Here is a 72,089-nt window from a genome sequence, read left to right as displayed (position 1 = left end):
AAAGGTAGTCTATACTGTTAGGAGGTTAGTTGACTACTGGAATTGCATAATGCACAATCTAGGCTGACCAACTGGGTGCTGAGATTGCACAATGCACAATTTTATTCAACAAGTCATGTAGGCCCAGGGATTGCATTGCGCAATTTTCTGGGCCAGCAAATCACTGCCTCTCAAAATTACACAAAGCAAGCCTAGAGGATAGTGTATGGCTAGTTTTGTGCATTTTCTGGGAGGAAGGCAGAGCCTTCCCTCTCATAAATGCAAAATATTATCTGGGAAAGGCAAGGCCCAGGCCAAAATTCCTCAGACTCACCAACGGGCGACTGAAAAAATATGAAGATCTGAATGCATGGATAAAATGAGTCTAAGTGAGATTGAATGATCATACATGCAAACAGTGAATGTAAGATTCAGAAAATGAGAAAACATGCATGTGTGTGAAACGGGATTCCGAATCGGCAATCGTTAGTGCAAAAACAATGTCATGCATGCGACAATAGTGAGATGCAAATGAAAACTGAAATGGTGCTTATACAGGATAACATGTATGCAAAAAATAGCAAGCATTCACAGAAATCAAGAAAACAACACTCACACAAGCCAAAACAAAAAAGGCGATAGAAATGCTGCAAAAGGCATGTGAAATGGACATACCCGGAAATAGGTGAGCTGGATGTGCCAAAGACTCCTAGATGTGTTGTGGGATGTCAAAGCTCCAAGATGGATGTGAAGAATGAGCGTTGTAGTGTTGAATAAATAAGTGTGAGGCTCATGACGTGCATGCCACAAATCTAGGAAAAGGCAACACTTGGGGGGCAGTTTCTAAAACATTCTTTGCATGTAACCTCTAGTTGCTAAAAATAGATCCCTAAAATCTATGGATGTTTTTTGCGTGTTACCTTTTTCTATTTCGGGAAAGGTAGCCGATCCATGAAAATCAAGTTTTCTAGGTCTCGGAGGGAGCCGGTCGACCTGAAGGCACATGCAACATCCTGCAAGACTAGGAGAGGGATTTGCGCAGTTTTTGGGCTGAGATGGGCTGGTTGTCACTAAGGGATTGTGCAATTTCTGGGGTCAGCAGGTGACTGCTTCCCAGAATTGCACAATTTTTGGGTTGATCTGCAGTGCTAGGCCAGATTGAGCAGTTTTCTAAGGGAAGTCTGTTTGACTAGTTTGCGCAATTTTGGAGCTCAACAGGCTGCACAATAGATTTGTGCAATTTCTGTAAGGAAGTCTGGTTCCCCTCCAAAATTGCATAATTTTCTGGGGGATCTTATCAGCCAACAGATAGCTTAAGTCTGGAATGGAAGCCTATGAAGGGAGTGAAGCAAACTGACATGCATAGGTTGGAAAGCCACTGAAAATTACTTGAAGCCTATGTACTTGACATGCGAGACATGCTACTAAGGATGGTTAGTAGGGAGGCTCCAAAACGAAGCTAAAGCAAAATTTTGGAGGGTGGTTGTAGCTGCTACAACACTTGGCAAAAAAATGGTTGAACTCCAGCTCTTTGAATGGACCTTGTTCATGAAAAGCAAGTCTAACACCTTCAGAAGTCTTGTTTAGATATTTTTCATCTTGGTTTCCACACTCGCTTGATTGTAAGATGTAGCATTTGCCAAGCTCTTGGTCTGTCAGCACACATTCCAAACCAAGCCAACACAGTTGTTTCGATTGGGGATGAGGGGTATATTGTTGCATCAACCATATGATCATCAGAGTTTTAGTTTCATATCTGGTGTTTCTCTGCTGTCAGCAGGCCTGGATAGTACCCTAGAAAAGTCACGCAGGAACACAAGCATCAGTCCACTACTATTGAGCCTGGTCAATACCTATTATGGGTGGGAACACCCTAGGGCCTTGGGTTGAAAACCCCAACAGAGCGGAGGGCATACAGAAGCAAGAAATGTGCAGAAAAATAATCTAAATTCTTAAACTACTGAACTGGGAAGCAGTGGTATTACCTGGAGGTCCGATGTTTGGTGTCAATCCCACAGGGTCCAAACCCTCTACATCTTCTAATGCCTTTAATACCTATAACTTATTCAAGCAAAGCATATACAAAATTAGTAATAGAAGTAATTTTCATGATATATGTGTTAGATCATATAAGTAAATGAGCAATTATGCATTAATATAAGATTTATAAGAAAATCACAACATGGATCAATGCATAAACACGATAAATATCAAGAACAAAACAACATTTATTTATTGATTTAAGCTAAATGAAAGGTGGAAAACTACAACTTGAGTCTTCCTCCAACTCCAAGCAGAACCCTCCTCTGGATCCATCCTGTCCCGACCTCAGCAATCTTCCTCCATCAATACACATAAGGATGTCATAAGAGGGTTGAAGGACATCTCAAAAGAGGAAACAAAGGTTTCCTATAGCTTGGGGAGTGCAAGAGGCATAGGGATTTCTTCAAACTCGATTAGGGATTAATCAACTATAATATCAATATCTCATCTCTCTCCTTTTAGGCCTTCCCATGGAGGTTTATTTATACTTCTCCAAATTATTTTTTTCAGTTGGGAAACAATTGTGCCACGGGCTATAGTAGGTGAGTAATAGGTAAAACCCATAAACTCCACTCAACTTTTAAGGAGATTTATTATTTTTTAGTGTTTTAACACATATACGTGAGTTGGGCATATACTGACCTGCGTGTACATGCTTTTAAAAAAGGGCAAAGTAGCGTATGGGAAATAAAACACTATTTTTTAGAATTTTGACCAAGTCTAGAAAGGAAGGGTTGCCCTAGGCCATAGCCAGAGAATCAAATCTACCAAGAGTGGTAAATGGTGCTATAACATATTCCCCCTAATATATGACGTCAGAAGGGGTACATGATGGCCGAAATGTATTAAGTTTATAGAAGGAATCATGTCGAGACTAGAGAGGAGTTCACCAGAATTCAGCTAGCCAAGCTAGTGAAAGAGATCAGAAAGAAACTATTGTCTGAGGTGGTGTTACAAGGAAAAGTGTCTATGCAGAACTGTTAATCCCACTAAGGTTGGTAGCTACCTTAGAAACAAACAAAGTAAAACTACTTTCATTTTTCTTTATGAAAGATAGATGAGAGAAGAATAAAGGAGACCAACCTCTGTCTTGTGCTTGGTTCCTTGCTTGATTCCTCTCTCTTCTGATAGTCCTTTCCTACTTGCTTTCTCGTATACCCAGCTTCACAGAGTACCTATAGAATCAAAGAAGCATAACACTATACAAGAACATGGATATATTATCATAAACAATCTACGATCAGATGTAAATTGACCATACAAATGCATGAAACATAAATTACACAAGAGTATGGAGGAAAAATTGAATAGCTTTATTGATAATCAAGAAAGAGCCAAGAGAGTTACAACCAGTTGTTCTGACCCAGCATCATCCTCTCAGCAAATAAGCCCTTCTTCACCTCATGAAAAGCTTAGATCACCCAACACTATGATGTTGCCTCAAGAAACCAATAGCAATTCCTTACAAGATGCAAAATTCCAACCTCTGGATCTCTGGGATGAGGGATCCATATATAGATGTCTGTAAGGGAGATGAGTCAGCTTGTGATTTGATTAGTGTCTTCCCTCTGATAGTTCTTGCTTCCACTTGGAGATTGATGATCTCTTACTCATCCCTGGTCGAATTCAGAGAGACAAGTGTCATAGGAGAAGTTTCTGGAAGATTCCATGCTTCTCCACCTCGCGGATTGACACTGCCATTTGTCCCTTCTCGCCCATCGCACCCCATAGAAGGGATTTTTGAAATGCAACGCACCCACTGTGTGTATTTAGGTGAGATGCAACACACTTTGCCTATGGAGCAGGTGAAATGATCCAGTTTTGACCAGTTCTGAGTAGTTTTTCATGGAGAACTTCTGGGAGAAGTTGTAATCAGTTGACCTTGTTCTTTTAGGGGTTGGAACAAAACTTTTAGGGAAATAGGAGCCCTTGGTTTATGGACATTTTATGCTTGGGGTTGCAGTGCCCAAAAATGTCTATAACAGGTGGGCATACTATCACACGGAATGAGTCGATCTTGCGGACAAGATAAACCTCCCTAGAATCTAAAGAAGACCTAATGACAAGCAAACCAACCAGACACTATCTTTCTCTAAATATGCTTTGATAAACAATAGCACACAAGTGTTTTTAGGGCCTACCTTTGGTCCAATGCAAGCTTTTGGATGCCCTCGCTCCTTTGATCCAAATGAGCTCCTTTTCACAAATCTGCAAACACAAACAAGGCAAACAAATTAAATAGCACCTGAAAAGCCAATTGCATAAAACATATTTAACATGAAAGTCAAGGAGTCCATGAAACAAATAACATAAGATACTTGTTGAGAAAAATGAGTTTGATTGTATTAATTCAAAAGAAGAAGAACTTTACAACCTTTGCCTTGACGCTGTACAAGCTCCTCCCAGGGTCCAACAAGAAGTCTCCTCTACTTTGACAAGTTTCACTCACTCCCCAATGAAGCCAAAAAGGTATGTGATCTCTCCTCTTAAGCTCAACTAGGAAGTCTTAATTTCACCAGCATTTACCCTCAAAATGTTCAGCTTCTAACCTCCCTAGTCCTCACCCCAATGCCTGTATTTATAGTGCAATGGAGGGAAGTTACTAGGTCCTCCTTCAAAGGGATAGCTCCTTTAGTCAAGGGATTAGCTCCTTCTCTTTTGGGATGCATGAACCACCTCAGAGCGAACAATCCACGTCAAAATTCCTTCTAGAAAACTCTAGAATTAACCCAAAGTGAGTTTTTTAAGATAAAACTTGCGCCTTTTGACTTTCACAGGGGTCCGCACCTACACCGTTAGGGACAGAGCGGGTAGGTATGCAGCTTTTGTACACAGAAGGTGCGGGACCACAGGTGACCATGAGAGAAAGTGCGGAACCAGAGTTACATTGATTTTTAATGTCTTTCTCCCATTTCCAAAGCTTGATTTGAAGAGCTGAGGTCTTAGACTTGCTTAGGAGGACAGTACAAGTGATGATGGACCCATACTGACTACAAATAATCACGGTGACGATATTTTTGTGTAACAGATTGTCCCCTAAAGTGCGAAGTCTGTAGTAGATGAGGATTTCATTTATCATATAGGAAGAGTGAAGTACTTTATCATTTTGAGGATCATCTTGTGGAGAGCCCGGTCGGAACCTGTAAAAACATTCAATGCAAGATATATATATGAGATCATATCATCGCTGAGGTAGGCATTCCCATACTCAGATCAAAACTAACTAGAAAACTATCTACTGCTCTGATATAGGAATGATCTTGCAAAACATTACAAATATAGACTCGTGTGAACACAATATGGATGCAGCCATCTGTTTATGAATAGTCCACAACATAATGAATACAAAATTCCTCGCAGCCTGGATGGTGGAAACTAGATCCAGGGTCTTCATTTCTACTTCCCGAAATAGTACGATTCTATCCATGTGAATAAATGTGTTGAAGTCGAACATGGTAGAAACCACTTGATTACCAGTCAATGATGTAAACCGTTAACAAGTGTGAGAGAAACCACCAGTGATGTCAATGGCTCTCAAAGTACCCAGTACAATTCATGAGATGCGAATGAATGTGTTGATGTCGAACATGTCACGGAATCCTTTGATCGAATGTCAATGATGTAAACTGTCGTCAAAGGCAAGAAACCTACCATTGAGGCATGCAGATCTCAAGGTACTGACGATTTCTAGATCATCTTTCTAGGTAATGTGCTGATGTCGATAGAAAGCAATCCGTCATAGGCAAGCCCACAACACGAAATCATAGATCAAGTTGAAGAAATTTAGTTGCAAGGACTGACTCAGGGATGGTCAAGATGGATGACAGATATTTTTCAGATGAATGGCTTATTGGCAGTGACCTCTTGAACACATAACAACACAACAGATGGCTTGGTGACAATTGACCCAAAGTTAATACCCAGAAACCGGCTGAAGACTTTCAATGTGGTTTGATCAACTGTTAGGAAAAGGATTTCCCAACCCAGGTGAATGAAAGTGTCGTGTTCAAGAGTGGTTACAAAGTATGACAAACAGGCTCATTTTTCTCTCTTTTCCCCCACCATTTCTGGCAAGTACCTCTTTATTTTTGACAAGCTTGAGGAGGATAACATTTGCTTGATTATAAGCTTATCCTTCAGATGAGTCCAACTTAGTTTAAATTCAAACCCTAAGAAGGAGTGGTTCGTTCCTGTTTGTAATTGGATAGGTCCTTTACTGTGAAATTTTAACGAGTCCAGTATAGGAGAAACTCAGCGTTTTTCAATTTTAGAGAGTCTGAAAAAACTTAAGAAGACTCCAGGGTTGACCTTTTTCAAAAATTTGTGTCTCCCAAGCCCGAAAAGGTATAAAATAATACTTGAGAGAACTGCTTGATCTTTTACGACCAAGGAGTACTTTTTGTTATTAGTGCCCTTGACCCGAAAAAGTAAAAAAGCGATCACTGACACGTCGTTTTATAACCAATATCGAATTTGAAACGATAAAAATCCGGCAATCTTTTCATGTTTTTTACGGTCAGAAAAGATCTGTAAGTGGACCGTCTTTTAATTTCGTTTCAACGAGTGTAAAAGAAATGCTCGGCAATCTTTTCATGTTTTAGGAGTCAGAAAAGGGCTTAAAGATGACTCTACTTGTTTTTTCGTTGAAAATGATAGATTTCACCTGAATAATCCTTTATTCTACACAAAAACACAAACATTACTCATACCTGTTTGAAATGGATAAAAAGGTCGCAAAATACCTTTTCAAAGTGAAACATAAACAAATTTGCAATTCATTTACTCAAAAAACTTATAAAAAGGGCCTTTGTCAATTCATTTTTACCGTTTGAGTTTGGGTGAGAAAATAGTGCTTTTGCTCAGAAAACTTCCCGTGAAGATTGCGGAAAATCCAACTGTCGGAATTGAACACCGTCTTCTCCAGGTAATCCACATCATCCCACTCTTCATTTTTAACTGTTTAATTTTTTGTTTAAGTCATTTGTTTCATTTTTGGGATGGTTTTTAGGCACAAAACCCGCGCACGGGGGTCCGCAGGTTTACCATTGCATACTCGCGGACCCCGACTTTTTCTCCATTGGGAAAAAGCTAGGGGTCCGCACCTTCCGTGTAGACAAAGTGCGATCCCACGCACTGTGTCTAACTCGGAGGGTGCGTACCCCGCCGCAAGGGTTTTGAACCCAAAATTTCTCAAAAATGGACCACACAAAATATTTTCTAGCAATTTAATTTATCCTTATACTTGATGCAGAGAGTACATCATGCTAGATTGGCGTGAACGAGAGCATGAGGACGTGGATGCTGCCGCATGGAATCATCAGCCTTCACTTGATGCTTTGAGGGCGTGCGGACTGTACAAATTCTGGGCCATTCCTGGCATGAGGGCTCAGGTGGATTTCTTACAGTGGCTGGTTGACAGATGGAGCATACAGGACCAGTGCTTCTTCATTGGCGGCCACCAGCTCGAAATCGAGCCGGCGGATATTTATTTCTTGACTGGTTTGCCTAAGAGAGGTGAAGACTTGACTCTACACGGGACTAGGCCAGGTGGCCAGTCTGTCGATAGCCTCCGGCTAGAGTACTGCAACAGCCAGGCTAGAGACAAAGGGATAGACATAAAGACCATATCCCGTCCTGAACTCATGGTGATTGCATTTACTGTCACCAGACTTTGCGGGGCTTCCGCATTACATATTGCCACCGGATCCCAGATGCGTATGGCATTTGATTGCTTTTGAGGCACCATCTTCAACTGGTGCGATGCTGTGCTGGCCAATGTGAAAGGCCAACTGACCAGGGCCAAGAGCGGACAACTAAAGACCTTTGGTTATGGGGCTTTGGTTGTGAGTTTTTGCTTGGAGAGGGTTCCTATGCTGATCCCACAGCACCTTACTGTTGGAGCTAGGCTTCCTCGAGAGCCCAAACTAATGCGATGGGTCGCAGTCATGGCCCGTCACCTGGACGAGAGGACAGAGGTTGCTCGATTCAAACCTGAGTATTTCCAATGGCTGGAAAACCAGGTCTTTTCCATTCAGGATTTCCCTTATGCTAGGATAGATTTTCGTGGTGACCCAGACATGGCTCTTCCACCAGGAGAGCAGTGGGATGACTCAGGTAAAATCCTTTTCAACATTTTTCCTATTTTAATTTTTTTTTGTTATTTTCCATCGTCTCAAAACTGATAGCAAAATTTTCAAATGCAGATGTGGATCCACAGTGACCAGCCGCTCTCCGGCCTTTCGATAGGAAGCAACCAGTTGCACCCGTGCCTGCCCCGCAGGATGAATCAGCAAAGGTTTTGGCCGAGTTGGAGGGTCATCTCGAGCGTTTGACAGGAGATATTCCCAAGACCACTATAGATGACATTCCTCGTCGACTTCAGTGCTATGTGATTGGAGTCCCGGGACCTTTTAGGAGGTTCCTTTGCAAGGTGGCCCGGGCAGTGGTTTCTTATAGAGATCATCACCAGTGATAGGATGATCGCCTATTGTGGGCACATGTGACATTTTTGTTTTTTGTACTTATCATTTTTGCGGATCATAAGGTGTTTTTCAACCTATGATCGAGGATGATGTATTTTTTGACACACTCCTATATATATATCACTATTACCGACTTATCTTGTAAATCATGTTATGGAATGGTTTTAAATTTACATGTATGATTATTGCAAATGTCTATTTAACATTCGAGAAGCAATTGCATCTGCTAATGTATTTAAAGACCTTAGAATATGTTAATATTCAATGTAATCAAATTCATGTTCCAAGAGACGCACTCTCAAAAATAATCTCAATAACACTGGATTTCTAATGGCATACACTCTATTAAGCTGTAATACAACGAGTTTAGAATCTAACCTCACTATCAAACTCCGAATCCCAAATGAAATAGATTCAGATAATAACTCAATCACTGTACTATACTCTGCAATGTTGTTTGTTGTTTGACTGAGGCTTACCCCATGCATAGAAACTAACTCGTCAGAGGGCGAATAAATAACCCAAGCTGCGGAAGAGATGTTCCGTGTATTATGACAAGCACCATCAGCAAATCCAATGTTTGTTTGGAGAGGCATCGACATCTGCAATATCAAGAGTAAAACCTAGATAAGCAGGAATAATGACGAAAAAACACTCTCTAAGCTAAGCACACTTTTTAAACTAAAACACACCAGCTAGAAAGAAAAAACTATCCTAACTAAAAATCTCCATACCCATTCTTTTAAGCATAGTACCTCTTCAAGTAAAGGCCATTTCTGGGTTTACCCAAAGAGTCCCCATCAAAGTCTACCAATTCATAAGCCCCTTTGGCTAGCTTTCGCTTGACAACATAGGGACCATGCCACATAGGAACGAATTTTCCAGCGCCTAATTTATCATTAGCTTGATCATACAATAACACTAGGTCTCCTTCCGAAAAATTTCGAGGGGTCACATTTCGATCATACTGAGCTTTCATACGTTTTGCGTGAGTCTCGATCGCCAATGCAGCATCACGTCGATTCTCATCTAATTGAGCTAAGTATAACAAAGGCTTTTCCTCTTCGGAAGTAGCTGGAAGTAACTTGATGGCCATTTGCAGTGATGGGATTTCGCATTCAATGGGTAACACAGCTTCCAAACCATAGACTAGTTGGAAAGGAGTGAACCCTGTTGATGTTTTTACTGAAGTTCGGTACGCCCAAAGCGATGAAAATAGCATGTTGTGCCAATTCGACCGATGAATGCCAATGATTCGTCGGATCATGATAACTAAAACTTTGTTGATGGACTCAACCAAACCATTCACTTGTGGATAATAAGGGGTTGAACTATCGTGACGTAAACCAAGCTGGCCTGTAAGTTCGGTCATCATAATGTTTCAAAAATGACGCCCATGATCAGTGATTATCGCTTGTGGGACACCAAACCTAGAAATTATATGATTGAACATGAAAATTGCAGCTGTTTTGCCGTCTGCCTCGAATGTAGGCATCGCCTCGGCCCATTTAGTAAAATAATCTACTGCAAGGATGATATACGCATGCCCCCCGGCCGAGTGAGGGTTACATGTAATAAAATCGATACCCCATTTGGCAAAAGGACCAACGGCAATTATAGGGTGGAGAGGAGCAGGTGTAGCGCGCATCTTACGATAAAAAATCTGCCAGTTGTGGCATTTTCGGACCACCGTAATACAATCTTTAAACAAAGACGGCCAGAAGTAGCCAGTGCGCAATATCTTTTGGGCTGTGGCATACCCAGACATATGACCGCCACACACTCCATAGTGACAGTCATTTAGAACCCTTTCAGCTTCCTCATGAGTTAAGCAACGTCAAAAAATAGAATCCGCCCCACGGCGATAAAGTGTATCTCCAATAATCCTAAATTGTTGGGACTAGAAACGAATCTTTCGACGTTCTGACCGTGAAATTTCGGGCCGAAAGGATTGGGTCTGGAGATAAACGATGATATCCCCATACCACGGATCTAAAGTGCTGATTAGAAACAAGGATTCGTCCGCAATGGGCTCCTCCGCCACAGTTTCCGTGTTAGCACGCGGGAAGTCACACATTAACTCCGCAAAAACTAAAGATTTCTTAGACTTAGATTTCTCAAATTCCGAGTCGAACTCCTGCAGGATAACGATCCATTTAGAGTACTTGCCCCCTAGCAATTTCTTGGTCAAAATGTAGATCATAGGGTTGCAATCCGAAATTACCGTAGTTTTGCGTAGTAGAATGTAGTGACGAAAACGTTGGACAGCTTGAACGGCTGCCAATGCCAATTTCTCCACATGTGAGTATTTTAGCTCAGTTGGGTTTAACGTTCGACTAAGGTAATATATCACATGTTCCGTTCCGAATTCATCTTCCTGAACTAAGACCATTCCAATGGTGGAATGGGAGGCGGCGAGATACAAGAAGTAATCCTGGTTGTAGTTGGGAGGATGCAACAATGGTGCATGGGTCAACGCGTGTTTGAGTGCATCAAAAGATTTCTGAGCTATCTCATCCCAATAGAATGGAGTATTCTGTTTCAACAGTCGGGTAAAACCCTTTGTAACCTCGGCGTAGTTAGGAATGCATCGTCGTAAAAAGTTTGCTTTCCCTTGCAAACTTTGGAGTTGGCGAAGACTCGAAGGAGGAGGCAAATTGATGATAGCTTCAACCTTCGATGGATCAACGCGAATGCCGGCTTTAGAAACTACAAATCCCAGCAATCGACCCGTTTCTATATAGAAGACACATTTGTGTGGGTTCAACCGAATACGATAATGCCTACACCTCATAAAGATTGCTCGTAAATGGACGAGGTGATCAGCTCGATGTAATGAATGAGCAGGCAAGTCATCGAGATAGGGTTGCACAATGTGCTTGATGTCATGAAACGCATAAGACATCGCCCTTTGAAAAGTTTCTCCGGCATTCTTAAGTCCAAAAGGTAGCTTGCAATAAGCAAATGTCCCCCATGGACAAATGAAAGCCGTTTTTGGTTGATCGGCAGGTAGAATGTTGATTTGATTGTATCCGAAAAAACCATCCATAAAGGAAAATATTTTGCTGTCGGCACAATCATCAATGATTTGATCGATATAGGGAGTTGGGTAATTTTCCTTTGGACAGGCTCGATTAATGTCCCTATAGTCGATGCATATTCTTATTGTTCCCTGTTTTTTGTTAACCGGAACAATATTCGATACCCAATCCGTTAGCGAGATCGGATAAATGAAACCTGCTTTCAACATTTTTTCAACTTCTGCTTTAATTGCAGCAGCTTTTCGTGGGTGAATCTGACGCAAATGTTGCCGGACGGGTTTAGCGTCTGGGTAAGTCTTGATCTCATGAACAACAATCGCAGGATCAATTCCTGGCATTTCCTCATAGGACCAGGCAAACACGTCGCAAAATTCTTGAAATAGGGCCTTATATAATTAAATTTCGTCATCTTGTACACGAGGCACCTATATGAATGTTCTCAACAATTCCAGACTTAACCGAAATGTCAATAGGAATAGTTCGAGAGATGTTTCCCAAATTTAACTCTGAATCAGGATGTTTCATTGGATTCTGAGGTTCCTTGACATATTCAGTCGTAAAAATTGATGAGAAATCATTTTCAAAACGATCATCCTCAGGTAAAAACGAAGATCTGTGATGGAGATCTTCCCATGGTAAAGCATCTACACATAGGATTTCACGAATTTGCTCATCAGAGTGAACAAGTTTAGAAAACGTAGTTAAATCTGAGGTTGATGTGAAAAGTGATTCCTCACGGACCACATTCATTAAGTCATTTTCAGTTGAACACGGGTCGGCAAAAGACTGCACGGCTTCATAGGCAATTTCATATGGACTCAAAGGCATGGAATTACCAAATGAGTCTATCTCAGATTCAGAAGGAACAATCCAAGGATCGTCATAAAAAATGGTGTCTGATGTAATCATATGATTGGTTGCAAATGAAGATGATGTGTTGATTGGAGGAAAAGGAAAAGTTCCCAGTAAACCGACATCTTTAACTAATCCTACTCCAACATCCTTATATGGGATAGTCGTTTTACCGACATGCTGAATACTCTTCGAAGAGGCTGGATCAGATGAAATGTAAGCCAGCTGGTCTATTGTTACGATCTTTCCATTATGTGGAAACTTTATTACTCAGAAGACCGATGAAACGACCGTTGTCATAGCGTAAGACCAACTTCGACCCAATAGAAGGTTGTAATCTAGAGGGGCATCAACCACCTCCACATCTAGATTAACGATTTTTCCTTCAACCCCTATAGGCAAATCCTGTATAATGCCAAAAGGATGAAACCCACGGCCATCAAAGGCCTTAAGAATTGTCGGGGATTGATTTAGTGAAGGAGAACCAAGCGATCTCCAACACTGTATCGACATAATACACGTTGAGGCTCCCTCATCAATTACAGTCCGATGAATAGGCTTGTTTTTGACTATCACTGGGATCTGGAAATCCATTTGATGAGGCAAACGCGGTGTACTATTTTCTAGATCGAAAATTATTAGGTTCGGGTCCTGAACATCAACAGCTCCTATAGCCGACAAAAGTAATTTACGTTGTGCTGGGCATGATTGCAACACTTCCAAAGCCGACATTGCCAAGGGTGAAACAACTAAATCCTCAACAATGTTATAATTCTAAGCTGCTCTCGCATGTGGATTGAAAGCTGACTTTCGAAGTATACCCTTGGCGGGCGGTTTGATTACTAAGTCTGGATTAGGTTTCTCGATCTGTAGTGGATCGGAACCGGGAGCTGAGGTTGATGGATTAGAATGAGAAGATTTTGCTTCTTTGCCATCAACAGGACTTTTACTACCATAATCTTGCGATCGAGTCGCAATCCTAACATGGGACATCATCAATATGGGTTCTTCATTGGCACTCGAGGAAGAACCTATCATCTTACTATCTTGACTTGGAAATGGATCCTTCAAGACAGCAGGAGTTTGGGAACCTTTGACAATCTTCGCAACCTCTGCACGATGAGGACAGTCTCTTGTGAAATGTTCTTCGTCACAAATGAGACAAGGATAACGAGGTTTGCACTTTTCATCATTGGATTCCGCCTTTCCAGGTTTCTCCTTTGAACTTTTGTCCATTTTATTCTTCTTATTTCCTTTCTTCTTCCCACCAGATTTTGATTTAGCCATAGATGACTCTACAACGTGAATATCGGCGGAAACCTCTGCAGAAGAATCTCCTGTCGGGGAATCAGGCAAGGTTATGATAGGAGAAGAATTCTTGGAAGACTTCTTCTTACTTTTAGTGTTAACCGTACCAATCATACCGTCAGCGGCATGAGATTTCGAAGGAGCTGCAGCGATTTGATTTGACTTGGGAAGATTGGGGATCTTTTCGTGTAACGTACCTGACTGAGTATAGACCAAGTCAAGGTACTATGCTTGAGCAATCACTTGCTCCTCAGTAACAACTCCGGCTTTAGCAACATCTTCAGTGATCCTTGGCAACAAAGATTTGACAAACCACTCAGCCAAGATTTGATCCGGAATAAATACCTTCACTAAACGTCGTCGACGTCTCCACTCATGAATATGATCTGAAATGTACGTGGATGTCGATTGTTTTAGCGAAGTTAACAATTCCATGCCATTGTCATATCGGACTGGCAACTGGAAATGAGTTAAAAACGAGGTAGCTAACTGACTAAAATTATAAAAAGTGCCTCGTGGTAACTCAATGTACCACTTGGCCGCGAGACCAATTAGAGTGCACTGGAAAAGTCTAAGATGGATCGAATCATCTATGATGGAGTTAGATGCACACCAGAGGTGGTAAGTCATCACATGGTTCGACGGGTCCTCTCCAGATTTACCTTCGAACTTGGGAATGTCACTGGGCAACTTATTCGGCATTGGCGGCCAAAACGGAAGATAATTAATCGGATCGTTCGTTAGGCGCGACAAGTCAGGTAAGTCCAAAGTTGCGATAAACGGTAACTGCCGATTAGGATCCCTAAAACTCTAGGTCATGAGACCAGCCCCAGGAGGAGGATATCTAGGATAACTAGGAATAGGAATCGCGTTCGGGATATTGTATCCTCCCGGAAAACCAAGATTAACCGGACCGTACTGGGGTTGTTGAGGTTGTTGATAAGTGTACCCAGGGTACGGTTGATACTGATAGACTGGCTGTTGAACAGCAGGACCAAATTGGTACTGTCCCTGGTATGGTTGATAGGTGAATTGAGGTTGACTTGTGACAACCGTACTTAAACCGGGTTGTCCTACAGGCATCTGAACCATAGTTTGAATCGTGGATCCAGACGGTGGTAAAGATGTCTGAGGAGTAGATACAGGAACAGTAGAAACCGGAGCTGTCGATACTACAGAAGTAGGTGGGGTAGATTGAACAGATGTTGCGACAGTTGCAACAGTCGTTTGAGATGGAGTACGAGGCGCAGTAGGCCCAGACTGAGAAACTACCGAAGGTACAGAAGTTTGAATATTAGACTGGACTGGTTGCTGGGGTGTACCAGAAACTACGGGTTGTCCAGTTTGAGATGACAACTGTACACTTGGCTGCAACACCTGTTGGGTTTGCGATGGATCCCACACTATGTTCATTCCGGGGTACTGACCCATAACAGGTTGAGAATATTGAGGACCATAACCGGGTTGAGGGTAGGATTGATAAGTGAAAGGTACATTTCCTATTCCTTGAACATAAGATTGACCTTGGGGTGGTTGGAAACCTTGGTTCGAGTACTGACCTTGGGTTAGATACCCTTGAGGCACGTACTGATACTGGGGTTGACCTTGAGGTATAAATTGATACTGGGGTTGACCTTGGGGTACATATTGAGTCTGGGGTTGACCTTGAGGAACGCACTATACCGTAGGTACGTACTGTCCTTGAGGTTGCCCCCCAGATGCAAATTGTGTACCTTGAGGTTGCCCCCCAGGCATTAATTGAGGCTGCCCCCCAGGTGGTAACTGGCCACCTTGAGGTTGAGAATTGGGAATAGAACCTGACATCATAAGAATGTCTTCTACGCTCAACGACTTTATACCATTGCTTCCAGTTAATAACCCTTGCTCAATGGGTTGAGGAGATGCTCCCGCAAAAGTACCAGAAAGTGACTGATACCCAGAGGGAACAGAAGGACCGCCATACAAAAAAGATTCAGGTGATTGAGTAAACATGGACGACTGACCTGACATATTTACGAGAGTATAAAAACCTCTAGGATGATAAGGAGCACGAGGTGGTGAAAAAATTCACCCTGGATTTTCCAAATAATTAGTCAAAGAAAGATACCAAGTAGTACTCCTAGGCGGACTGTAAAAAATTGATTCACGCTCCCTTAGATCAAGAATAGGTTGTTTTTCAGGGATAGGGATGCCTACTTCTTCTTCCAGAGCAAGTTCTTCAATAGCAATAAGTCCAGAAGGAAGATCTTGGGTAATTACTCTTTCTACCCTAGGTGAATCAGGACCACTAGAAGTTGGAGAGACAAACCCCGATGTTGGAGTAACAGGTTCAGATATCTCAGGTTCTTCACCTATATCACTAGTAGATGAAAAGCTACCAGCAAGTTCGGAAACTGAAATCGATTGCGAATCGTAACCTGTTACTAGAGTTTGGTAATCAGGATGTACAACTAATGAAGACTCTCATTCTTCAGGTGACCCAACTTTACTACCACTAGGAGTTACGAGGACTTTCAAGCCTTCAAGCTGGCTCGAGACTTCTTCAGGAGGTTGGCCCCGAAGTCTACAGGACTTCCTCAATAAATCAGCCACGATTACAAACTCAGGAGACTGGCCCCGAAGTCTACGGGACTGTCTTGGTAATTCAGCCACAGTTAAAAACTTTTAACTACTTCACACGCAAACAAAGTAAAATCTCAATGAAAACCACCTAAAGCCTCTAAAGAACCAAACAAATTTGAATCACACGCCTAAAGAATCTAGAGATCAAACACACACAAACAGTAACTTTCCGGACCGAAAACACTAGTTGGTGATGAAATCCAACGTCGCAGAATTCAGTACAGAAATGGCGGTTGGAACAGTTACCCTGGCAACCTGCTTAATGAATAGATCGGACCAAGTTCCTCCACTTAACTGTCTCGAGTGAAGTGAACCCCCCAGAAAATCCAAGTGAGTCTAGCCGACGTCTGCTCCAGGTACAGTGGGATCTTCCCACCACTGTCACCTTAGGAAGAATCCTAAAGAATATGGTCACTAAGGCTACCAACTGAGACAAATACACCTGGGGGAACAGTCTACGATCCGATACGCACGCAAGGGCAGAGTAGCAAGATCAATGCCCTTGAAGGCTCCTTGACATAATCCAAGGTTTACCAACAAGTGACCCCAGGCACCTCGACAATGGTTAATCCGAGGTTTACCGTTTTTAATACGTGAATATCTGGCGTTGTTCCCAATGAGGAAGGATTGATTCCCACACTGGTTCGGACACGATCTCGTGCTTCTCCTTTAAGAGGAGCTTTCCCAGAGAATAAATGCAACAATTAGATTTCTTCCTACCACAAGATACAGCTACTTGTTTGTTTTTACTGTCTTGGAGAGTTAATTACTCTCCTACTCCAAGGCACTAGCCTAAGCTAAGTTGGTGTATCAGAGCCCTAGAAATAAAAATATTGCTAGATGAATTTTACTTTAAGCGTTAATTTTAGTGGTTTTTGTTTAAGTCAAGAGGTGGCGGAGATGAAACTCGTGGTGTAAAGACTCGACTCGAAATCACTAAAAAGATGCACCTAAGATGATTTAAACAATCTTTTCTCTTCGATGAACTTCTAAAATAAGGAAGAGTTTGAGAATGAAAATACTTTGTAAACACAAATCTTTCTCAATTAAACAAATTAAAATAAGAGCTTTTCCTTTCCAAAGCACTCAAAACGAGACAACTAGCTATTTCACACAAATTTCCCTTTTCCTTTCAAAGCACTCAATCACTACAAAAAACAAACTTTTTCCAAAAGAGATTTTTTTATATTTTGTAAATAAAACACTCAAAACTAATGAAAATGACTAACTTTGAGAGCTACAAACTATAAAAACCTACTTGAAGTCAAAGCCTACTAAAAGTCTTTTTGAGGATGTTTTACTTAGCTAAATGTGGGCTAAGGACTAATTTATGCAGAATCACAATAGTCAAAAAACAAACAATCTTTCGTTTTCTTTTTAAAAATGAAAATCCAAACTTTTAAATACAAGCTTTTCGAAATTTTGAAATGAGAAAACTCAAAGCGGATTCCTCAACAAGGGGAGATTTCATAAATGGTCAGACTCATAAGAAGGCTAGCAGACACCAAGGTGATCTGAGGTCCCTATAGCTTCTAAGCTTAGAGCCACTGCACAACCAAATTGAAAAACAAGCCCAATAAGAAAAATTCCTAGGAATTTCACCTAAAACCCTAACACTAATGAAATTAAACCAAGGAAAGTTTTTGACAGGGAACAAGCAGGTTTGGGCAATGGCTAAAACCTATAAACAAATTCTAAGAAAAAAGAGAAAAATTTAAAATTTCTCAAGATTTTGACAGGGTACGCAGGCAACCTGTTTACACAGGTGCGTTCACACTCTATGCACAAAGCAAAAGTGCGTACAGGTACACACTGTGCTTAACTCAGAGGGTGTGTACCTCTCCCAAAACTATGAAAAATAAAAACTAACTCAAAATTAACTAAATCTACCCAATCCCACAATCATCAAGTCAAAAACAGAAACGAAAAACACAGTTTCTCAGGTCAAAGTATAAACAAGGAAAACAATCAAGTCCCCAGTGGAGTTGCCATTTTGTCACACGGAATGAGTCGATCTTGCGGACAAGATAGACCTCCCTAGAATCTAAAAAAGACCTAATGACAAGCAAACCAACCAGACACTATCTTTCTCTAAATATGCTTTGATAAACAATAGCAAACAAGTGTTTTTAGGGCCTACCTTTGGTCCAACACAAGTTTGTGTATGCCCTCGCTCCTTTGATCCAAATGAGCTCCTTTTCACAAATCTGTAAACACAAAAAAGGCAAACAAATTAAATAGCACCTGAAAAGCCAATTGCATAAAACATATTTAACATGAAAGTCAAGGAGTCCATGAAACAAATAACATAAGATACTTGTTGAGAAAAATGAGTTTGATTGTATTAATTCAAAAGAAGAAGAACTTTACAACCTTTGCCTTGACACTGTACAAGCTCCTCCCAGGGTCCAACAAGAAGTCTCCTCTACTTTGACAAGTTTCACTCACTCCCCAATGAAGCCAAAAAGGTATGTGATCTCTCCTCTTAAGCTCAACTAGGAAGTCTTAATTTCACCAGCATTTACCCTCAAAATGTTCAGCTTCTAACCTCCCTAGTCCTCACCCCAATGCCTATATTTATAGTGCAATGGAGGGAAGTTACTAGGTCCTCCTTCAAAGGGATAAAGCCCTCCTTCAAATGGATAGCTCCTTTAGTCAAGGGATTAGCTCCTTCTCTTTTGGGATGCATGAACCACCTCAGAGCGAACAATCCACGTCAAAATTCCTTCTACAAAACTCTAAAATTAACCCAAAGTGAGTTTTTTAAGATAAAACTTGCACCTTTTGACTTTCACAGGGGTACGCACCTACACCGTTAGGGACAGAGCGGGTAGGTACGCAGCTTTTGTACACAGAAGGTGCGGGACCGCAGGTGACCATGAGAGAAAGTGTTGAACCAGAGTTTCATTGATTTTTAATGTCTTTCTCCCATTTACAAAGCTTGATTTGAAGAGCTGAGGTCTTAGACTTGCTTAGGAGGACAGTACAAGTGATGATGGACCCATACTGACTGCAAATAATCATGGTGACAATATTTTTGTGTAACACATACTCAAGCTCAGAGATAATAAAGCATATCTGCATGTGAAGTACAAAGACGGATCCAATATGCACACAAGTATAAAGGAAGTAAAAATACATAGTGGATCATCCGATTATATCCAGATAAGTACATGTCTCAATATCACATATAAGGAACTGATCAATGACACTGAAGGAGGAAGTTGATCACTGAAATCATAAGACTGATCCAAAAAAGTACCAAGTCAAATGGTGGAACAAATGGTACTACACTACAACTCGGGTGTCAACATATAGGATGTCACTGTAAAGAACTGCAACATATAAAGTGGATGGTGTCAACTATCAGAAAGAGGAGCAACTGACAAGTGAACTAAGAAATGTTGATTCAAACCCGAGGTCTTCACCGACCACTATGGTAAATTTCTACACAATGGGAATAAATGATCTGAAGTCGACCATGTGAGAAATTTTTTGATTACTGGTCATTGATGTATACCATTAACAAACGTGAAACTACTCACTGATAATGATGATGACAGTCAAGGACCCAGTACAATCTAACAAGTGTGAATAAATGAGATATAGTCAAACACTTGGAAGAATCTATCAATCAGGAGACAATGATGGTTTCCCACTATCGATAGCAAAGGATTCTGCCACTGATGACTGCAAACCCTAAATTACTGCCAAATGGACTCTAGATCTTGTTCCCAGAGCAATGAGTTGAAGTCGATGGGAAAAGATCTGCTAGAAAGAAAGCATTAAGGCATTCTTCATCAATATAGTGCGAGTTTAACCCGTAGGCAAATAATGTGGAAGGAATCAGACGAGTAAAGATGTATTAACTGAACCAAACCACATTTCCAGTGTACACAAGATGTAGCTAACGCACGATAGAAACTCTCTGAACCAGCCAATAATGAAATCTGACACAAAGGTGAGGAATCCAAAAATAGGGTCAAATGGAAACCAAGGTATTGCATGAATCCCAATGTGTGATAATAAAAGTTGACGTCGAACACAAAGGAAACCACTCAGTCAAAGACCCATTATACTGATAGATGATGAGCACAAAGTGACCTATCAATAATGAAAATAGGGCCAGGGTGCAGCTCTAGATCTTCTCTCAGAGCACTTTGTCGTAGTTGATAAGAGCAAGACCCGCTAGCAAGAAGTCAGTAGAGACCTTCTCAAACAAGCATGAGCAAAGGACCAAATAGCTTGTGTGATAATGAACATGACTATGACAACCAGGGATGGCTGACTAAAAAATAGGTCAAGAGACATTACAACCAGGGATGGCCGACTAAAAAATAGGTCAAGAGACACCACAAAAAGGCCAACTTAGGTTTATTTCCCTTGAATAAAAGCACGACTCAAATGTGACTACATGGCATCATATGATAACTTTGTATAAGTTTGTCATGCAGGAGGCATAAGAAAATTGTCCATATGATTGGAAGAGATAACCAATCGGAGGAGCACTGAATCAATAAAAAGGTTAAGGCTCTCCTAAGTCAAACTAAATCCCACCCCAATGGAGGAAAGACTTATTTTTTTAGCTATTTTTTCAAGGACGACACAACTAACTCTAGCTGACATAAATTATGGAAATAGTGTCATGTTCCCACACTTTTTGGGATATATATTTTTTTTTGTCTTTTTCATATTCATGAAGCCTGAAAAGGAATAAAAGAATTCTATATTACAATGGAAAGAATGAGTTTCCAAATACAGATGTACTAGTTCTTGGGAGGGGAACATTCCTATGCTCAATGGAAGGTGACAAAACTAGTCAATGACACTCAAAGGAATTTTCTTTCCATGGGTAAAAAGGTGTGTCAAGTTGTAGAGGCTCAGGGATTGCAAGGTTGATTTTCCAGAAGAAATGGTCAAAAGGTGGCTTAAACATGAGTCAAAGTGAAGCTGGCTCAAGGCCAAAAGATATAAATGGTAAACATGCAATGCAACAGTACAACTCAACACAAAGGAGCCTCTAGGGTATAAAGCCAGAAAGTAGCAAAGAAGAAAGAGACTGAGTCTCCAACGCATATGTCATGGTAGGAATAAAGAGGACTCCCGAGCCTACTCAATATAGCAGCATGGGAAACATATATGCTAGCGAGGATCTAACTAAGATGCCCATGTAAAGGTTAGCTCTACCATCATATCATGATTTTATAATTCAACAAGTGAAAATGGTTTGTGAATCAAGACATGATGGGGTCGACCCTATGGAAAAAACATCGTAGTATGGAGGCTAGTATGCAAAATGCAGTGGAAAGTGATATTCCCTAACCTATATGCCAGTAAGAAAATGATACCTGCCATGATGGGTTTGCAGTCATGGAACCGAAGAAATTTCTCAAAAAATCTCCAAAGTGTCCTGTAAAAACAACCCATCCCAACACTCCAAGCCAAAAGGTCAAAAAGTCCACAAAAGAAAAATCAACTTTAGAAAAAATAATTTTCATTTGTCAACCTATATAAGGACTTTTGAACTCACAATTTCTCATTTTTGTTTTGAGCAATTGGGTGAAGGAGCTGTGGAGAAAAAACCAAGCGAGCTTCCTCCATCAAATTCAACTGTTCAAACTGCTTCAAATCTTCCAGGTAACCTTCTAATTGAACTCTTGATAAGTTTTCATTCTTTTTAGATGTTTTATCATAAATTTGACCATAAGGAATCATTTAAAAAAAAAATTCTCTGCATAAATGCTGGTTGGATACATGTGACCCGCATATAGGAAGGCCCTATACATGACTGTGTAAATAATGAACTCGCGTGTGGGCAGATTCAAAATTAAAAACATGGTTTTAATGATTCAAAACATCATTTTTTTTAAGGATGTCAATTACCTGGCGTGAAAGAGAGAATAGTGCAATTGATAATCAGGTAATGGAGGATCAAAATGCATTGGATTCCTTACGTGGATGCAGATTGTTAAAATTCTTCAAAATGCCAAATATGAAGGCAAATACTAGATTTCTTGAGTTATTAATCCACTACTGGAGTGAAAAACAAGATTCTTTTTTGATTGACCAGATGCCCCTGAGGATTGAAATAGAGGATATCTATTTCATTACAGGTCTTTCCCAGAGGGGAGAGAGGGTCCACTCGACCAGAAGGTCAAGAGGTAGTCTTAGTGTAGAAGACTATGTCTGCATATACTGTCCTGGAAACACTGAAAATATTGGAAGTCAGATTCCAATCAAGAACGTAGAGAGTTTATCACTAAGAATCTTGCTTTTTACCATAGCCAAGGTAAATGGTTATGTTGCTCTACATTAGGCTTCATGTGTTTCCATGACTCTTGCAGTGGATTGTCTCACTATAGTCTTCGATTGGTGCACACCTCTACTAGCCAATATGAAGAAACAACTTACTTCTATCCAGAAGGGTCAAACAAAGAATTTTGGATACAAAACCGTCTTGTGTTCCTTCTTTTTTGAGAGAGTACCTGGGCTTCGTCCCAAGGTATTATCCACGATCAGCAACCCAAGAGATCCATGGATGGGTAGGTGGGTTGACTTGATGAAATGACTAGGGGGTGGTGAGGTCCCTAGGACTACATTTGATGATGCATTTTTCCTTTGGTGGGAACAACAAGTAATTGGAGTTGAAGACTACCCTTATGTCGACAAGATTTCTGAGGAGATCTGGATCTAGTGTTGCCACCAAACACAACATGGTGTGCCATGGGTATAAATGATTTTTAATTTTTGAATTTTAAGATATTTTTGGATTTTCATTATAAATGAACTAAAACATATTTTTTATGAGACAAAATACTTAAAAAATTATTGATCATGACACAGATGTTGGACCAGTGAAACCTGGTGGTCTTCCTCGACATAGGCATCGTGGAAGACACGATGAAGGGGCTAGAATAGAGACTGAGAGGACTCTCCATGCAGTCCAGACAAACTTGTTGAGGTTAACTCACCAAGTAACTATGGTGGCCATAGAGGACCTACCAGAGGAGATGTAACGATGCGTGGTGGGAGTACCATGGGATTGGGTGAGACTATTTCGGCGGGTGGCCAATGCCATCATTTTATTTCTTGCTGCTCATCCTAAGCAAGATCGTTAGATAGATGATTAGATCTTTTTTATTAGACATGATGATGGGCATAAGCCCTAATTTTGTAAGACATGTCCCGATTTTGTATATTATTTTTGGACACAAAAAACTCTATCTATATACAAACAGTTTTATCATGATGATCATATATATACATAGATGATACTTCAAGTATTTTTGATGTTTTAATGTGATGAATGATTTATATACCAATCCAATGCTTGATTAGTGATAGAATATGCTAAGGAATTTTCTGATCGTGGAATATGAAGAAATGTGATATAAACAAATGATCTTTGCATTAAACACACTCTCAGAAATTGGTGATATAAATAAGGATCTCTCATGCGATAGATGTTATTCAATTGAGAGACCACCAATTGTGAATTTAAATAAAATACTAATGAATCAATATTAAGAGATATTGCCTCAGATAGTAAATTAATAACAACAGTATATTCAGCGATATTATTTGAAGCGGGACAAAAACATACTCCTCTCGAAACCAACAACTGCCTAGATGGATAATAAATCACCCAAGCTGCGGAAGCAAGGTTCCGGGTGTGTCTACTAGCACCATTGGTGAACCCTAGATATATCAAATCCTCCATCAATACCTGCCAAACCAAATCAAAAATATCACCATCACTAAAAACCGATAGATAGATATGTACAATAATACAATATATATAATCAAGTAAACGGTAGGCTGAAGCCATGGGAATCCTAGAGATGTTCACTGCAACAATTTGTGAGATAACAGACATATTACCTTTGGTAGAAAACTATGCTACAACCAAAGGGTTTAAAACTGCATGAACATCACTAGTAGAAGGACTGGACATCCTTGATTCTACTTCCTGCAAATGAGGGAGGAAATACGAACAACAATTCAAATCATTCCATGGTCTTTCAACACCCATCATTTCTTCTAGAATTGCTTCTTCATATGGCAAGACAATATCTAAGAAATCCTGAGAAGAAGTCGAATCTAGAGTCTAGGTCGGAGCCACATCCCCATCCATCTCCTCTGGTGAAAAAGGAGTAGGATCGGAGTCTGCAGTGTTAGCAATAGACTAATAAGCAATTTCTGCTACAGACATAGGACATGCCATTCCACCTACCTGTCCCTCATATAGTTTGGTGGTAGATGAGGGTAAGGGCCAAGGATCCAAAAAATAATGAGTTCTAAATAACTCTCTTTGAGAAGGTTCCTTGGAGGATGAAATAGCATTAATTCTAGTTGTAGCAGCAGAAAGATCAAAGGTACCCATTAAGGAAGAGTACATTCCAACTCCTAAATTCTCTATAGGCTTCTTGGGATTATCTACTAACAGAACAGAAGATTTAGAAGGTGCGTGGGAGTCACTCGAAGAATAATCCATCTGATCAAACCTTTACAATTTTCCCTTCATGAGGAAAACAAAGGATGCGAAATAATGATGATACAATAGTAACCATCTCATAATCCAATTCCTACCCAAAAGGAGATGTAATACAGATTTGCATCAACTATTTCTACTTCAATATCTACCACCTTACCCCCAACACAGATGAGAAAGGCTGGAATAATCCCATGTGGTCTATGAGAATGACCATCAAATGTCATCAATACAGTAGGTGAAGGAAAAACCTGAGGCGATCCAATAGCCTTCCAACATGATATGGACATTACACATGTGGAAGCTCCCTCATCGACAACAGTTCGAAATATATTGGTCTTTCGATACGTAGACTTAATCTGAAAATCCATATGATGTGGGAGTCTCTTCTTCATGTTTGAGATATCGAATGTGAGCATAAGAGAATTTTTTGGATCAACTTCTCCAATCAAAATGAGTAATGCACTCCTTTGTGCAGGGCATGACTAGAGTACCTCTAATGCCGACATATCACAAGGACTCTGAGCCAGATCTTCTATAATCGAGTAGTTCTAGGCTGCCTTAGCATTAGGGTTAATGGTCTAGCATTTTGCAGAGCCTTTCGGCATCCGAGGTATAAACTCAACTACGGGCCTCTCAATATGGAGTGGCTCTGAAGCATCGGGAGAAGACTTAGCCTTGGATGTTTCCGGTTCACCATAATCATGTGACCATGTAGCAACGTCAATATGTGAACTCATCATGTAAACATTTGATGTATTTTCCCCTTCCTGATTGCCCTCAGCAAGGGTACCAGTACTAGAGTTTGTGCCAGCGAGTAACCGCTACCCTTGGGAAAAAGAGTTAGTTAGAATAACATGGGAGCAAGAAGACCCCTGCTGAACTAATAAGTGCTGAGCATCTTGTATTTTAGGGAAAAGATGAGTCAAATGATCTCCATTGCACAACTTGCATGGAAATTTTTATTTTTTCTTAGACTCTTTTTTACCCCCTCCAACATCATTTTCGGGTTTGTTTGCATTTCCCTTCCCATCCTGGTTCTTTTTTGTACCTCGTCCTTTCTTCTTCCCATTAGATTTTTGATTTCCTTTGGGGTTACAAGTTTGGACGGAATTTATAGACATAGGTTGAGAAGGCATAGGTACTGATGGCGATGCCTGCATAGAAGAAGAAGTTTGTAAAGACAATTGCTATAATTGATTTAGCAGGTTGACTTTGTTAGCATCGATCGATCCGAATAGCCTGTCAACATGGGGACCTGGCTTCAGCTTGGCTAAGTCAACCTTGGACCTAGGAGCATCAGGCAGAATTTTCTGAAGAACCCCGGATTGAGAATATATAAGTTCTAACTGTTGGGCTCTAAAAATAGCCTTCTCTTCAGTGAACACACCAGAGAGCGATACATCCTTAGATATCTCAAGTTGTAAATATTTAAGAAACCATTCAAGAAGGAATTATTGTGGAATATCGTCTTTAATAAGCCTCATCCTTCTTCTCCATTCCTGGATATGATTCGAAATGTGGGTTGCCTGATCCTGCTGAAAACTAGCTAATAGCTCAGTTCTAGCGTCATAACGGATAGGCAATTGAAAATGGTTCAAAAATATTATAGCCAAATCACTGAAAGAAGCAAAGGTCCCCCATGGGAGTTCAATGTACCACTTAGCAACATTTCCAGTTAGGGTATGGCTGAATAACCTCAACCTAATTGGAACATCTATAAGGGAGTTTGATGAACACCATAAGTGGAAAGTGGCTACATGGTCACCCGGATCTTCACCAGTCTTCCCCTTGAATTTGGGTATATCAGACGGAAGCTTAGTTGGAACCGGAGGCTAGGCTGAGTTATATCTGATCGGATCATTAGTCAATTTAGAAAGGTCTGACAAGTTTAACATTTCCAGAAAAGGTAATTGCGGAGGACCCTGAGGATTCCACCCGGTCTGGGTGGAATTCCTAACATTATGGAAAGAATACCCTAGATTTGTGAAGGCACCAGGTTGCCTGAATTAATTTGTAGAGCCACCTGAACCATAAGGAATTCCTTGTGGTCTAGAAAAACCAGAGTTTGACCAACTCTTGCCAAAAAAATTCCATAACCAATGAAGTTTCCCCCTAGAGAGGTGTTGAAAGGAGCAGAGAATCATTGGTAAGGGTTCCATGCATGAGCATAGGGAGAAAAGCTATGGAATGAACTGACAAAAGAATACAGCATGTTCCCCTATTGGCCAAAAGAGAATTGATTCTCGATTCCAATTCAATTAATTATAGGGTTTGTCCATCCTTGGAAAGGATTATAACTTTGACGCATGGAGGAAAAAGTTACTAATCCTAAAGATGGGTTAGAATGTGGTATATGACCACTCCCAAAAGGGAAACCCTAAAAATAAGCTAACCTACTTGCCATGGAAGTCATAAATGTGGAGGCAGTTGACAGAAAACTTAATGGAACCGAAGGAATCACGCTGGTTGGCATTTAAAAGGGGATAAAACCAGTGCCAGAGGCGAAATCTTGGGTGCCCCCACTCGAAGACAAAATGGAGGCAGAGCCAAATATCACAATGCTAGGAGTAACAAAAGGTATATAAATTGTTCCTCCTCCTTTTACGGATACAGGAGTTTTCATACTAGTAGCACTTATGGTGGAAGCCATGCTCCCAATAGTGGTCATCGAAGGAAAATATCTAAAAGTATCTAGGCTCGAAGGCCTTTTGATCGGAGTCTCGATGTATAACAAAATTTCTAGATGATTAGGAGGAAGAGGAGAATTAGGAGTCAAAAGAGACTCAGGAATTTCTTCAACCTCAATGACGTCTTCTGACTGAAAGAGAACTCGAGAAATAACTAGAGTGTCCCACTCCAACTCTCTACTTATACCAGGTCTATTTTGTGAATCAATAACTCCAACCGAAGGATCAATCTCTGTTGTGTCTACTGCTACTAATTGGAAATCACCAGCAGAATTTCTGCTACGCCTTCGAGGAGAAGGCTCAACACTCGTAGGTGAAAGCCCACAAAGCCTCCTAGACTGATGAACTGGTCGATCAACCATTTTTAATTAATTTTAAGAGATCTAATTAAAGACTCATAAAAACTATAAATCTAGGCTGACTAGGAGCAAATATCACTCTCTAAAATGTCCCTAAAGATATGGCCAATCGAACTACTTCCAAGTATTTCTACTCTGGGTGATGAGGACTGGACACAAAATACAAGAAAGCTAAAATCAAGGATGTTACAAAAATATTATGGGTAATGGCAGCCTAGGCCTACTAGAAAAGGTAACAAAAACAATTATGATGACCTCTAGATAACATCCTTTGCTGGTACAAGCACCCAAGCTTTGCAAGGCTACCCTCTAGAAGTACTGATGAATGTGATTCAACCTCTGCCTCAAGTGCCATGGGATTCCCCTCCATAGCCACCTATGTGATCCCTAGGAATGACAACTATGGGCACCAGTTCGTATCAAAAGCCAGGCAAAACAGTTGTGAGGTGGGATCCAATAAGTAGGAGAGGGGGTATCTCTCTTCCTTGTCTTTACTCTCCCTCGTGCTTGACTCCCAGTCATAGAGCTTTCCCAGTCTTTCTAACGATACTAGATTTCACTCATTATTTAACTTCTATGTCTGATGGTTTGAGTGGCCTTGGACAATTAACTCTCCACTCACCTATTTCGAGGCCCTAAAGAACTTAAACTTGTTGGTGTTGTTAATGAAAAAATAAAAAAGTTCTAGTTCTTTTTATTAAATTGCTTGATTTTAGAGGGTTTTTCTTTATTTCAAAGGTATAACGAGACTGAAACTTATGATGTTTTTGATGCAAAAGAAACCAATAGAAACTTAACTATATGAATGTAGTTATTTTCTTTCGATGAAAAGGGATTTCTACTTGGTTCTACGAAAACTTATATAAGAAAAATACTCTTTTTCTTTTCTTTTCAGAAACACTCCACACACACTCAAAAGCTAAAAAGACTAAGAATACTTATGATGCAAACTAACCTAATGCAAATTTAAATGATGATGCAAGATCCTAAGAATAATCACATGATAAGAAAAAGTGCTTCTTTATAAGGTCAATAATCCAACTTGACATTAAAGAGGGAAAAAACTTAACAAACAAATTTCCCTCAAAACCAAGCAAAACAAATTGGAAAAGATCACAATTGGTAAAAAACAAAACTAAACAAATCAAAAAACCAAAACCTTGGAAGGAAAAAGAAATGTTAAAACTATGTTTTTGTCTTTCTCTTTAAAAAACTAAATAAATTTTCGAGGTCATAAAAGGAACTACTAAATTTCAAAGATCAAGAAATAAGTGCAAAGAGTCCTTAAAATTTGCAAATTATAAAACTCATTAATAAATGAAACTTGAAATGAGAAGGACTACGAACTTGTACAAATTGATCTGAATAGTAGTACTAGACTTCAGCAAACTGACAAAATGTCAACAAAATATTCTTAAAGATTGCCAAAGAGACACTCAAAAATCACGAAAAACAACAAGGTCAACAAAAAAGGGAAAGAAAAGCAAAGCAATTCAAAATCTCGATCATAAACGAAAATAAAACCAATTTCTTGTTCTGGAAATTCAGAACATCCAAGAACTTCTAAGAGAAGCCTTGAACCCAAGACACAAACCAAAACCTTACTCAAAAATCAATCCTAGGCCAACTAGGCTTTTCACTGAGAAAGAGATTCGAAATTGAAAACTTACAAGAGAACCAACTTCTACAGATAGTGGATGACCAAAAATAGAAGAATTCACCAGGCAACAGACCTAACTAAGCAAAATATTTTGAAAAAACAATTCAAAATTATATATATGCGACTGTGTAAAGACACAGAGGTGTGCACATGCATTTCAAAGATAGGAAACTCATGTATATGCGAGTCTATTGAAGGAAACTTTCATATATACGTGACTGTATTCCAAGAAAAACACGTATAAAAGACTCAATCAAGAAAAACAAAAATTCAAGGCCTAATCCAGAAGATAAGACTTAATGCCTAGGAAGTTGATAAGTCAATGACATTGTAAAAACAGGAAATCAAGAAAACTAACCTTGATCAAGAACAAACAACCCAAACTAGGAAAAACAAATGTTTTCCCCAACGGAGTCACCAATTCTGTTGTGGGTGGGAACACCCTAGGGTCTTGGGTTGAAAGCCCAACAGAGTGGAGGGCATACAGTAGCAAGAAATGTGCAGACGAACAATCTAAATTCTTAAACTACTGAACTGGGAAGCAATGGTACTACCTAAAGGTCCTACATTCGGTGTCGATCCTGCATGGTCCAAACCCTCTACTTCTTCTGATGCCTTTAAAACCTATATCTTATTCAGGATAAGAATATACAACAATATTAATAGAATGCATGTTCATGATATATGTGTTAGATCATATAAGCAAATGAGCAATTACGCATTAATATAAGATTTTTAAGCAAATCACGACATGGATCAATGCATAAACACGATAAATATCAGGAATAGAACAACATTTCTTTATTGATGTAAGCTAAATGAAAGGTGGAAGACTACACCCTGAGTCTTCCTCCATCTCCAAGCGGAACCATCCTCCAGATCCATCCTGTCCCAACCTCAGCAATCTTCCTCCATCAATACACACAAGGATGTCATAAGAGGGATGAAGGACATCTCAAAAGAGGAAACAAATGTTTCCTATAGCTTGGGGAGTGTAGGAGCCATGTGGATTTCTTCAGACTTGATTAGGGATCAATCAACTATAATATCAATATCTCATCTCTTCTCCCTTTAGGCCTTCCCATGGAGTTTTATTTATACTTCTCTAAGTTAGTTTTTTTCAGTTGGGAAATAGTTGGGCCACGGCTATAGTAGGTGAGTAACAGGTAAAACTCATAAACTCTACCTGAATTTAAGATTATTTATTATTTTTTAGTGTTTTAACACATATACGCAGGTTGGGTATATACTGACCCATGTGTACATGCTTTTAACACAGGGAAAAGTAGCGTATGGGAAATAAAACACTGTTTTTTAGAATTTGGACCAAGTCTGGAAAGGAAGGGTTGCCCTAGGCCATAATCAGAGTAGCAGATCTACCAAGAGTGGTAAATGTTGCTTTAACAGTACCCCAACATAGTTACTTGCATCACCTCTCTATGCAAGAAGCCTTTCTCTTCTTTCGCCTTATTCATTTTCATTTTTTCGAAATTTTTCACATTTTCACTTTTTTCATTTTCATTTTCGTAATTGTGCATAACGCGTATTCATTTCAAAGGGGGAAGAGGGATCCTGAATTATTAAGAGCAGGAGATGTTGTTCCTTCAGAGAAGTAGTTTGTATATTACCCTAGCATGCTTGTTAAGGTTTTCCCCCTCACCTTACTCTACTTAACTGAGCTGACAAGGATTAACCCAAAACAACCGACTAGAGTAGGTGATACTAGTTAGCATGCAAGCGTTGTGTTTTCACCAAGATTCACTACGTACAACACATATTTTCCATTGATGTATCATGGATTGAGGAAAACTATTTCTTCATACAAAGAGAGTACAACAGATAACAAAGTATTGATAGCTGCACAAGTCCTCTTGTACTTTAACCAGTTTGTTTCAAGAGTCACACACAATCCATGCAAAACTATCCTATGAACATAAACAAGAAAACAAAATTGAAAGCAAAGAAAAAGTAGAAGTAACTATGCAAGCAAAGCGAGTAATAAAAAAAACAAACAAGCAAGCAAACAAACAAAGTAAGAAGCAAAAATGCATGCAAGAAAACACTACTCCTACTCCTAAGCTAACAGTGCATGTGTATGCTCACATGAAGTGATACTTCCAATGCAGCCACCGGTGCATTGGTCGACCCATGTTTGCGAAGGCACGGTTCATGAACAACACAGTTGTGCAAACCAGAAAACATGAAAGATATAACAATGAAGACAGACACACTCCAAGTTTAAATGCGTCCACAGAACATAAGTGAGTGCAAGTGCATGATATGCAATCCATGGACTTACCATGGTGTTGTGAGACACTGCATGCAATTTTTAAGCATATGCATACTCTTGACTGTGACATGCAAGCAAACGAAATAAACAAAGAAAACTTGCATCGCACATGTGTGCTTGCTATGTAAGATTCATCCAATGCATGAGCGATGGGATTGTGTAGTTCGAGTGGAGAAAGTATAATCTTTGTGTGAGATTGATCTTCAATGCATATAGATGAGTGATGAGGAGCCTTGGGTGTTTCAACAATTTCATGGTCGGAAGTGAAACCAACTTCAGGATAGCAAGGGCCTGACATAACCATCATCTCGGGCTGAAGTGCCTCAACAGTCTACGAGGTTTCGACTTCATCGACAGATAGATCATCATAAATAGATGGCTTTGAAAAATCAACAGTGATAGAATCATCATCGTGATCAAATATGGGGGTAAATAGATCATGACAGCTACAATCATCAAAATCAATTATTTCATTGGCATCCTCATGATCTGATGAATCAAACAGAGGGGTATATGAAAAGTGGAAAAATTCACCCTCTGCATTTCCAAAAATGGTAGATGAAAAATCAAGTGGATTTTCAAAGAATCATTCGTCTTCTCCATTGTTAGATGATGGACTGACATTGGATCTGTTCTATGAATGATCAACAATGGGTGCATCCGTAGAAAGAGATACACATGCGAAATCATGGATGGAAGAATAACCAAAGATGTCAGGGAAAAACAGAGGAGGCGTAGACAGAAGGGAATCATCCTTCACCACTGGTTGATGCTCAGGCTCCCAGTCATACTCTTCATGAATGACAATTCAGGTTGGTTGTGCAACACCAACTCCATTGATAGCTTGATCCCCATTCACAATAGGCGTAGAGTTCGGAATGGAAGAACACAAAACAGTGCAATCTGGAGGATCAACAGAAAATAGAGACTAAGGTTGACGTAAGGCATGCATGTGACAACCCATGGACTTCGCAACCAAGTCTGTGCAAAAATTGAGAGAAGTGATGTTGGGAGGATGTGACAGTTGAAAAGATGTGTGCACATGTTCTTCCACATCACTATGCAGTGGTGGAGTTGTTTGTTGAGGGGATGGCGGACAGTCACTTGTGACAGTGACCATGTTCATCTGTGATTGTGCAACTCCATTAACGAAGTATGCTGAGAAGGGCTTGTGCAACTCCATCATCTGACTTTTCAGAGCTTGACACTGCAATACATGGAAGTAGTCCCAAAAATCCATAGGCGATTCTTGTGGGGTCTTTCGTTGTTTTAATAGTTTTTTGTCAAGAGGTTCTGGATCAAAATGATGGAAAGTAGACTCAATGAGATAACAGACCTGCTCAAGTCAGTGCACGCTACTAGGTGGCAGACTCCAGCACCACCATTGTGGGGATTCACGAAGTGTGTATGTAAGCATCAGGCTAGCCTCTTCATCAGAGAAGTCATCTTCATCATCATGAAATGCATAGAAGCCTTGAAAGTACGCAAGCCAAGCCACTTCGCCTTCACCATCATATGTGAAATCGGACAAGAGATTAGAAAACTCCCTCATGATGTCGAGAGGTTCGGCATGTGAAACACATTGCGGAGGGATGAGTATGATAGTATCCATAATAGATCTACAAAGATTCAAAACAAGATGAGAGGACACAACCTATCATATGGCCCTCCTTCTAGTGTAAGAAATGTTGATGGTGCTAGACCCGCCAACATGTCAGGGGATATCCCTGGTAAGAAGTCCCAACTAGATCTCAGACCATTTGGTGTAGGTGTCCCAGCAGTGGGTTGTATGGTATCACCTTGACCGTGGTTGTGCGCAGAGGAAAGCAGGATTTCCTTGTTGGTAGCAAGGGTGTGACATGTGCAACAAGCCAAGGAAGGTGCATGAATGGTTCTAACACATGGAAGGTGGAATGAGTGCGCCCCTTAGAAACCTGTGTAAACACGCAGCTTGGAAGGGAACACACGAGCAAAGATGCATCACAAACTAGAAGGCAAGTGAACCAACAATCCAAAGTGATGGTTAAACCAACAACACATCTCAGTAAGATTCATACATACATATACAAAAAGAGTCTATAAATACATGCGTAAGAAAATAGAGACATATATCATTAGAGTAACCAAGTTAACTGAAATACAATAACAACATATGCATGAAATGTGTTGGCTTTGTTATATTAAGAAGTGAGAATTCCAATCATACAGTACAACCATGACCAATGACTTGCCCCAATAACTAACGTTATAGTCACTACCGCCTACTCCTCCAAAGAGATGTACTAGCTCTGCACTCTGGAGAAGTCAAGGCTCGTTACAATACTCTCCAAGCTTTCTCTAAGATACTCCTATAGGAAGCTTGCTGCCTAAAAGCCTCTACAATGAGTTATGAGGTTCTGTAAATAGAAAAGGGTGGGGTGACCCTTGACATTCCCCTTTGTGACTATTCACCTACCCTCATGACTCTTCAACTACTCTATGACTATTACATTCAACTATCGACACATGGACTTTAACTTTACACGATGTTACATACAATCTGCACATGTACCCATGTGAGACAAAAAAGGCTTGAGAAATCCATGCAAGACATCACTAAGACTCAGACAACTGTGTGAAGACCAACTCTTCGACATCCTCATGATGGTCGACGGTGATGAACTGATGCCAAGCTTGGTAATCCGCGATGGTGTCCATGTACTTTGTGGTGACATCTTTCTAGAAATGAACTCTTGCCTCTGTTGCATCTAGGTACATTGATTTGGCTCCTCTGTCCAATTTTCCTAGTAGCATGTGCATCATTGCCTTGAGTGCGGCTTGACAAGTGACATACTAATGCATAGTGTCTGCCTTGATCGCCAAGTCTACACTGGTGGCTATGCGCATCAACTCGTCAAAGTACGTTTCCAACTCCAATCGGACTTGATTCTTTGTCTTTTCCTCGATGAGTGTCCCAATATATGGGATCACATGTGCATACACAACAACATCCATGCTTCTGAACACCCATGCATGTGAAGCCTACAAACAAGTGATGAGCTACGAGAGTTCCTCATAGTTCTGGACCTGACTCTAGATGCATGCCTTCAACGCAACCGCCTTGGGCTTCATCAAATTTGGAAAATGTAATGGGGCTCCCTTGTATCTCATTGTCCATGTTTGCATGTGGTCGAAAACAGTATGTAGATTTGATAAGATACGTGCTCTCCTAGCACAACACTGCTCCCAACCGTTGAGATCGAAAACTGCCTTATGCATGGTACCAAATCTGGAATACAACATCCTTATGACTGTCTCAAGGGATGATACTTCATCTAGTATTGCCTTCTTCAACTCTACTCTCGCGGATGTTGTGACCTGTTCTCCTCCCTACTTGGCTGTCTGTAATTCCTTAGTCATTCTCTCCTTCTATGCTATCAAGAAGCGAACACTCAAGCTGGTGGCTTCAGTATATGCTCTGGTAGCATCGACCAATGCTGCTAGATGCTTGTGCAGATCAGATACGATCACTCATTACTCAAACTGCACATGAGATGTGTGGACATCTAGAGTAGAAACTCTACGTGATTGCATAACTCTATGCTGCGACTCGTCAAATGATATGTTTTGCATCTCTACTTCTGGATTATCTCCAAGGATTTCAGTATCTCCTTGGTCGCTCAAGACTTTCTCTGCTTCCGGATCTGGTGAAGCTGATGGGTCGACCTCTTAGCTGTAAGGCATGAGGTCAATGTCTTGTTCTAACTCTTGCAGCTCCATCTCTGTGTCCATCTGCTCAATTATCTATTCAATCTCTTGACCGAAGTCCTGGTCCTATGACTGCTCACCCTATCTGCTTTGTGTCATCTGCTTAGATGATTCTACCACATGTATGGGCGCAGTTTCATCAATCTGTGCATGTTACACCTCCTGTTGTCTTTCCCTATTGCGCTTCCTTCTCCTGCCCGCACAACTCTTGTTCTTCCTAGAGTTGTTGCTTCAACTCTTGTAACTCCTTCACTGTTTCCTCCATCCTCTGTTTATCTAATTGCCTTTGTGCGTTCCTCTTTTTGCAATGTCACCTCTTCGCCTCTCTCTCTAAAGTTGATTTCTCCACAAGTGGGTCTTCTTTGAACTTTCAGATTTGTTCTGCCTTTGCGTTGTCAATAATCTTTCTCTTGCCTTTCTCATGCGCAGGTATGTTACCCTCTGCTGCTATTGATGATGGTGCTCTCCTAGATGCTTCTTCATGCTACTTCACTAACCATTCCATAGTGATGCCGATCGGTTCATTGGACCTAGAGAAGCTTTGAAAATATCTCCATGGGTCTTCCTCAGCCCAATGACATGCCCTATGGATCCAAGGGAATTTCACTCTTGCACAGTGATCCTTTACAAAGTAATGCGGGTCATATGGATTGAAGCTTTTGGTGCTGAAAGTAAATTTTTTGAACTCTTCTATCTCGACATCAGCATGCTTGAGATTTTGTATCTCGTACAACCCGATCCACAATGGAAGAGTGAGTCAGGGTGACTTCTTCTTTTGATGCAGTCTAGCTGAAATTCCTGCTGAGATGGACGAGCTTGTCCATGGCAAACTTCAGTAAAACATGCAAAGGCTTCTCTGCACTGTACATTAGTATGAATGTGCCAAAAGGTGAGGCACACCAATCCGTTATGTCAATCAGTGCCTCCATTGCTGCCTTTGACATGCAAGGTGGATCCTGCTCAAATATCATCTTGTACATTGGGGTGATAAAATGTCCTGACAACTATGTGATGACTCTGCAGAAGTTGCATTTAGAAAAAAACTTGCATTAAGTATGTACATAGATTTTCGTTGATGTCCATGCCCAATTCAAGTTTGGGAACTTCTAATGGGAACATATTGCATCAAGAATGTATGCAGACATGTAGATCTCTTCTTGTTGATCTTTGGGCAACTGTGGAGCTCCTGTTACCTATTCCTTTAGCTTTTGAGCCAACATGTCAGACCAGTTACATGGTTTTCCTTCAATGAAAAGTTGGTACAGCGCGATCGCCCAATTCTGCAGGAAGGTATCTGTGCTCTCTTGGCCATATAAGTGGCATGCAAAGATGACCAAGTACTGATATTCCTTCCGCAGTATCTTCCTCTTGTAAATCTAGTTGGGTGTCATCTTGAACTTGGTTGGCTCCTTCACCCAGCTCTTCAAGATATCCCTAGAGTTTTCACTACTGTTGGGTATGCTGAAGGGTGTCTCCATTATGATCATTGGCTTTGGAAAGTGGTACATCTGCTGATAGTCCTATGCCTTGAAGGTAGCAATATTTGTCCCACTAACACTATTTAATACCATAGTCTTGGGATCAGTGTGCGAGACGATCCAATGTATCATGTCCGTGCATGGAAACGTGGGATACCTGTAGGAAATCCGTACAAGCCAGACTTGTGAATGTTCACATAGACCCTGCGTTCTTCAAGATCTTCCTCAAATTTGCCTGAGAATCCATCATTGATGTCCTGCCATTTCATCTTGATGTCTTTGTCTACGATCAGCTTGGTGTCTTCGTAAAGCGGCAAACTCATAGACACCTGCTCAACTCCTTCTCGAGTTGCACTTCTGTCGGTGTCCTTTGACCCTGCTCCCTTGGAGTCCATTGAACCTGAGCTACTGAGAGATGGAAAAACACCTTCTATACTTGGAAACATGGCGACATGCATGGAAAGCAATCTGTCAGTTGAAAACAAAGAAAACTTGAGGACTGAAATGCAACATACTTGGGAAACTGATGGCAAGGATTGCGCAATTTTCACTAGGAGTTCGAGAGACTAACTACCGGAACTACGCAAAAGGTAGTCCGGTCTATCGAGAGACTATTTGACTACTGGAATTGTGCAATGCACAATCCCATCTGATCTATTGGGTGTTGAGATTGCATAATGCACAATTTCAGTTAGAAAGGCATGAAGGCCCAGGGGCTACATTGCACAATTTTCTGAGCGAGCAAATCACTACCTCTCATAATTTTGCAAAGCAAGCCTAGAGGACAATGTCTAGCCAATTTTGCACGTTTTCTAGGAGGAAGGCATATCCTTCCCTCTCATAAATGTGCAATGTTCTCCGGGCAAGGCGGGGCCCGGGCTAAGGTTCCCCAAACCTGTCAATGTGCGACTGAAAACATATGAAGATATAAATTCATGGAGAAACTGAGTGTAAGCAAGAGTGAATGATCATGCATGCAAATAGAAAATGAAAGATTCAGAAAACGAGAAAACATGCATGTGTGTGAAACATGTTGCTGAATTAGTGATCATCATTGCAAAAATAGTGGCATGCATGCGACAATAGTGAGATGAAAATGAAAACTGAAACAATACTTTTACAGACTAACATGCATGCAAACAATAACAAGCATTCACAAAAATCAAGCAAATAACACTCACACAAGCCAAAACACAAAAAGTGACAGCAGTGCTGCAAAAGACATGTGAAACGGACTTACCTGGAAATAGCTGAGTTGCATGTGTTGAAGACTCCTAGATGTGTTGTGGGATGTCAAAGCTCCAAGATCGATGTGAAGAATGAGCTCTGTAGCATCAAATAAATAAGTTTGAGGCTCATGACACAAATGCCACAAATCTAGGAAAAAGCAACACTTGGAGGAAATTTTTTGAAATGATCTTTACATGTAACCTCTAGCTGCTAAAAATAGATCCCTAAAATCTAGGGATTTTTTTGCATGTTTCCTTTTTCTATTTCAAGAAAAGCGGCCAATGCATGCAAATCAAGTTTGTTGGGTCCCAGAGGGAACCAGTCAACCTGAAGGCACATGCAACAACCTACAAGATTGGGAGAGGGATTTGTGCAGTTTCTGGGCTGAGCTAGGCTAGTTGTCCCTGAGGGATTCCGTAATTTCTAGGTTGAGTTGCAATGCTGGGCTAGATTGTGTAGTTTTCTCTGGGAAGCCTATCTGACTATTCTACACAATTTTGGAGCTTAGCAGGCTGCCTAATAGAATTGTGCAATTTCTGGAGGGAAGGCTGGTTCCCCTCCAGAATTGCTCAATTTTCTAGGGGAGTTTCTCAGCCAGCAAATAGCTTAAGTCCAGAATGGAAGCCCGTGAAGGAAGTGAAGCAAACTGACATGCATAGACTAGAAAGCCACTAAAAATTAGCTGAAGCCTATGTACTTGACATGCAATACATGCTGTGAATGTTGGTTGGTAGGGAGGCTCCAAAATGAATTTAAGGCAAAATTTCGGAGGGTGGTTTTTGCTATGGGGTAAAATGCACGGGATGAAAACTACCCTCGAAATTATTCACAGGACTTTCGACAGACTGTAAGGTTATCTACAAAAGCTACCTGTTACACACATGTTCATCTATCAGACATATATTGACAAGATATGGAAAGAGGATCACCTTTGGTTCTTTCTAGATTCACTTGGGGATCCCCGTACGGTAAGAAGAACTCCTCCTAACCGGCTCCAAGATGATTCCTGCACAAAAGAATGAAGCAAACCAATCATAGCATATACTTTTGATAATTAATGTAAGAATCCATAACAAACATGTATAAATGTATAACTTATCTACTCAACACAACAAGCATCAAAATGAACAAATAAATGCACAATATCACCGACACTTTGGAGTAGGGAACACAACCACAGTCCTATATTCAGAATAGAAGAGTGATTACAACAACCCTATTGTATCAACCTTCCTTATCCCTTCTTCCTCTCTCTTTCTCCTTCTTTCAGCTAGCTCCTTCAAGAATATGACAGTATCACAACAGCCCTATGTGTTATCCTTATAAATGCTCTGACCCTTTTGCAATGGCCCTCTCGTTTCTTATATAGCAATCAAATTAGGGCTGCCCAACTCCACTTGTAGTTCATTTGGGCAAAAGTCATGAACCTGCCCTGTTTACAAGCTTTTTCCCATTTTCCTTCATTCTCAGAATAGAATTTCTCCAAATATCTTGATTTTTGGAGTTTCCTTGCTTTTCTTGCACAAATTTATGGATTTAATATCTATATATTTATTGGCAGATTCGTTGGCATAAACTCTTGAACATCACTTAAGTTCACTAACACTCCCCCTGGTCTAACAACAAGAGTTAGCAGGTTGACTAACGCTCCTTTATGCTTGGTAACAAGCTTTATAAAGCAGGTTGTCAGTGTATAGAGAGCATTAGTGTGGATTCTGGGCCTGCAGCTATGGTCATTGATTCAGTCATCTTGTCTTTCTCCTCTGAGTTGATTAGGAGGTCAATTTGTCCTATAACAGATGCCCCCTAAAGTATGAGATCAGAGGCAGAGATGATGGCCAAAATACTTTATGAAAACATTGTAATTCGCTGTCAAAATCTTTGTAGAGCGAGAGATAAGTTTCGGGTGGTAAGGAAAACCTGATACAACAAAAGTACATATATATAAACTGCTAAAATCATGTCCTGAGTCGGGAATTCCCATGCTCAGTAGCTATGTTAGAGTAACTTTCTCCTTAGAGATATAACAATGATGGCCGCCAATATGGCACAGGGCAGATCCAATGTCATAATAGATTATCCTGAAATGGCTGTCTCCAAAGAACAATATCGCAGCTTGGGAGAGGAAACAAGGTTGAATGATGCAAGCCTCTACCCAAGGTCTTGATTCCTGCTTCACCGAAAAACATAGATCGGTACATGTGATAAAATGAGTTGACGTCGAACATGCACGAAATCATCTGATTACTAGCAAATAATGGAGACTGTTAACAAATGCGAGGAAGACCACTAATAATGGTGATGGTCTCCAAGATGCATAGTGCAAACTAGCGAGAGTGATAGATTTTTTGTTGTCAAACACTCATAGAATCGCTTAACGAGGAGCCAATAATGAAAAATCGTGATCAAGCACAAGGTAACTTGCCACTAATTTTTTCAAGCACCAAGGCACTGAATGTGTTTCTGGGTTACCTTCCTAGATAGAGTGTTGAAGTCGATAGGAAGGAACCTATCAAAAGGTAGGCAATGACGTGTCCTACATCAGTTGACACAAAACCGGACAAGGATGATTTTTTTTTTTGAAGAATATTTTGAGCTTTTGGGTCTAAAAAACGGAGGGCATGATGAAAGGATATGTAGGGTCATTTGATCGAGGAAACAAGTAGGGACCTTTGAACAATAGAAGGCACCACAACAATTTTAACCAGACAGCACTAGACTCATGAACACTACAGAGTGTTTAAGATATAGAGATGCAATGACATCAGGGTATATAGGCTAAAAACTCATAGGTTGGTAGGGTTCATATTGAGAGGCTATCAAAATGACTGTTTATATGAGGGAGTGCCATGTTCAAGGGAACAGATGCTGCCAAACCACGCTTTCAAATATAGGATACAGTTGTATTTCCACTTTCCCCATCTGATTTTTAATGAGTCCAGATGGGTAAACTCATCGATCTTTTCATGTTTAGAGAGTCTGAAAATGATCACAAAAAGAATGACTCTTTTCCCTATCTGATTAGTTTAATGAGTCTAGACAGGCAAACTTGTCGATTTTTTCATCTTTTAAGAGTCTGAGAAGTATCGTAAAAAGAACGACTCTGTATCTTGTCTGTGTATTTAAAGAGTCCAGACTAGACAACTCGGTGATCTTTGCATCTTTAGAGAGTCTGGAAAGATCATAAAGAGAGACTCCATGGTGGTCCCTTTGTCATAGTTGTTAACCGAGTGCAACAAAAGGTTAATAGTATACCTGGATCAATGACTTTTCCATATTTAATCTATTGAACCCAGATAAAGAGAAACCTTTTTCCCATAGATGTCGACCTCATTTTGTTACGAGTACGAGGCCGCAGACTAAACTCATGTTTTGTCGTGACACTTTAACGAGCTCAGTAACAAAAACTCGGGATTTTTCATTTTCTAACGAGCTTGAAAAAAGTACCTGAAAGAATGCTCGGGTCATCTTTAGCATGTTTAACGAGCAGCAAGACATAGCTCGGGATCTTTTTCAGTTTATAGAGTGAGAAAAAAGTGCCTTAAAAGGATGCTCCATTGGTCTTTTTTAGTTTATGAGCTGGAACAAAATCGAAAAAGAGGTGCTCAGAGCATCATTTGCATATATTTAATGAGTGCAAATGATAAAAAAATTTGGGGATGTTTATATTGTTTAAAGCGCAATAAAATATCCCTAAAAGTGCTTTACGAATTGTGGTATATATGTTTAATGAGCCCTACTACAAAAACTGAGAGATGTTTATATTTTTAAAGAGCAATAAAATGTCTCCAAAAGTTCTCTACCATAGTTAGATAGATTTTAACAAGCTTAACGATGAAAAATCGGGGATGTTTGTATTTTTTAAAGAGAAATAAAATATCCCTAATAGTGCTCTATTTATCGTTGCATAGATTTAACGAGCGCAACGACAAAATCTCGGGGATGTTTATATTTTTTAAAGAGCAATAAAATATCCCTAAAAGTGCTCTATTTATCGTTGCATAGATTTAAGGAGCACAATGACAAAAGCTTGGGGATCTTTATATTTTTTAAAGAGCAATAAAATATCCCTAATAGTGCTCTATTCATCTTTGTAGTAGTTTAATTAGCCCAAAGAAGAAGACTCAAGGTTTTTCGGATTAATGAGCAAGAAAAATACCGTAAAAAGAATGCTCAACCTTCCTTGATCTCATGCTTGACAATAGAAGGGTCTATCCCATGCATTTCCTCATAAGACCAAGGAAAAACATCGTGGAAGTCCCTAAACAGGTAAGTGAAGCTCAAAATTTCCTCAGGATTGTGATTGGTTCCACTCTGTATGTTTTCCACGATGCCTGTCATGATAGAAATATTGAGGAGAAAAGTTTGTGAAATATTTCCCTTGTTTCCTTCTGAGTCCAAAAGTTGGATAGTTGTATACTGTGAGGAAACGGTTTCATGTGCGTCAGGTTACAGGATTTGAAGAGGCATCATGTACGAATCAGATATCGAAACATGAGGGTGTGAATCCTCCCAAGGTCACTCTTCTAACCTCGTGATGTCTCTAATAGCTTTGTCCATCAATAGAATTTGATTGAGTGGATCGAAAGAAGGAGTGATTATGGGAGGGGCAGTGGTACCATTGGATGAAACCAAAGTGACCGTAGATTGGGGTGCAATTTGAATGGCTTTGCAAGCCAATTCAGCTGGTGACAGTGGAATTTGTTCTCCGTAAGTGTCAATGTCTGAAGGAGTAGGTAGGATCCATGGCTCGATTTGTTCATGAGGAAAAGATGAAAACATGTTGACCGATTGTGAAACCTTCGGTGGCTGAAGAGGGAAACAACCCATGAGGGAAGAAGCCTTCAGTAGACTGGTACCTGTTATAGACATTTTTGGGCACTGCAACCCCAATCATAAATGTCCATAAACCAAGGGCTCTTAAGTCCCTAAAAGTGTTGTTCCATCCTCTAAAAGAACAAGGTCAACTGATTACATCTTCTCCCAGAAGTTCCACATGACAAACTACTTAGAACTGGTAAAAACTGGACCATCTCACCTGCTCCATGGTCAAAGTGCACTGCATCCCACCTAAATACACATGGGAGGTGCGATGCATACTGAAAAGCCCTTCTATGGGGTGCGATGGGCGAGAGTGGACAAATGGCAGGGTCAATCTGTGAGGTGGAAGATCATGGAATCTTCTAGAAACTTCTCTTGTGACACTTGCCTCTCTGCATTCGCCCAGGGATGAGTAAGAGATCATCAATCTCCAAGTGGAATCAAGAACTATCAGAGAGAGGACACTAATCAAATCTCAAAAGCTGACTCACCCCCCTTGCAAACATCTATATATGGATCCCTCTTCCCAAAGATCCGGAGACTGGAATTTTGTATCTTGTAAGGAAGTGCTGCTGGTTTCTTGGTGTAACATCATAGTGTTGGGTGATATAAGCTTTTCATGAGGTGAAGAAGGGCTTTCTTGCTGAGAGGATGATGCTGGGTCAGAACAATTGGTTGTAATCCTCTTTGCTATTCTTGATTATTAATAAAGCTATTCAAGTTTTCCTCCACATTCTTGTATGATTGATGATATATGCATTTGTGTGGTCAATATATATCTGGTCCTATATTGTTTATGATAGTAGATCTATGTTCTTGGATAGTGTTATGCTGCTTTGATTCTACAGGTGCTCTTTGAAGATGGGTAGACGAGGAAGCGAGCGACAAAGATCTATCAGAAGGGAGAGAAATCAAGCAAGGAACCAAGCGCAAGACAGAGGTTGGTCTCCTTTATTTCCCCTCTTATCTACTTCTCATAAAGGAAAACGAAAGTGGTTTTAGTTTGTTTGTTTCTAAGGTAGCTACCAGCCTTAGTGGGACTAGCAGCTCTGCATAGACACTAGATTTCCCAATAACAAAATGGCGACTCCGCTGGGGAGCGAATAGATTGTTTGTTTGTCTATATTTGTTTGCTTTATAAACTTACAGACGGAGCCTAAAGTCAAGCCAGCTAGCCTTCGAACTGCATTTGCTATGCAAGTGCAAAGTAGATCAATGCTGCTTTAGTATATCTCCGGGTTTTGTTTATGAACTGAACAATCGATTTACAAGCTCTCTAATTGCCCTTGTGGTGGCTCTAGTAACCTCTTTAGATCTACCCCTGTGATTTATTTACTGATTACCACTTGCTCAGCCTAAATCCATGAACTGAGCTGCAAACTGTGACCCGGAACCCAGTTGAAGTCTCATCCCTGGACCATCACACTGTCTCTTCTTTGGAATCTGGATGCATCGCACTTCCTGAGTGTAGTAGGTGCACTGCATCTCACTTTCCCTATGTTACGGGTGCGTTGATCAGACAAGACCTCTTCTGCTATTAGATTTTGGTTTCTGTGTTCACTCTTTTCAGCTCTATTCAGGAGTTTTGCTGTTTGTAGTCAGTATACCTCTGTTGAAATCCCCTTCCTTACCATTATTCCGCCTCCATTGTGCAAAGAACTGTAAATGCTTTTATGTATTGTGATCCATTTTCAGTTCTCTTTTACAAAGAAGTAGCGTAATTGAACTGTCGTTTCTTGATTTGAAAGTGTCGCAAGTGTCGTTTTTAGTCATAGAAGAGAATTCGATTGTTCTTGATAGTCGATTACACTGTTACTCTTGTATTTGATTTGAATTAGTAGTTTTTCAAGTGTCAAAAGCAAGTTTTCAATTCCAAATGGAAAAGTGTCATCATTGTCTTCATTTTGTCTTGAAAAGAAACTTGTTAGTAATGTCGCTTTGAAAAATAATTTAGATTTGCGCTTAGCTTTCTTTTTACCATTCACACATTAAGAAGGCTTAAAAAAAATACATGCATGTGCATTTGCATTTAGAATGTTTGTTGGTTTGATTTAGGATAGTGCATATAGTGTGTGCTCTCTGCTCTATGTTGAAAGAATATCATCTCTCTTTCCTTAGTAGCTAGGATTTTCATTGCAAAAAGAAGATTAAATGATTGTTTATCATCTTAGATTGCATTTTAGGAATTGTACATCTACATCACGCGGTGAACCTGAAAGGAAAATTTCTTAAGCAAGATCAACTGTAAAATAAATTTAATGAATCTAAAAATGCTTTGGAACCTAGCGCACAACATTTAGAAGTCTAGGCTAGAGACGTATTCCGGCGTCGTAAAGCCTGGTAACTGTTGTTTTCATTGCTGGTTGGGTGATTCCTCCACTTTGAGATGTTAAGTGCCAGTATGGACTTGTGCTCCCACGTACCGTCGAGTATATATTGGGAGACCACAATAGGCTTTATCCTTTATCCATAGGAAGTCGTGTCTGCCGCCCTATCGATCACAATGCACTAAACACAGCATTCGGGAAGATTGACTTCCGTACCGTAAAAAGTATTCTGCAGTTTTGTGATTGGTTTGGTAATCCCTCTGTCTAGATTTCGAGAACAGTCTCTTTTGTTCCTTTTTAGACTCATTAAAGGAAAAGGTCCATCTGAGCACTTTTCACTTTAGGTTCATTAAAAATCGAAGGCAACTAGAGTCATCTTTTGTTTTTCTCGACTCTTAAAAATTGAAAAAAAAAGTTGTGTCAAAGCGTCTAAAATTCATTTAATTCGAAAACATATTTCCCCTTTATTTTTAGTTGATCAAGTAATCCGCAATCATGGAAGAAAGTCAATTGAAACCCCATCGTTCGCGGAGGCTTACAAGTCAACCATATTTGTCTCCAGAATCAAAACTATTACGGACAAAGCGAACTCATTTAACGGGTTCCAAATCCCCTGGTAAAGTTAGAACAAGTGTTCCAACACCATCGGAGACTCCGGTTACTCCAACCATTTCTAGTATCCCTGCCTTTACAGAAGAAGTTCTGCAGCCACCAAAGGACAGCAGGGCTGGTCCTAGTGTGAAGGTAAACACTTGTATTACTGAACCAGCTCCATCTACAGCTGATTCGGAAGGTGTTATTCCCCAAAAATCTGTCGCTGCAGATTCTATACCTTCTTCGGCCCCAGAAATATTTTACGGACCTGACGGTCTACCTCTTCCACCTGGTCTGATTGCTATAGAAGAGATTGTGGAGGATCCTCCATCTAGTACTCCATCGCAATTTGGAGTTGGGATCACCCTATATCCTTCTTCATCAGAAATTAGTCTACCGTTATCGGAAGCTCCTATAGAATCGCTAGGAAATCTTTTGGATAGACTAGAAATGTCTGAACAACCGTCGACATCTAGGACTGTGTCATCTAACACAACAACAACAGAACTTTCTGCTGTCACTCCAACAATGTTCGCCGACATACCATCTGTCCCAACTAGCTCTCAATCACTAGAAGGGGCCCACTCAGGGGCTATTTCGACAGTATGGTCCGTTCTCGTTTGTTCATCTGGAATAATATCCGGAAACTCTTATGTTGAGTCTCAGCAAATTGATCCTTCACGGTGTCAATTTGGGCAGTTCGGTCCTCAAGGACAAACAATTCCTTTGAGTACTGGATTACCGCCGTATGGGGGGAAATATACCCTTTCATTGTCTCCTCTGGGAGGACAACCATACGAGAGTTCACAACAAAATTCAGGTTATGCTGGAATTACATCTAGCGGTTGGGTGTCAATACTGCCTCAACAACCAAGAGTTGTATATTCAATGCAACAATGTTTACCTATGTCAAATATACCAACTACACTGGCTATTGTGACGGTGTCGCAAGTACAAGCGTTACCTGTGGTATGCCAACCTCAGGTTTCTCAGGTTGTAATGCAACAACCTCTTGTCCCTGCATTTCAACCACAATCGCCAACTAGTGGAATGACACATGCCCAAACGGGTACAATTACCCCTCATCTTGGTTAAACGACCAGTATTGGACAACAGCACATGGCTTCACAACCATGGTTGGTGCAATACCAACAACCGCAATTCCAACAAGTATACCAAGGATCTGGGCAACAAATCTTTGTGAATAATGGGCAGCCGTATATTCAAAACAATCAAAATCAACCATTCTACAATGGTTATGCCCATCAACCTTACCAAAGTTACCAGCATCAAATGCATTATGCTGGTATGCAAAGACCAACTGCTCAGGCAATCCCATCTTATCCTGGGTATGCTTCGCTAAACCTGAATCAACAGTTACCCTTCGTGGTAACTTTAGAGTTACCGGATCTAAATCAGCTAACAAACGATCCAATTGCTTACGCCCCTTGGTGGCCAGCGATTCTGCATAAACTTCCGTCAGATATTCCTAAATTTAATGGAAATCCGGGTGAAGACCCATCGAATCATGTGATGACCTTTCATCTGTGGTGTTCATCAAACACCCTAAACGATGATTCGATTAGGCTTCACCTTTTTCAGAGGACGTTAACTGGTCCGGCAGCAAAATGGTATATCGAATTACCTAGAGCTTCGTTTGATAACTTTAGTGCCCTAGCCACAACCTTTTTAACCCATTTTCAGTTACCCATAAGGTACGAAATGGGGATAGAACTTCTTACCAATTTCAAGCAAACGACGGCCACTCACATATCCGATCATATTCATGAGTGGCGACGTCGTCGTAGAATGGTAAAAACGTATGTTCCTGATCAGCTTTTAGCTGAATGGTTTATTAAGTCATTATTACCTTCCATTATAGAAGATGTGGCAAAGGGAGGAGTCGTCACTGAAGAGCAAGTTATTGCTCGTGCGCAATATTTAGACTTGATTTATACTCAGTCTGGCATGCTCTACGATAAAATCCCTGACGCTCCCAGACTGGAATTTTTTGTTCCTCCCCCTCCTAAATTGAATAATTACTCTCATGTTGGCGATGGTGTGATTGGTACAATAGACACGAAATCAGCAAAGGCTACATCTAAAAAGGCCCGTAAGATTTCTAGTCAAAATGCAAAAGAAGAACTTCTCGCCTCGGAAGTAAATTTCATCTCAACTAATAAAGGCAAAGAAACCAAGCAACCAGGAGGCAAGAAGAAAAAAAAAGGGAAGAAGAAGAAACAGGAGGAATCATCACCTAAAAAATCTTCTGCAAACCCTTCTGGAGATAAGAAACCAAATCGTCCATGTCTTATATGTGATGAGGATCATTGGACAAGAGATTGTCCATATAAAGCTGAGCTTAAAAAATTCTTCAAGAATTCAAAAACCTCAACGGTATTGACTGATCCGTTTCCAAATCCAAGAACAAATCTGGTTGCTAGTGACAATGCTTCCTTGTCCCAAGTGCTGATGTTGTTGGTTTCAAAATAGCAAATTGATGCTTTGATATCGACAAGAAATAAATATTACGGGAATCCACAGTTGTCGAACAACAAGGATAAATATCAACCTAGTATTTTGACAACAACTTCGACAGAAGCTGCACCACCCATCATTCCAGAGCTAACAATAAAACCACCAAAGCGATTAGTACACAAGTCAACATTTAATCTTCGTGCCAGAGTAGCACAGCATTATAATATAGTGGAAGATCTAGCCCAATCGCCATCCGCTATGTCGACACTTGAGGTACTACAAAATTGCCCCTCCCAAAAGCAGGCTTTATTATCAGCAATAGGTGGGATAGACCCAAAGGATTCTAATATTGTGTCCTTTAATCACAAAGGATATGATCCTCAGTTACTAGCCCAACTAGCTTTCCTCATTCAAGTGAAAGCCCTCAACAAAACTGTTCATCGAACAATTATTGATGAGGGGGCATCTACATGTATTATGTCGATGAGTTGCTGGAAAAATTTAGGCTCACCACCCTTGTCACGATCGTCAACAATGTTAAAAGAATTTGATGGACAATCATACACTCCATACGGGATTTTAAGTAACTTGCAAGTTGAACTAGGGGGAAAAACAGTAGAAATTGATGTTGAAGTAATCGACGGAAACCTCGATTACAACATCCTACTGGGAAGGACCTGGATATATGCTATGGCTACGATCATGTCGACCTACTTCAGGAAGATTGCATTTCCCTTTCAAAGGGGAATCACAATTGTATACCAACAAACATTTCTCCCCAACAGTTCACAAGTTACGGGAAGCATTCCAATGATCCATGGAAGCAATCATTCGCTTCAAAATATTGGAGTAGGACTCCTAAAAGACCCTGCCTTAATGAGTACTTTTTCCCTACCGCCTCCGAGTAATCTGGCAGAAGTGGCCACAGTGGAAACCGGCAATATGAAATCTTCTATATCTAATGGATTCGGAATATTCCTAAACATTTTGTCAGCATGGATCATCGCCATTTTAGAAATATTGTAGCAATCAATTTTCTTGGCTTGGGAGGCAAACCCAAATCAACGCTCATCGAGTGTTTGGATAGATAGGTCTAAGGAATATGGTACCTCTTCAGATCCTTGGTCGCATATACGTTCTACAGACAAAGGAATCATTCAGTCAATGAAGATAGGAGAGGCACCATGGGAAAATCACCACCATCGTTCCCATCTTCCAAATTACCATGAAGATTATTCCAGCAACCTTAATCATCCTTCAGTTTTTTATTTTCTATCAAATACTGTAAATACGGTGGATATCGAGGATGGTTCTTATCTTGTGTCGACCTCGTTAAAAAATGAAACAAGGAGTCATGAGGATAGTTCTTTTACTGTGTCAACCTCATTAAAAAATGAAACGACTCCCTTTCCAAATCGAGTCTTTGATTACGATCTCGTAAAATCAAAGTCGAGTCTTTCGAAGATCTCGAAGGTAAACCTTCATTCCAACCACCGAGATGAATGCAATGAAGCTTGGGGGGCATGCACCTCGATTTGCGTTATTATGTTGGGGGCATGCAAACTTATCATGAGCAGTGTTACCGCAGGGTTCAAGCTCATTAAAAAATAAACCTGCCACGAGCAATGTTTCCACAGGGTTCAAGCTCATTAAAAAATAAACCCGCCTCGAGCAGTTTTAACGTGGAATTCAAGCTCGTTAAAAAATAAACATAAGCAATGAGCAAATGTTCCCCCAGATTTTAAGCTCATTAAAAAATGAACCAATTTCCAGTAAATAACCATCGTGAATGTATTATCATCAGCCTTTGAAGCCTTGGTCGTGTTCTTATCATCACCTCCACTCTGTTTTGGTTGATCATTCACCTCCATTTGATTGTTTACCCCTTTTGAGGAATAGTTGCGAAGAGTGATCCTGTTAGCCATCCTTGTGACACTGCCGTGATTGGAAAATTCCAAACCTTACCTGGAATTAGCTGCTACCCGAATTTATCACTCGTTCCTCAAAAAATGAGTCTCCTTTAAGCTCTTTTCAACTAACTCGTAAAATATGAAAATATTGTTGAGCAATTGGCCTCTCCAGCTCGTTAAAGTAACTGGAAGTGCTATCCCTCCTTTAGATTTTAATCTTTTTGGACTTGAGGGATTATTACACAAAAAGATCGAGCGCTTGTTTTGTTCGGCTCGTTAAAAGTACCAAAAATTCATCCCTTTTGTATTGTTTTATACCTTTTTGGACTCAAGGGATTATATGACGAAAAAGGACTATTCGAGTTTTCTTTACGTCCCTTTTTCAGAATCTCTAAAATTGAAAAGGACCGAGTTATCCTTGTCGTTAAACTCGTTAAAACCAAATAGCGACAAACTTGTCCATACAGACGAGAACGAGTTTCACTATTGCTAGGCTCGTTAAAACATAGCGATGGGTTTGCCCGAAGGGAAAATTATAGAACAAGCATATGTTATCCTCCTCAAGCTTGACAAAAATAAAGAGGTACTGGTCAGCAATGACTGGGGAAAATTTGGGAAGAAAACTTGAAGAAACTTTATTGGTAGCAAGTCACTCTTGAACATGACACTTTCACTCTGCATCCGAGTTGGGTTGGGTTGTTCCGTTCACTGGTCATATCACCATGGGTCCATCACACCATCCATATTTGGGGTTAACGCTACCAATCCATCATGTCAGTGTTGCCGATATGTTCAAGAGAAGTCGCTCAGAGAATTCATGTTATGAAACCAGCTCAAGAAAAGATAGAAAAGAGAGATCAACGCCTTAGAATTTAGCCTCTTCGTGGGGGCAACCTCCTTTACATTACATAAATGAACAATTCTTGGATGATACAAATGAAAAGACCTCCTTTCTATATATAGGAGTCTAAGGGGTTATAACAAAATCAAAGCCGACATAACAATAATAATGTAAGGGCACAATAATAACAATAGTGGGCTTCTATGGGGCACAATAGTAACAATATGGGCACTACATGGTTACATCAATATAATAAGTGGGTTATACTAATAATAATAAGGGGTTACACTAGTAGTATAGGGGCCTAACATGCCCCTCTCCTTCAAAAAGCATTGTCCTCAACGCTTGAGTAGTTCTTGATGCTTCTGTATAAAATTATTGTCCTCCCATGTGGAATATTCAGCGGGTAAGTTCTTCCACTTGATGAGATACTCTGAAATTGATCGATTTCGTAGCTGTCGGGTTCTTGTTTCTGTGACTGCTCCAGGTTCCAATATGATTTTTCCTTCCTCTTTAATTTCTGGCAATATTGTTTGAATTTGGATCTTTTGCAACTTTTGAATAAGTGGCCATACTTCTTCGTCCTTCTTCCATTCATCCCTTGCTTCGTTTATCCAATCTGGTTGGATAATATAAATAGCACATAACAATGCTTCCACATCCTCATCCTTGAAGAGTATTCCCATTCGGTAAGGTCGCCATTTTTTAAGTGCCTGTTGTTTCGTTTGATTTTGCACCGAAGTGGCATTATCCTTTAAAAGTTGGAGAACTTGTTGTTGATGCTCGATGTGATCTTTCACTTCTTGAACATTTTTCTTCTTTATATGTCCTTTTATCTTGATAGTTTGAGGAGTGGTAATTTCGAACAATGAATTACAAGATATGGTTGGATTCATTTCTTCTTTCTCGATGTGATCTTTCACTTCTTGCACCTTTTTCTTCTTGATATGTCCTTCTATCTTGAGAGTTTGAGGAGTGGTAATTCTTGCCAATGCTTTACAAGATATGGTCTGATTCATTTCTTCTTTCTCTGCGATGGGGTCCTGGCGTATATCTTCTTCTTTTGTTGTTTCTTGATCCTTTTCTTCCTCCTCTTCATATTCTATGTAAAATAATTTCTTCTCAGCACACTTATGACCTTTAATGCATTTGCTATCACAATTGTAACAAAGCCATTTTTCTCTTTTTTCTTCCAATTGTTGTGGTGTAACCGTTGTAGGTTGTGGAAGGCTAGGAGAAACAACACTTCCATCTTTATAGTTGTGAGGGGTACACTTCCTGGTTTCCATAATTTTGCTTTCCACTATGTCACAAAGCCCTTTTACTCTTTCCAATTGTTGTGGTGTTGCTGTAAAGAAGGTGTTGCTCTTTGTATCCTCATAATGTGCTATCATTTCCTACGTGAAAATTGACCACGTAACAAGTTGTTTACGAGAACAAAGCCCTTTGTACCATAAAAATTGACCTGGTTCTAAATATGAAGATGCAATACATACCTTTTGTAACAGTTGTACACCATGTATATCAAAATATTGCTCCATCTGATGTATCCAATTTACCGGATCCTTGCCATCAAACTTCCTCATCTTGCTTTTTCTTGATTTTAGGAGCTCTACCTTGAAACGACTATAACTCTGTACTTTCAGATCTTTAAGTACTAAAATTGTGACCTGTAGTAGCCCTCTCTGTCCTCTTTCCAATGCCATCAGTCTGATCCAAATTGGATTCTCCAAGAAAGATTTATGTGAAATCTCCCACAGTGGCTTGCTTTTAGACTAGTTCAGTAGAGCGAACTTGTACGACGTGCCACGAGTCACTGTTTCAACCTTTGAATCTAAAAATATATATAAAAAATAACTACAGTCTATCCTCTTTCTGTACCTTCTTACGAAATTTCAATCCGATGCTCAGAAAGAAAGTTATGACGATTTTCCCCAGGTCACCTGTTTTGAATGTAATTCAGGAGTCTGCAAAAAGACCAACTTCCTCAGATCATATCTCCACACATATTGCGCAAAAAACTCTGAAATTCAGAACCAAGGTTCAGCGTGATTTCTTCTCAAATGGGTTTTTTTTGCGACTTCTGAAATGTCACAGAAAAAACGTTATAGTGAAAATGCCACGATGACCTGTTTGGAGCAGTGAAACCCTAGAATCCAAAGCTCTGATACCAAATGTTATGAAACCAGCTCAAGAAAAGATAGAAAAGAGAGATCAACGCCTTAGAATTCAGCCTCTTCGAGGGGGAAACCTCCTTTACATTACATAAATGAACAATTCTTGGATGATACAAATGAAAAGACCTCCTTTCTATATATAGGAGTCTAAGGGGTTATAACATAATCAAAGCCGACATAACAATAATAATGTAAGGGCACAATAATAACAATAGTGGGCTTCTATGGGGCACAATAGTAACAATATGGGCACTACATGGTTACATCAATATAATAAGTGGGTTATACTAATAATAATAAGGGGTTACACTAGTAGTATAGGGGCCTAACAATTCACCTGTGTCTCATCCACTGCAATACATTTACGCTCCATTCTTTCATGACCGCCACCCTGAACCTTATATCATCAGATCGTTTTCACCTCCATTAAAATCGTTTTCTCTGTTCCATGTCATTGATGTGGGATTCACTAAGGCCCTTCTATGACGGATCACTTCTTGTCGACATCAGCTCATTATCCAAGGAGTCGATCTAGGAACAACCCTTTCAGTACTTTGAAGCTTGCATGCCTCAATGGCAAGTTTCTCACTTCCGGCGACAGGTTTACATCAATGGCCTTCGACCGAAAGATTTTGCATGGTGTTCGACGCCAAGTCCCTTATTCACACCACGTAAATTGTATTGTAGTACCTTGAGGGTCATCATCATTATCGGTGATTTCTCTCGAGCCTATTAACAGCTTACATCATTGGCTGGTAATCAGGTGATGTATTTCCGTGTTCGACTCCAAAACATCTCTCACATGGATCGACTTGTACTTTGAGTGAAGATCGAAAGAGATTGAAGACCTCGGATCTAGTTTCATCCATCCAGGCTGGAATATATATTCAAGAAAATAAATACATCAAATGTACATCATTACTGCATAGATAATCATCCAATCCAAGGGATGATGGCTCTACCAGAATCATCAGTCTGCACTCAGATGATTGTCTGTCTTATGTACATGAAAATGAATTTATAAAGCTGAGCATGGGAATGCCCACCTCAGCTAGATCATGTAAATATTATGAAGATAATGTGTTGTATTGTATCTTATTACAGGTCGCCTTCCAGCTCGAAAAAACTTCAGATCCTCATGATAAAGCATTTCACCTGACATCAAAAAAGATTAACGACCTCATGCTTTAGGGGGCAACTATTATAGAAATTTTTGGGCACTGCAACCCCAATCATAAATTTCCATAAACCAAGGGCTCTTAAGTCCCTAAAAGTGTTGTTCCATCCTCTAAAAGAACAAGGTCAACTGATTACATCTTCTCCCAGAAGTTCTCCATGAAAAACTACTCAGAACTGGTCAAAACTAGACCATCTCAACTACTCCATGGTCAAAGTGCGCTGCATCCCACCTAAATACACACGGGAGGTGCGATGCATACTGAAAAGCCCTTCTATGGCGTGCGATGGGTGAGAGTGGACAAATGGCAGGGTTAATCTGTGAGGTGGAAGATCATGGAATCTTCCAGAAACTTCTCCTGTGACACTTGCCTCTCTGCATTCGCCTAGGGATGAGTAAGAGATCATCAATCTCCAAGTGGAATCAAGAACTATCGGAGAGAGGACACTAATCAAATCTCAAAAGCTGACTCAACCCCCTTGCAAACATCTATACATGGATCCCTCATCCCAGAGATCCGGAGGCTGGAATTTTGTATCTTGTAATGAAGTGCTGCTGGTTTCTTGGTGTAACATCATAGTGTTGGGTGATCTAAGCTTTTCATGAGGTGAAGAAGGGCTTTCTTGCTGAGAGGATGATGCTGGGTTAGAACAATTAGTTGTAATCCTCTTTGCTATTCCTGATTACTAATAAAGCTATTCAAGTTTTCCTCCACATTCTTGTATGAATGATGATATATGCATTTGTGTGGTCAATATATATCTGGTCCTATATTGTTTATGATAGTAGATCTATGTTCTTGGATAGTGTTATGCTGCTTTGATTCTACAGGTGCTCTTTGAAGCTGGGTAGATGAGGAAGCGAGCGGCAAAGATCTATCAGAAGGGAGAGGAACCAAGCAAGGAACCAAGCGCAAGACAGAGGTTGGTCTCCTTTATTTCCCCTCTTATCTACTTCTCATAAAAGAAAACGAAAGTGGTTTTAGTTTGTTTGTTTCTAAGGTAGATACCAGCCTTAGTGGGACTAGCAGCTCTGCATAGACACTAGATTTCCCGATAACAGTACCTCAGCTGACTTAACTGTCAGTTCCACCTCCTACTAGGGGTATAGAGCCATTTGGTAATGGTGAATAGTTAGGGGTGCAGAAATAAAATTGATCTACTATAATAACATTTCCATCAAATGGAAATTGGATGATGCGAAAGATAGTAGATACGATGGCCGTCATGGCATATGTCCAACTACGACTGTTGGAGAGGTAAATCCCCTCTACGGATAGAGGCGATCCCTACTAGCCCAGCAAGGGTCTAGCAACAATCAAACAATGCTGCTATGCATGTTCCTAATTACAATTAAACAAGAGGTAAAGAGCACCTACTTGGATTCCCGCGCTGTCGTTTGACGAAGAGATGTTGCCTTCGCTCCTTCGCTTTGGCTAGTCACAATCCTCCGCGATCTCCGCAAATAGATACCTGCACACACGAAGAGGAAACAAACGCAAGCGTGAAATCTAGTAAAAGCAACCATACATCAGTCAGAAAAGATGTAATTCACATTCAACCATTGCAAGTACAAATGAGAATGGAACAATAATAGCAGTCATCTATTATTAATCAAAATAGAGAAGAGTACAACCAAATGTTCTGACGTCGGTAACCTTCTCAGGAGGGGCCAATCAGCATGTATCTCAAGCATTCACCTTTGAGGATGATTCTCCCAAGACAAACAACTCTCTCTCACATACAAGCAACACAAAACAACCTTCCCTAAGCAATCAATCACTTCCACACCTAGCACACCAAATACCTATAGTAGCAGGAATCTGAGCACTATAAGCTCTATACAATCCAAGCTATGTCTAACTCGCTGCTCATGGTAATGGTGGGAGTTTATATAGGAGAAAGAGCCTCCTAAAAAGGTGGAAGGATGAGCTTATCCTTGAGGGAAGTGGTTGCAAAGAGTCGAACAGACATGCCATAGAAGGGAGTCGATACTCACAAAGCCAACAACCAAACCTGGAGTGATCTGGAAGGCTGGCTGTTGGAACAAATTCGCCCAAACAGGATCAGCGCGGATTATAAGGCAACTGACGCGCTGACGTCGCGCCTCAATAACTGGGAAAGTCATGTCAGCGCGACCCAATACAAAGGAGAGACGCGCTGGCTCATAAAATGCGACCAGCGCGGAAAAGTGATGTGCTTCCGCGCTGGCAGCGCACTGAATACACTAAGAGCCGCCGGTCAGCGCGGATATTTTAGAAACAGACGCGCTGATGAGGAAAACTTTGGAAAAGTGGGTTTTGAACCAGTTCAGAAGGCATGGACTTGATTATTGTGAATTCTTGACACAGTAGGGTGACTGACAGGGAGACAGTGACAAATTACTGTGTAACAACGACCCAGCAAGAGATTATAGTCGAGTTTTCTGTCTATGAATTCTACGTCCACCATTATGGTTTTCCTAGCTAAAGTGATGGGAAAACTGGCTAGGTATCCTTTTCAGATAAAGGTGTGGTCGTCGAAAGCTTTAAGGGAATTCGACGGTAGGGATAGGGTTGGGGAACCCAAGGCGAGCCAACATGAAGCCGACATGATGCAAGGTGAAGCACCTTCATTGATGACAGTTCTATGTATACCTTTACCTTTCAAAGTTATATGCACCTGGAATGCAAGCTGGTGAGAAAGGGGAGGTTTACACTTGTCCATGTCGAAAATAGCAAGCATGGAATCCTTAGGGTCAACACCTTTGATAGCCGAAAGCAAAGTTTTCCATTGTCTAGGGCATGTTTGTAATACTTCAAGCACCGACATAGATGATGGTGCTTGCACCAAATCCTCTATGATATTGTAGTGTTGGGTAGCACATGCAGATGTATTGTGTGTTGTGCATCGAAGTGCCCCTTTGGGGGGTCGAATTACAAAGTCCTCAACCGGCCTTTCGATATGCAGATCATTGGGCAGCGATGGGTTTTGACCTGAGGATGGTTCTGCTGCCGGAGTGACAGGAGCTCCATAAGATTTGGCTCTTGTGGTGAGATCTATTGTTCTAAAGTGTAAACGACAGAAGATCATTCTCCAGCTGAAGGATGTTGCGAACTGTCGCTACCCCCTGACGTGGGTTGTGGTTGGTTGGCAATGAGATTTTTCTGCTGTTGAGTAGGAAAAGGATTTCTAAGGACAGTAGGTACCTTACTAGAATCTCTTTTGGCAAGGTAATCCATACATTCTTGAAGACACAGACAATGCTAGGTTACGTGATCTTCAAGACGTAGTTTACATGAATAATTGGTGCCTTTATCCTTTTCTGCATCAGTAGGCACAACAGCCTTCTGTTTTGGGTTGGGCTACTTTGTTGACTGCTCTTCAGAAGGAGTGGTCTTTTTCTTATTCTTCTTTTTCTTGCCACTGGATTTCTGTGTAGACTACACAAAGTTTATCACAGTGGCAGGAAGAGCAGTCATTTTGGCAGTAGTGGAAGCATTGGGGTTATCGAGAGCATGGGGGATTATGTCTTAAAGAGTGCCAGACTGTGAATATATCAAATCCAAGTGTTGGGCATGACGTATGGATTGGTCTTCCGTGACCGCACCACCTAGAGCGACATCTCTAGCGATTTGCGGAAGTAACAACCTATAGAACCAGTCTGTTAAGAGAAATTCTGGGAGGGGAGCTTTGACTAACCTCCACCTACGTCTCCATTCATGTATATGATCTAAGATGTGGGTGGCAATATCCTGACGAAACGAAGTAAGGAGCTCTATCCCTGTCTCATAATGGATAGGTAACTGAAAGTGCTTTAGGAACTCCATCGCTAAAGTGTCAAAGGTATTCACTGATGTGCATGGTAACTCAATATACCACTTTGCAGCATTGCCAGTGAGGGTGCGGGGAAAAAGACGTAACCGGACACTGTCATCCACCATAGAGTTAGAAACATACCATAGATGGTAGGTGGTGACATGAGTGTTGGGATCCTCCCCTTGTTTTCTGTCAAACTTAGGAATGTCCATCGGTATTTTATGAGGGATCAGTAGCCATTGTAGGTTGTGGTAGATGGGGTCGTTTGTCAACTTGTATAAGTTGGGGATATCCAATGTTGCCAAAAAGGGCACATTTTTGGGTGGCCCCAACTCAGACCATGGTGATGACGGATGACCTGAGGAGCTCTGCGCTCCTCCCATCATTTGGTTCCCCATGGTGTACATGGGCTACGTGGTGTAACAGTTGCTTTGTAGTACAGTGTTGTAGAGTGGATTCCCATGAGGATTTTGATACTGGGGTATGAAGTTGCCCCCAGTAAAAGCGGTGCCCCCTTCACTCATTTGAGTTTGTGATTAGGGTGCACCCATGGATTGGGTGGGGATCCCTTGTGGATTCCCAACCGACACAAAACTAACCATATGGCTTTGATTGACAGAGGGAACACTCATGTCAATCAGCAACTGTCCATGCATGCTTGAGAATGGCAGGGGAACTGTGACATTCCCCGCTGACATGTGCATATTGGGAACAGCCCCAGATATCTGAATCTGGGGGTTGGAACCATACATTGGCGGCCGACCTTGGTGTTGGTAAACTAGAACCGCGCCCATAGTGCCACATTGAGTGTTATATGGAGCACTATATGTGGCACTAGTCGAAGGTATGCTTTGGCGCACAATAGAAGTGGAACCTGGCATCTGCTAGGTTCCACTTATAGAGGGTGTTATGTGAGTTGCAGTACCTGGGGCGAATAGGATTTTGGGGTTCCACATTACCGGTGTTGTGATGACCATCGACTGGGGGAGTGGTAGAGGACTCACAGTGTCTATATAATTGCACAACCCTTGAGGTGTTGACTGAATAGATGGGAGAGTTCCTCCCACTGAAGAGTGAAGTACACGTACCACGGGAGCAATGATAGGATCCGACGGATTTGTAAGCGGAGTGATAAAATGACGAAGAAATCCTTCCATGCAAAAATCCTCTGGCAAACTAGAATCGTTGGTCGTTCAGACAGATCCCGTGTGTGATTTAGGAGACTGATTCCTCGAAGATGAGGAATCCGAGTTAGTGGAACTCAGTGGATCCTCCACAATGAGTGGAGGAAGTCCTAACAACCGTCTGGATTGACGATGAGGGCCGGATGTAGCCACAATAATTGTTAAGTTTTATTAGATAAATTTTAAGGTGATATTCTTTAAGTCTCAAAAACGATAGCACTCAGGTACCTAAAAAGAAAAAATACACTAAATATGCCAGAGGGAAATTACCTCGTCTAATAAACACCGATTACTGGAGATGAAACCTAGTCTCTCAATGAGTAACAGAGAAGGATGGCCAAATGTACGGTTACAGTTACTTTTGAGCTTCGTCCAAACCTCAAATTGAGGGGCCAAGTACTCTCGTGAAGGCGAGCACCCTCCCAAAAACTGAAGACAAAGTAGATCCGTCTATTTGAGGTACTAGTACAGCCCGTCCCAGTCACCTTATGTAAGTACCTAGAAGTATTGGCCAATAGAGATACCTCAAACCACAGACATTACTAGGGGGGACATAGTCATAGACAACATGCTGTGTGGGCAAGATACTTGAGTCCCAGACTCAGTTCCGAAATCCCCGAAGGGACCCCCAATACACAGAATGCCCAAAGGAGTTGTAAAAGAAGGCAGGCTACCTTTGATTACAGTCTGATGTTGTCCTGTATTTCACTCCGTTGTGAGTGGAGTGGTCCTGGTAATATGAGTGCAGAAGGATTTTTCACTTGTTAATGACACTAGTTTGATTTTCAACCTTGGGTAGTTGACTCACTCTCTTATCCCAAGGTCCTAATCTATCTAATTTTGATTTGCTCAAAAAAGAGTAACTGATTGATTTTAGTGTAAATTTTAGTGTACTTGCTTATTTGTCTTCGGTGGGTGTGTTGACATATGAATATGATGAGACTCTCGACTCAATAAATCATGCAGAACAATGCTTTGATTTTTTTTTTTCAATTTCTTATGCAAACAAGTTTTATTCTACACATGTATTATTTCACATATTCATGGATTCGTCAGTGCATCTAAAGCCATTCAACACTTTGCATAACCGAAAGTTTCTTTTCTCAATATTCCCTAACAACTATTAAACCAAAACAAAGCAGCCTACAACTATTTCAACAGAAGGAGATATACAGTTAATCAGCTTTTCTTTCAACAAAAAATTCTTTTATAAAAGAAAAACTAAAACATTTTCTTAAAAAATAAATTTTAAGACACCAAATTTGTTAGCATGATACTGTTGCAGATCTTACTTTAGCCCCTGAGACAAGTTCCCCCCCTTTTGGTCCACAAAATCTCTTGAAAAACATGGAAATGGGAGACTAACGCTCTATTTGTGTGTAAACAGAGCTTTAGTTTGGCCACTAACGCTCCCTGTGCATAGTGAAAGAGCTTTATAAAGCTCTGTGTAGACCAACAACCTATGTTAGTGAGGGAAATAGCTCAAAAAGTGGGCTTTTGGGATCAGTTTCTGAAGAGAATGCAACTTTGCAGGATGCAACAAGTTAGATGGTGGATCAGAGAAGGATATGAAGAAGCGGGAAGCTCATAGAAGAGAGAAGAGATCTGAGAGGAGTCTGGGTAACCAGGAACTAAATGTATAGTCCCTAGCTGAGTCGCCAATTCTACTATGGGGTAAAATGCACGGGATGAAAACTACCCTCGAAAGTTTTCCTGGGACTTTCGACAGACCGTAAGGTTATCTACAAAAGCTACCTATTACACACATGTTCATCTATCAGAAATATATTGACAGGATATGGAAAGAGGATCACCTTTGGTTCTTTCTAGATTCGCTTGGGGATTTCCATGCGGTAAGAAGAACTCCTCCTAACCGGCTCCAAGACGATTCCTGCACAAAAGAACGAAGCAAACCAATCATAGCATATACTTCTAACAATTAATGTAAGAATCCATAACAAACATGTATAAATGTATAACTTATCTACTCAACACAACAAGCATCAGAATGAACAAATAAATGCACAATATCACTGACACTTTGGAGTAGGGAACACAACCGCAGTCCTATATTCAGAATAGAAGAGTGATTACAACAACCCTGTTGTATCAGCCTTCCTTATCCCTTCTTCCTCTCTCTCTCTCCTTCTTTCAGCTAGCTCCTTCAAGAATATGATAGTATCACAACAACACTATGTGCTATCCTTCTAAATGCTCTGACCCTTTTGCAATGGCCCTCTTGTTGCTTATATATCAATTGAATTAGGGCTACCCAACTCCACTTGTAGTTCATTTGGGAAAAAACCATGAACTTGCCCTGTTTACAAGCTTTTTCCCATTTGCCTTCATTCTCGGAATAGAATTTCTCCAAATATCTTGATTTTTGGAGTTTCCCTGCTTTTCTTGCACAAATTTATGGATTTAATATCTAGATATTTATTGGCAGATTCATTGGCATAACCTCTTGAACATCACTTTAAGTTCACTAACACTCCCCCTGGTCTAACAACAAGAGTTAGCAGTTTGACTAACGCTCCTTTATGCTTGGTAACAAGCTTTATAAAGCAAGTTGTCAATGTACAGAGAGCATTAGTGTGGATTCTGGGCCTGCAACTGTGGTCATTGATTCAGTCATCTTGTCTTTTTCCTCTGAGTTGATTAGGAGGTCAATTTGTGCTATAACAGTTGTAGCCGCTATAATCAGATGATGTATAATATTACCCTCCTCTATTATGCTCTCTAACCTCCCACTCCCATATTTTATTCTCAAGTATGGAACAAATATAATGACATTGAATGAGACTCCTTCTCCTGCCAATAACCCATTATTTAACATTGTTCAATAGCCATCTAGGGGTGAATTTTTGACTTCCTTAACCATCAATTAGAGGTACAATTTCATACCTTCTAAAATCTTGCTAAAGTACACACATGGATAGTCCCATATACATGACTAGTAGGGGATAGCATGACATCTTGTCATATAATGATAGTCAAAATAATATGCCAACTTGGTCAAGTCATAACCTTCCATATGAACTCTAATTAATGTAATTCTTGCATAGTTGGAAAGGTGTCTAAGTGTAGATCGATGTAAAAAGGTCTAGGATAAAGCAAAGAAAGTTTTGACCTAAAAATATGACATTTGATGCCTCAAGTGGATCCAAAAATTTTCAAAACCCAATTTTTCGAATTGGGACCTGCTATAAAATGACCTTACAAGTTGATTCCTCCAATTTTTTCCATTCTAAAAGTATCAAGATAGATAAAAAATAACAAAATGATCCAATCCATAGCACAAATATTATGGAATATAATAATTTAGTGCAACCCAAATAATATATTCAATGTAATAACTAAATAAATAATGAATTGGAAAAATAAAATAAAAATTTATTATATATATGACATAAATACATTACAATTCACATGTTACATTTTATATGAAAGGTATGGTAATGAGGCCCAAGGGGCATAGAGAAGATAGTGATTGGGTGTTTTGTTAAGGAACTGTATGGTGTAAAGGTCATCAGTTTGAAACTTCATGGGAAAAAATATAGCCATGCTAAGGGCTAGTGTGGCCCAAAATAGATGTGATTCCTAGGTGATTTTGATGACTTAGATACCCCGAGGTCGCAACTACTCAAGCCACAAGTTAGGTGTGTGAGTCATCTTAGGACTCACATTACCTAGAAAAAAAAGTTATGGTAATGAGATGGAAGATGAGAAATACCCATTATTGATTAATGCATTGAAACTATACATGTAATGTTAAACAACATTGAGTTACTCTCTTTTATTAACATCAACATAAACCAAGAGAAAAATTGCTCACATAATTGCATTGTATTGTAGCAAATTACTTTTAAGTCTTATATTTGCAAAAAAAATCGTGATAATGCAAAATTGACAAACAAAATTTGCAATACATTTTGTGAATTCGAAAAATCTACAACATAATATAAATAACAACAATATAGTACATAACTATCACCAACACAAATCCATCTTAACTCTAAATCTCTCAAACATCAACAAAAAACAAATCCCTAAAATTATAAGCCTTTCTAATAAAAACAATCTAATAAAAATGTATATCTCCACTTATCTAATCCTTTCGATAATTAACTAAATCATAATTAAATAAATTTATTTTAATATAACATAAACATCAATCTAAATATAAAAATCCACACAAGTCTTATAATTTACTAACTTAATCTTATATCTTACTTCAATCCTCTTAAAATAGTATTAACATGAATACATTAATACTAACTTATGCATTTATTATATATAATTAGTTACCTATCAACATATAAAAATGCACAATAAATAAATAAATATAAAATTTAATTTTTACATTTCAAATTATATGTGAACGGTTTCTCAATTAATAAAATTTTCCATGAATTCTCAATTTAAAAAAAAATTCCCATCACATTAAGGTCAGTGAATTTTGACTTTAACCTTATAATCCATTGTCCTTTACATGTACAGTCTCTGTAATCCATTCCATTCTCATTTACAGTACACAAATCCTGGAATACATTGCTTTTCCTTAGGGAAGTCTATTAGTAAATCCATTGATGTATGTGATTACATATCAATAAAATATAATTACTTAACACAAGGGAATTTACAAAATCAAATCATCATTACCTTGTCTAATAACAACAAATCAATTCATCCTTACCTTGTTTAGTCCTTAGCATTAAACAAAGCCGATATTAATGCATCAACGTGATACATCCTTACGATTATCGATGATTCTGCATGTTATATCAAAGTGTTTTTATCCTGTGATCAAAGTGTCCTCCTGTTTAGCAACATAGTTAACGAGGGTATCTTTAATATTAATATTAGTACTTTTCTACAGTATGTCTCTTTACTTTGACAATAATAAAAAATATTGGTACTTTTAATTTCTTTTCTTCTCTACTAATAAAGCAATAAATATAAAATATTATAAATAAAAATATTATTAATTGTAACTTTGACAATAATAAAAAATATTGGTACTTTTAATTTCTTTTCTTCTCTACTAATAAAGCAATAAATATAAAATATTATAAATAAAAATATTATTAATTGTAATAGTACTTCAGGAAAGTTTTAAAAGTGATTAAGCAGTAGTTAATTAAATATACATAGTTTTAAAAGTGATTATATAGCAGTTAATTAAATATACATATTTTTATATGTTAAATAGAAGAATTTAAAAAATGATTAATTATTTTAATCATTAGTTTTATGATTCATGTATTTTTATATGTTATTTAAAAAAGTGGAAATATATAGGATTAGCAATTATTGAACTCCATTAAATCATGCGTATTAGTTTTAATCATTAATGTTAATAGATTAGAGAGTAGTTATTTCAGTACACATATTTTCATATGTTATCTATAAAAGTGGAAATGTATAAGATTACTAATTATTGAATTCCATTAACTCGTACATTTTATACGTGTGCTGCAGTGCATTATTTATAAAAACAAAAACATATAAAATTATCAAACATATTAGTCTAATCATTAATGTTCTTATATTGGATTACCAATTATTAGTCTTAATCATTAATGTTCTTATTTAGAAAAATGCACACAAATGATTCGAATGAACAAGACACCATTGTCATTAAGTATTACTCATAATAATGATGCGTGAATAGATCACAACATAGATAAAGCAAGTGTGACCTCTTCCTTTTTATTTTCCATTTTACCTATCCCATTCACACATGTTTGGTTGCAAACTTTTCAACACTTTTAAGCAACATAATATACTAATTTATTATATTAATGGGGAAAATGTAACAAGAAAGCTTGAAATTGTGACATAATTACATGGATTTTAAGGATAGCCTATGCACATCTGTACAAAGAATAGTTACATTATATTACCCTACTTTTTAGAGGAGTAACATATTCCTTTAGGTAGTTTCAATCAAAATGTCTAAGAAACATCACTATTAAGTAGTTTCAATCAAAATAGCTAATAAACATCACTATATATAGGATCTAGTATAATTACCTATAGTATTTCATTATTCATGAAACTAATTCTTCAATAATAATGTCATAGCTCTAACTATTTATTATCTAAAATTTCCTCATGACTTTTACCTAACCCTCATCACAAAAAATGATGTAGTAATATAAAAAGGATGATCCATGAAAAGTGAATGTGTTTATGGGAAATAATAAAATCCCCATTTTTCCAACCAACTATCCCCAATAACAAGGTGAACCACATCAACTTTTGAGAATCAATACCACTTCATCTTAATGTGTGTTTGAATCCTTTTCCTTTATAATATTGTTTTTTATAACAATGTATCATTACAACACGAAATGTCACATATCAAGCATTTTTAACAACAATCAAATTAAAATGGTCTTTCTCAAGTTCATAAATAATTTCTTATAGAATTTAACTTACTTGTGCTAACCTCATATGTTCATCCTAGCCCTTTGGGGTTTTTTAATTGAGAATTTATAAAGTCATGTACTTCATAAGAGGATGGATCTTTACCCTAACACACTATACATTTTTTAATGAATACATATACATAATCCTATGAAATTATATATTTTTAATTTTTGTATTTACACAACAAAATCAAAACCAATTTTATTTTACATATAATTAACACTCATGATAAAAATCTTAGAAAACAATGATACCCATGAGTAGAGTCTTACAAAACAACAAAAATGTATAATTATAATTAGTTGTATGATTATAAATTTACTGGAGTATATGTGTAGTGTATACTTAAGTTATTTTCTTTTTCTATTAGGTCTAACTCAAAAGGGTTTTGATTAGATACATGAAAAAAGTTATTTAAGATTCAATCTCTTCGTTATTTTAAAATTCTTTTTAACATTTTGAGAATCTTTGAATCTATGTATAAACTTAATAACATGTAAAATACTTTAAATTTAATTAAATTGACTTTTTTATATTATATGTTATGATAAGAAAGTCATTTTTAGCTTTGAGGGTAAGTTCAATTGGTCAAGTCATTTCCATTAAAACACATTTGTTATTGAGAGGTTACAGGTTCAATTCTCTCAGTAATCTCAGCGTCATGTGAAGTGATCCCTTTGGGTTGGATTGACGCACATATTCTGTGGGGGTGGGATCTTCCTGATGCACATATTCTATGGGATCCCTTCAAGTGGATCTTCCTGATGTTGATGCACATAATCTGTGGGGGTGGATCTTCCCAATGCACATATTCTATGGGATCCCTTCAGGTGGGATCTTCTTGATGCACATATTCTATGAGATCCCTTCGAGTGGATCAACGAACATAATTTGTGGGAGTGGATATTCGTGATGCACATATTTTGTGGGATCCCTTTGGGTGGATCTTCCTATTCTTGATGCGCATATTCTATGGGATCCCTATGAGCGGATCTCCCTGATGCTAATGCACATAATTTGTGGGGGTGGATCTTCCCGATGCACATATTTTATCGGATCCCTTTGAGTGGGATATTCGTGATGCACATATTCTATGGGATCCCTTCTAGTGGATCGATGCACATAATCTGTGGGGGTGGATCTTCTTGTTGCATATATTTTGTGGATGTAGAAGTCATCGATTTTCAGGTTCATGAACCATTTAAAAAAACTAAAAATAAATAAATAAATAAAATCATTTTGTAATAGATTTCAAATACTCCTAAGATGTATTTTTAACATTACATTAATAATTAAAATTGTAACCTATCCCAAACCCAACATTCCATCACATGAAACTACTAGAAATATTTTTGTAATTGTGCATAACACTTATTCATTTCAGAGGGGGAAGAGGGATCCCAACTTATTAAGAGAACGAGAAGTTGTTCCTTCAGAGAAGTAGTTTGTAGATACCTCTGACGTGCTTGTTAAGGTTTCCCCCCTCACCTTACTCTACTTGACTGAGTTGACAAGGATTAAGCCAAAACAACCAACTAGAGTAGGTGATACTAGTTAGCACGCAAGCGTTGTGTTTTCACCAAGGTTCTCTACAAACAACACGTATTTTCCATTAATGTATCATGGACTGAGGACAACAAGTTCTTCATACAGAGAGAGTACAACATATAACCAAGTACTGATAACTACACAAGTCCTCTTGTACTTTACCTAGCTTGTTTCAAGAGTTGCACACGATCCATGCGAAACTTTCCTACAAACATAAACAAGAAAACAAAATTGAAAGCAAAGAAAAAGTGGAAGTAACTACGCAAGAAAAGTAAGTAAGAAAAAAAAACAAGCAAGCAAGAAAATGAACAAAGTAAGAAGCAAACATGCATGCAAGCAAACAAACCAAAAGAAAATACTACTCCTACTCCTAAGCTAATAGTGCATGGGTCTGCTCACATGAATTGATACTTACAATGCAGTCATCGGTGCATTGGTCGACCCATGTTAGCGAAGGCATGGTTCGTGAACAACACAGCTATACGAACCAACAAACATGAAAGATATAACAATGAAGACAGACACACTCCAAGTTTAAATGCGTCCATAGAACAAAAGTGAGTGAAAGTGCATGATATGCAATCCATGGACTTACCATGGTGTTGTTAGATAGTGCGTGCAATATTTAAGCATACGCATACTCTTGACTGTGACATGCAAGTAAAAAAAATAAAGAAAGAAAAATTGCATTGCGCATGTGTGCTTGCTATGTCAGATTCCTCCAATGCATGAGCGAAGGGATCGTGTAGTTCGAGTGGAGAAAGTATAATCTATGTGTGAGATTGATCTTCAATACATACAGATGAGTGATGAGGAGCTTTGGTCGTTTCAACAATTTCTTGATCGGAAGTGAAACTAACCTTAGGATACCGAGGGCCTGACATAACCATCAGCTCAGGCTAAAGTGCCTCGATAGTCTACGGGTTTTTGAATTCGTCGATAGATAGATCGTCATAAATAGGTGGCTTTGAAAAATCAATAGCGACAAAATCATCATCGTGATTGAATACGGTGGTAAATAGATCATGACAACTACGATCATAAAAATCAATTATTTCATCAACATCCTCATGATCTGATGAATCAAACATAGGGGTAGATGAAAAATGGAAAAATTCACCCTTTACGTTTCTAAAAAAGTTGGATGAAAAATCAAGTGGATTTTGAAAGAATGATTCGTCTTCTCCATTGTCAGATGATGGACTGACACTGCGTGTGTTCTGCAAATTATCAACAATGGGTGAATTCGTAGATGGAGATACACATGCAGAATTAGGGATGGAAGAATCACCAAAGATGTCAGGGAAAAACAGAGGAGGCGCAGACAGAAGGGAATCATACTTCACCACTAGTTGATGCTCAGGTTCTTAGTCATACTCTTCATGAATGACAATGTAGGTTGGTTTTGCAAAACCAACTTCGTCCATAGCTTGATCCTCATTCACAACAGGTGTAGAGTCTAGAATGGAAGAACACAAAATAGTACAATCTGGAGGATCAGCAGAAAACGAAGACAGAGGTTGACGTAAGACATGCATGTGACAACCCATGGGCTTCAGAACCAATTCTGCGTGAAAATTGAGAGAAGTGATGTTGGGAGGATATGATAGTTGAACAGATGTGTGTACATGTTCTCCCACATCACTATGCAGTGGTGGAGTTGTTTGGTGAGGGGATGGAGGAAAGTCACTTGTGACAGTGACCATGTTCGTCTGTGATTCCGCAACTCCATCAACAAAGTATGTTGAGAAGGGCTTGAGCTTGAAATTTTTCTTGGGATTGACAGATTTGGTAAGAAAATATTCAAATCTTTCCATGAGATACTGGAATTTCATCTGACTTTTCAGAGCTTGACACTGCAATATACGGAAGAGGTCCCAAAAATCCATAGGCAATTCTTGTGGGGTCTTCTGTTGTTTTAATAGTTTTTTGTCAAGAGGTTATGGATCAAAATGATGGAAAGTATATTCAATGAGATAATAGACCTGCTCAAGTGAGTGCACACTACCGGGTGGCAGACTCCAACAACACCATTATGGGGATTCACATAGTGTGTATGCAAGCAGCAGGCTAGCCTCTTCATTAGAGAAGTCATCTGCATCATCAAGAAATGCATAGAAGTCTTGTAAGTACATAGGCTAGGCCACTTTTCCTTCACCATCATACGTGAAATCGGACAAGAGATCAGAAAACTCCCTCGTGATTTCGATAGGTTCGGCATGCGAAAAACATTGCGGAGGGATGAGTATGATGGTATCCATAATAGATGTATGAAGATTAAAAACAAGATGAGAGGACATAACTTGTCATCTAGACCTCCTTCTAGCATCAGAAAAGTTGATGGTGTTGGACCCACCAACATGTCAGGGGATCTCCCTGGTAAGAAGTCCCAACTATACCTCAGACCGTTTGGTGTAGGAATCCCAGTAGTGGATTGTATGGTATCACCTTGACCACAGTTGCGCACAGAGGAAAGTAGGATGTCCTTGTTGGTAGCAAGGGTGTGACATGTCCAACAAGCCAAGGAAGGTGCATGAATGGTTCTAACACATGGAAGGTGTTATGAGTGCACCCTTTGGAAACCTATGTAAACATGCAGCTTGGAAGGGAACACACGAGCAAATATGCTTCACAAACTGGAAGGCAGGTGAACCAACAGTCTAAAGTGATGGTTAAACCAACAACACATCTCAGTAAGATTCATACATACATATACAAAAAGAGTCTATAAATACATGCATAAGAAAATAGATACATATATCATTAGAGTAACCAAGTTAATTGAAATACAATAACAACATATGCATGAAACGTGTTGGATTTTTTATATTAAGAAGTGAGAATTCCAATCATACAGTACAACCATGACCAACAACTTGCCCCGATAACGGAACATTACAGTCACTGCCACCTACTCCTCCAAAGAGATGTACTAGCTCTGCAATGTGGAGAAGTCAAGGCTCGTTACAATCCTCTCCAAGCTTTCTCTAAGATATGCCTATAGGAAGCTTGGCTACCCAAATCCTCTACAATGAGTTATGAGGTTATGTAAATAGCAAAGGGCGGGGTGACCCTTGACATTCCCCTTTGTGATTGTTCACCTACCCTCGTGACTCTTCAACTACGCTATGACTCTTACATTCAACTATCGACACTTGGACTTTCACTTTACAAGATGTTACATACAATCTGCACATGTACCCATGTGAGACAAAATGGGTTTGAGAAATCCATGCAAGACATCAATAAGACTCAGACAACTATGTGAATACCAACTCTTCGACATCCTCATGATGGTCGATGGTGGTGAACTAATTCCAAGCTTGGTAATCTGCTATGGTGTCCATGTACTCTATGGTGACATCTTTCTAGAAATGAACTCTTTCCTCTGTTGCATCCAAGTACATTGATTTGGATCCTTTGTCCAAATCATCTAATAGTATGTGCGTCATTGTCTTGAGTGCAACCTGACCAACAACATACTGATGCATAGTGTTTGCGTTGATCGCCAAGTCTGCACTAGTGGCTATGCGCATCAACTCGTCAAAGTACGTGTCCAACTCCAGTCAGACTTTATTCTTTGTCATTGGCTCGGTGCGTGTCCCAATATATGGAATCACATGCGTGTGCACAACAACATCCATGCTTCTGAACACACGTGCATGTGAAGCCTGCAAACAAGTGATGAGCTACGGGAGTTCCTCATAATTCCGGACCTAACTTTAGATGCGTGCCTTCAACTCAACCGCCTTGGGCTTCATCAACTTACAAAAATGTAATGGGGCTCCCTTGTATCTTATTGTCCATGTTTGCATGCGGTCGACAGTAGTATGTATATTTGACAAGATACGTGTTCTCCTAGCATAGCGCTGCTGCCAACCGTTGAGATGGACAACTGCCTTATGCACAGTACCAAATCTAGAATACAACATCCTTATGACTGTCTCAATGGACGATACTTCATCCAATATCGCCTTCTTCAACTCTGCTCTGATAGATGCTGTGACCTGTTCTCCTCCCTGCTTGGTTGTCTGTAACTCCTTAACCATTCTCTCCTTCTCGCCTATCAAGAAGTGAACACTCAAGCTGGTGGCTTCGGTATATGATCTGGTAGCATTGACTAATGCTGCTAGATTCTTGCGCACATCAGATATGATCGCTCATAACTCAAACTGTGCATGAGATGTGTGGACATCCGGAGTAGACACTATGCTCAATTGCACAACTCTATGCTATGACTCATCGAATGATATGGTGTGCATATCTGCTTTCGGATTGTCTCCAAGGATTTCAGTATCTCCTTAGTCAGTCAGGACTTGCTCTACTGCCAGATTTAGTGAAGTCAGTGGGTCGAATTCTTGGTTGTAAGGCATGAGGTCAATGTCTTGTTCTAACTCTTACTGCTCCATCTCCATATCCATATGCTCAATTATCTGTTCAATCTCTTGAGCGAAGTCCTGGTCCTACGACTGCTCCCCCTGTCTGCTTTGTGCACACTACTCGGATGAGTCTACCACTAGTATTGGCA

Source organism: Pinus tabuliformis, chromosome 5_1 (genome assembly GCF_031772625.1).
Source record: "Pinus tabuliformis cultivar Carrire ecotype Pingquan chromosome 5_1, CPIR1, whole genome shotgun sequence".
In the NCBI taxonomy this organism is placed as follows: domain Eukaryota; kingdom Viridiplantae; phylum Streptophyta; class Pinopsida; order Pinales; family Pinaceae; genus Pinus; species Pinus tabuliformis.
Note: the sequence above shows the minus strand (reverse complement) of the source record.